The following is a 71,906-nucleotide window of genomic DNA, read 5'->3' on the forward strand; positions in this document are numbered from 1 at the left end:
GATCCCGGCGCGCGTGGCAGCTAATGGCGCTCAGACCCCGGGCTGGGGAGAAGGACCGCCTTGGGTTGTGGCGCGAAGACCCCCGGATTCCAGAAAGTGTGGGCGCTCGGAACCCCGCGGCAGGCGAGCCCCAAGTGGAGCGCAGTCTGACGGCGCCTTTCTCTGTCTCTGAACTCGTGTCGGACCGAGGGGACGCCACCCAGCGGGCAGGGTGACGTCACCGTCTCCCTGACACTCCACATTAAAGGGCTGGCATGTTACAGGGAGGGAGGGGGAGAACAAGAGCGAGTGCGAGTGCGAGGAGCGGAGAGATCTGTTCTCCGCAACCACGGAAGCTACCCTCCAACCTGTCCGTCACTAACAACCTCCAGTCCCGGAGTGAGCCACAGAAGTGATTGGGAGGCGGTGATGGGAAGAGGTCCGCTCGACCAGCGACTCAGGGACCAGGCTCCTGCAGCCCCTGGATTCTAGAAGAACTCCTCCGCAGAAACAGTGGGAGAAGAAAGAACCGGTTGTGTCCCCTGGCCTTCCTGGAATGACCCGGCAGGTTTACCATGAAAACCTGCAGCTTTGCTGAGTCTCTGAAGATGTAGGATTCACAGGCAACACGTCATCTAAAACGCAGCGAAATGAAAGGGGAGAGTTTCCACATTGAATGCCCAAGCTCAAAACCTGGAAAGAGTGTGAAGTGCCCCCCCCCCCCACACATTTGCTTTTTAGGACGAGAATTGGCTTCCGGCTTCTCTGCTTTCGAATGTGTGGGTGAGGACCGCGATATACACCTATACATACATCTACACACTCCATTTGACGTAGAAAACTGCGTGCCAGGTCACCACAACACAATGAAAAGCGGGGGAGGGTGGGTAACAGAAGCAGTGTGTTCCTCAGTCCTTATCCTGACCAGGCCTTAAGCAAGTTGCAATCCCTTCCCTTCAGAAAAAAAAAAAAGTTCCAGGAGACCATGTAGCAGGGTGGGGAGGGGTACAAAAGCAGGATGAGGGAAAGCCATCCCCGGTGATTCACCCAAAGCAAGGCACACTTTAGGATATTAATGACGTGTCATCTCTGCATTGACCAGCTATTAACATCCCAAATGACCACTCTTTACTTGTTCACAAAGAAAAACAGCTGTTTGCACAGGCTTTGAGTTGACTCATTACTTTGTGGGAATGCTGGAACCACATCCAACCAGCGAGAAGGCTGACTAATCTCTGAGAGTGTCGAAGAGCAAAGCACTGTAAACTATGGGAGTGAGACTAGGAAGTCTTAATACTTCATCACAGGTTCATAAAAATGGAGAATAGGAAATTCAACTATAACGTGGGAGGTTTATTGCTCAGGAGTCGTGTTTGTTTTAAGTTAATATCCCGAAAGCAATTTCACAGCAGTGGAAATGGTAGGGTTGTTTGAGCGTAAGTTTCAAAAGCAGGTGAAATATTTCCCATCAATCTCCTAGATTCTGAAGAGGTGGATGGTGTGAATTAGGCGCTGTCCTAAGGGGTTGGGATCATCCTGACACTCCTTCCTCATCACTTCTGGAAGCTCCCAGCCTAAGAAGGAAACTTCTCATTTGCTGCCATCCCATTCCAGCCCATCCCCCATTCCCTCAGAGTGTCACTCACAAAAGAACATCCTGCACAAATCCCTTGCCTGAAAAGGCTGCAGGAATGGCAGGCACTCTTATTGTTCCAGGACCAAGTCTGGGGCTTCTCCACTCCCCTCCCCTGCCTGTTCCCTGGGGTCAGAGGCTCGTGCCAAACAAGGCTATGGTTGAATTCCTGAATGCCTAGACTGTTGGAAAGCACAGTTAAACTGCCTGCAAAGAAAACCTGGAGGTGGAGAGAAACTGAAGTTCCCATGACTAATGTACTCCAGGGAGGATCTTGGTCACCATCAGGGAGGAAGAATGCATGCTATTAGCTTTTTTTCTTTTTGTTGTATCTTTACCCTCAAGCCCACCTTTCCCATCCAGATCATATTTATTCACAAGTGTCTTTACATCTTTCTTTGAAAAAATAAACTGACAACTGTATGTCTTCCCATCTGAGAATCTGCCTCTTGGGAGGGGTGAAGGTATGGGGGAGCGGCACCTGTAGTTACCTCTTTGCTGGAATCCTTAAGCAAAAACATTTGCATGCAACTCTGGGGGCTTGCTGTACACAAGCTTGCAACTTAATTTTAAAACAAATTGTACCGAATGGAGAGAGAAATAAATGGTTCAATTCTTTCACCCAAATAATTCTAAAAATTGCACAGCATTTTCTTTCTCCCAAGGAGTGTGGGTGCCTGTTTGAAAGGTCAAGCCAATTGTATTTTTGGAAGGTGAAAGAGGAGAACAGTTGTTCAGGGCAGACTACAGTTCCTGGAGGATCTCCGATTTCCATGCCAGCCAGCGGGATTGCTGCCCACTTGCAAGGTTAGGGTCTTTGAACAGCTTTCTGCCACCAGCCATTTATTTCTCCCACCCTTTGATTCTCACTCTGGCCAAATGTCCTACTGATCTGTCACGTTGTTGTCAGTCCCTGTTCTGGTTCCTGGGCTCACGACAGGTACAGGGAGGAGCCTGCGGTGGCAGCAGGAGGCTGACGGGGGCAGGTGCGGGGGTCGGCTGGTGAATGCTTTCCTATTCGAGTTGATGAGCATTTTACACGCCAGGACTTTCCTCAGCCGGCTAATTGATTCAAATTGTTTTATTGGTTAAACTGGTGTCACCCGTTTGCATGATCTATCACTGCTCGGAGAAGAGCATTTCCACTCGTATTTCCGTTCCAGGAGGCTGCGGTTCACCTAGGCTAAGGACAGGTAAAGGAACCCAGACGCCGGACCCAAAGGAAAACCACAAACCGAGCTGGCCCCTTCGGAACTGGAGCGGAGACGCCTCTTTTGCAAGTGCGAGCGGCGGGCGCGCCGTGCGCCGCAGCACGGAGAGAGGTTCTCAGCTGGGGCTAGTAACAGTTGGTGGAAGCGAACCCTGGCCCTGGCCCAGCCTCCTCTCCTTTGGAAGCATCTGTTTCCGATCCGGGGGGAGAAATCTGCGGGGTAGCCGACCCCGGCTGAAGCCAAAACGGTGGGAGCTGTCCGCGGTGCTGACACGGTGTTGCGCTTCCAGGCATAATAGATATTAAGGCTTACAAAGCCCTCCGGGAAGAACCCTTTCCTGCGGCTGGTAGCTGTCAGAGCCCTGGATTTGGCTCCCGGCTGGCGCACCGCCTGCTAGGCTAAGAGGCAGGCATGGGTGACATAGAGCCACACCCCTTGCTTCTCCCACATTTTTTCATCTCTAAGGACTGACACATCATCTTCCTTCAATCCACCACTTCCTTATGTTGACAGCAAAGAAGATAAAACCCTTAATATAAATGCAATCAGAAACGCCAGATATCCCCTCTCCTCCCACTCTTATCCTGGGTGTTGAGGAACCTGTGACAGTAACAGATAAGAGAAACAGCCCTTCTCTTTCCTTTTCCATTCTCAGCTCTCTGGTAGAAATGTGACTGTTGGCATTTGATATTTCTGCATCAGATACAGCAAAGCATGCTGTCCCTGTTTGTTCCAGGTCCACACAAGTAGACTTTCACAGACAGAAAGAAATGGTAAGACTGGCAAAACCAAAGAGCGTAAGAATTCTGGTATGCCAGAAAATGCAGGGATTCAGTTAGATGAACCTGGGTGCAAATGACTCCTCCTCAATCACTTGATAGCCATAGAACCCTGCCCAAACACCTCACCTGCTCAAGCCCAGCGTCACCTGCTCAAGCCCAGTGTCACCTGCTCAAGCCCAGCATTTGTAAAATGAAGAGGTTGCTAGATCATTCCCAGGGATGCAGTGAGAATTCAGTAAGACCATGCATGTAAAGTGGTGGGCACCCAGTAGTTGTTCACTAAATGATGGCTTTAAAAACACCTCCTTTGGAGAACAAGGACAACAACTAATTGTGTTCATGTTATAAGCTCGTTATGTTAGAAGTGTTCAATAGTTCCAGAGTAGAAGATAGAAAAGGCATTTTAGCTTAGTGGGAAGCAAAACGGTGTGAGCTCCCTGGAAGAACACTGGCCTTTTCATGAAAACTTTATTCTTCTTTTAACTACTCTGCTGCCTATTTTTATGAGGTAGCCAGACCCCTCCAGCCCCCAGGAAGTGTTTGTTGAATCAATTTTAAGGAAGTTGATAATAAAAATATTAGCAATGATAATGATTGCTGAGAGCCTTTAGTTTTTATATTCTACTCACAAAAGCTTTTCACAGCCAAGAGAAAGTTAGCTCAAATGCCTTGATTTTCACTCCATTGGACATGCTAGAGCTACATGAAGCAAAGGAAAGGCCAGGAACAGAGCAAGGACTCATTCACAGTGGGAGTCACAGGAAAAATGAGAAAAGCCTCTGAGCATGCTGGGACTGACTCCATTTCCGAGTCTTCTCCAAGATAGTGTCTATAAACAAGCACCTCTTTCCCAGAGTCATGGAAGCCTGAGAGAAGTATAATGAAAATGCAGACTTAATCACCTAATCCAAAATCAGGGAGCAGAAGGAAGACATATTTTGCAGAAATGGTCTCCCTGTCCTAGTGATCCATAAGACCCATAATCATGATCTAATGTCTAGAGATTAGTGAGTCTTTTTTGTATTCCAAACACTTTGGTAAGAAATAGACTTGGAGGAGGAATCAAGATTTAATTTCAATTAATAAGAAGAAATCATTTTTCACAAGAAAACTCACGTTTTCTTTTCCCACCAGTTCACCTAGATCAGGAATTCCTTAAAACTTTTTCTAATTGGACTCCTTTTTTAATAACACAGATTTCACACTTCATCTAAGTGCTTAAAACCCCAAAACACATCCAGGCACACTTATGTATATATAGTTTACATGAAATAATAAAACTCAGATTGGAACACAGACTTGGCATATTGGGTGATCGCTTAGCTAATATTAATTGTCCAAGACAAAATTTAAAATAAAATAGGCACATAAAATACTGGAGGACACATGGGTACACTTGCTAATATACATTAAAAAATAGAGGCTCAAGGAAGAAACCCTCTAGTCTCTCCTCTTTCCCTTTTTTCTCTCTCTGCCTCTCTGCATGCATACACATATGTAACCACCCCCTTCACTCCCCACATCCCCACATTGGGAAGGAGGGGGTCCTTTGAAATGGAGGTGGTCCCAGCTGGAAAACCCTGGAGCTCATTTAGATCACATCACTTCAGGCTTTTGTCTCTGCTCCTGAATAACCTAGGCCACTGCAACAAAAGGACAGACATCTACATGGAGTTTTTATTGGCAAAGATGCATCTCAAAGATTCTGCTATAATAATGAATAACGAGGCAAGATGCTTGTCTTTTTTTTTTTTTGATTGCTACTTCTAAAGAAGTAAGAGCAGAAAAAGGGAGAAGAGAAGCGAGAGAGAGAAACCAAAGCAAGAAATAGAGATTGTGGAAGAGGAATCCAAGGCAAGTATTCGGGTGGATTTCTACAAAAGTGGGTTTAATGATAACATGACCTCAACTACCACCGATATACAGAATGAGGCCTGGGACTTATTTGCTTTTTTAGCTGAATCTTTTGTTTCAGGAACCCAGTTGAAGAAGTTAGCAGGAATGAGTATGCAGAGTGGGTGTGGAGAGGACCACTAAGGCTTAGGGAGGCAAGGCAGGGGAGTGGGAATAGAGAGTGGGAGGGGAAGCATAATGTTGACATGTCACAAGAGAGAAAATGATATAGATGTTCAGTTAACATCTCTCCAGCTGACAGTGATTGGAAGGAACATGAATTTTATTTCCGGGAAGTAAATGCATTTCCCCCACCCCTTTTTTGCCCTTTTCCCTATCTAACTGTCCCCACCCCCATCTGGAAAAAAAAAGCTTGATCCCATTAGCTAATACACTATTAAATTATCATGTGCTTGCCAGTTGCCCAATCAACATCACACCATCAGCTTTCTTCCTGTTGGCAAATTTGTGCTCAGTGGCAGCAAAAGGCGACATTAGATATTAGCAAAAATAAATCCCAGAGAAGACGGGGCTAAAAATCAGTGTCATTGATCCTCTTCCTGAAAACATGGCAAGCAGTGAATGCCCACAGAGAAGACAGAGAATTTTCTATTTTCATGAATATAGGAACAATCTTTTAAAATCAAAAGGACTTCTCACCCCCCAGGCTTACAGCATTCAAAGTTAACGACATTCAAAGTTAAAGTCTAGCTAACAGACCAGAGGCAATACCCTCCCAAAGTTTTCCAAGATGTGATATGATATCACTGAAAAACTCTTAATGTTGGCAAATAATTAAATTTTCCATCTTTTAGAACTGTGTAACCTTGGGTGTCTTAGAAACAAATTGTACAAACAAACCAGGGAGATGAGCACTGAGGGTTTCAGAGGAGATATAATGAAACAACTTTAATTACTAACTTGAAATTAAAAATGTAATATACAGATTTAAATTTATTTTCACCTAAATTGTGTGTAAAATTATATGGCTTTTGCAGGCTAAGAAATGCTTTGTAACCAGCCATGCTACTAAAAAGTGTGAAGTAGTTTCCAAAACCGAGTTCCCAGACTCACACAGTAATAATGATACATTTATCATTACTGATGACCACCTACTGGGTAATTATTGCTTTGTTACTACTATTACAATCAAGAGATTTCTTTATTTACTGTTAACATTCACTTAAAACTGAATGTTAATGACTGTTCTGAATTCACCAAAGAGAGTTTTCTGTTATATTTCAGAAGTACTTACGTTCTGGTTCAGAAATGTAAAAACCGTATCAGAGCAGAAAGGAAAGCAGGGTGAATGTTTGATTCTCACACACCCTTGAGAATGGAAATGGCATTCTGAGGATTTCTCATAGCAAAAATTTTCCAGCTCAGAGTTGCAAAAGGTTAACATAATGCAACCACTTGACTTGTGCTAATTATGTAAGTATTTTATTACAGGAGATTCATTCATTATTGATGCTTGTTTGCAGTAACTTCCTGCTTGGGGGAGTTCTATTTTATATGAGAAGTAAACAACCCACGGCTCCAGGGCTTGCTTTTCCTCCACCTGATTTCTTTCGCCCCCTTTTCTAGTGTCACACTCCTGGTTGAGTTCCTCATTCAGAACTTTCTGCTTCTGAAACGATAGAGCTCAGGGCTTGGAGAGGGTTGAGGGTGGGTTTGGAACAGGTGAGAAGATAAAACTAGTTCTAGTGTTTTCATTTACAGCACATAAAGAATTTTTATAAATGGAAATCACTTTTCATCTTTGTAAGTTACTCTCAACTCCCAGACCAGAAACGGTAGAAGTTAGGCTTGATGTATGCAGAGGTCAAGAGATAGTCATTAGGGAAGTGGGCATGTGGGAAGCTATGAACTGGTAGAAAGCTGAAGGAGAGGCTGATGCATGCTTTTCAGACAGAATCTGACCAGATAGCAAGTGGTGGGCCATGCAGGCCCTTCTTGCCAGGGCCTATGCCAAGCTATGTTAGAAAAAGGTAAGTGTGGCATGGCCTCGGTGGGCCCCTGTGAAGAACTTTGCTGGCTATTTGGTGAAGAGCCCTCAGGGTTTTAACACATATTGGCCAACTGAGGCTCTTTGAATGCTGAGGTCCCAGTGTTTCTGAAAGCAGCCTAAAGGCCTTGGCACAGGCCCCATGCTTGGGATGCTTGGGGCTTCTCCTGGCGTTTTTCCTGAGTTCTGAGATCTTCAAAGTCTCGGCTCAAGGCTGGGATGTGCCAGAGGTCAGCATGCTTGAGCTCTTAGCGGAGTCAGGGGTTGGTGAGGCATGGGAAGTCATCAGAGAACAGCGGGGATACCCTGTTCTTAAGGTTTTGGTGTGAGAAGCTGGGAAAGAACCAGTTGAAGCCAGAGCTTGGATCAGGCTGAAAAGAATGAAATGCTATGGTTTGGGATTGGGGTCGGGGAAGTTTTGGATCACCAGTGCATGCCAAGGCCAGGCTCATCTCTGGCTTAAACTGTTTAGCCCAGAACTTGGGCTGAAACACAGAAAGGAGATGACTGCTCTGGGTGCTCTGGGAAGAGCCCAGGGCTGGGGAGAGGTGCGGCTGGGAATTTGAGAATGAGACCGGAGTGGGTGCTACCTGCTCCCCCCTAGACTCAGCCCTCCAAGTTTCTACCCTAGTATCCAGGGAGGAATGCGCTCCTAACTAGCCTTCCTTAATGGTCCTTTAACAAACTCTGCTTCCATCTCTCTTTGGCCGCCCTGGCTCTCGCCCGCTCCCTCCCTTTTCTCTTCTCTACTGCCTCCATCAGTTATTTATGACCAGCATTAATTATTCATGAAAAGAGAAAACTCCAGCTTTGAGAACTTTTCTGGGAGGTGTTGGAGGGTGGTGAGGTTCTCCCTTTTTTCCGGTTCGGCGGATTTGAGGATTGAAAGTTTTTGGAGGGACTCTGGGTAGATTCTGCTTTGCAGCAATGGAGAAAGGCGTGGAAGTGTACTATGCCGCGGTCAGTTCGGCCGCCGCAGGGCGGGTGTAACCTCTGGGGACCCCGGAGTTGCTAGGCGGGAGTCGCTGTCCGGGTTCCGCGGTGCTGAAACCAATGGTGTGGGCCGTGAGGAGTTGGGGGCGAGGATCGAGACGTGGTCCCAAAGTGTGTGTGTGGGGGGTGGGGGGGGACACGTCCCTCAGATTCTCCAAAAAGTCCCATTTGGCTTTGCCCTCTCACTTCCCCCACGTGACGCCAGGACGCTGTAACCAAAGATTAATTGCCTTAATCAGATCAACAAATTAGAGACAATTTGCCTCAGCCTCCCGGGTCAGGTGGCGATGGGAGATGGGATAGGGTGGGGTTGGGGAATTGGACAGGGCGATAGAGTTTGACGAAACCCCCAACTGATGCGCCGTGGGGACTGGGGAATGGGCATGCATTTAAGCAAGGAGAAGGAGGAGGCAGTGGTCAGCAGACCGGCTGTGCCCAGCGTCGGAAATTCCTGGAGTCCCGTTCCACCCAGGATTCTCCAAAGGAGGGGAAAACGAGGGTGGGGAACGTGGCCACTCACCTGTCCGTGCCGCGCGCGCTGTTCCCTGCCTCCGCGTCCTCCTGTCTGCTTTGCGCTCCGCGGCTCCAACACCGCGCTCGGCCTCCCGCCGCGCCGGCCGCCTCCCCCGAGCGCGATCCGCTGCCGCCCGCAGCCCGCCGGTCCGCTGCCTTGCTTCTCGCTGCCGGGTCCTCCGTCACAGTCTGTCCGTCCCTCCCCTTCTCGGCCAGGCCCTGCTGCCGCTCGGCTCTTCCCTCTCCCCTCCTGGGCAACTTTGCAAGTTTGGGGCGAGGGTCGATCTCCTCGCGCACGGCTTCCAGGCTTAGCTTGCTCAGATCCACAACCCCCACTCCCCAGCTCAGACCTAGGCCTCTGACGCCGCCTGTTGGTCAGGCAAGGAAGGGCAGGGCAGGGCTGTGTGCGCCAGCCTCCGCCCCAGCCCCCTATCCTTCACCCCACACCCCGTGGTCCCGGCAGGGCCTAAAGGAGGCGAGGGTTGGAGTCTGGAAATGGGCCAGGGGCAAGCGGGAGCAATCCGCCTAGGGGGCGCGCAACCTGGGCTGGAGGCTGAGTTTACAGCAGAAGAGCTGTGCTGGGGAGCCGCAGGTGCACCTCTCCTGGAGGCCCTCAGGCTGTCCCCTCAGAGCTGGCATCCTTCCCCAGTCTCGGGGGATGGGGAGGGACAGGATCTTTTGCACTTGGAATGAGGTCTTATCAGAGAGCTAGGTTTCCTGGGTGCGCTGGGCCGAAGCGCCCCTCCTACATCTTCAGCACTGGGGGAGGGAGCTGGGAACTTTGGAATAGCGGACGGGGTGGGGAGCCCATCACTCCCCAGCAGGGAAGCTTTAGGGCCAAACACAAGTTACACAGTTAAAAAGTTAGTGGAATAGGCATCCTGATGGAAGTGTCATATGCTTAGCGGGTGTGAGCGCTGGTCAGGGTTTCACTTCTGAGCCCGCGCTCTAGGCGCAGAGTGAGCTGTCAGGCACCCCCCTCCCCGCCCTTTCTTATCCAAGGGCGAGTGGCGCTCAGCAGCTCATCCTACCCACGAAACTTCTTGGGAAACCTGGGTTCGGCCCTGGCTCCGCCAAGGCATCCGCAGAACGGAGGCGTCCTTTCCCCTTCCCATTCTCGTCCTGTCTTTTTCATTGAAAGAATTGATGAACTGTTTCTCCCCTGCTCCTCCCCCTCTCTAATAAACGCTTCCCATAGATTATTCGACGCAGAGAAGGAAGGCGGCTGCTTAAAAAACAAAAAGCCATAGCCCTAATGAGTTCAATTACAATGTGGTAAACACATTGCCTCTACGCTTTAATTAAGCCTGCTGCCCAATTTTAACTCATTAGTAATTCATTAAGAGAACAGCCCCGTGCTGGCGGGTGGAAGGCACCGAAGCCGACTGTGTATGGCGGCTGCGTCCACACTGGCCCAAGCCGGGGGTGCCCTGGCCGTGTGCGTCACCGACTCGGATAGACGGCCTAGCAATTTCGGTATCTAACAGGACTAGAATCTTCCTGCAGATTTCCTGCGCCCCAGCCCCACCTCTGATTTTGTCACTCCTGGTCTCCCGGTGATCTTCGTCTGCTCACGTCCCTATCGGTCTGCTTTGAGGCAGGATGTGCAAACTTGTTGGATGGGTGTCAGTGTGGTGCAAAAGTCCCTCGTTAAAAGCTCCCGAGTCATCCCAAGTACGTATATATATTCCCAGGCTCGGACACTATCCGGATCGCGGGCTCTGGGCCTCCTAACTTTGCACTGGTTTCCGACTTAAAACTTGGGAGCGGCTGGGGCGCTCAGCGACTACCTTCGCTGCTCACGTCCCGAGGTCCCTGTGCTCGCTTGACCGCGGGGATGAAAGATCCAAAGAGGCAGAGGAGGCGTGGGCGCTCTTCTTCGCTGCTAGGGAGCAGGGCCTGCGGTGGAGGGAGGGAGGGTTGTAGAAGTGAAAAGGACGGAGCGCGGCAGAGGGAATAGCGCGGGGACCTGGGTGGAATCATTTTGGTCTTTGCGTCGACTGATCAAAGCGAGAGCTCAAGTAGTTCGAGCTCGTCCGGTGCCCCTTCCTTCTCCAAACTCCAACTTGGCGCAAAGTGGCTGTGCGTCCGGAGCCTCCCAGGGGCTGGGCTGGCCCTGAACTCTCCAGTGAGGAGTTTCTGGAAGAAGGGAAAAGGTAGTGATTACTGGCGAGGCCGCTGTTAGCAACAGGACCGCGCGCGCCAGGACTCCGCCCTGGACCAGCCCCCCTGGCGCAAGCCCCGGAGGAGCTGAGGGAGACTTCTGCCGTGGGCTGTGCCCGCCGCACTTCGCCTCTGGGCTTCCTAGACCGGTGGGTGACCAGAAGGAAACGCTGGAGCTGGGCGCTTTCACTGCCATTTCTGACGGCCGGCTTTCCCTCGCTGCAACTCTCTCTGGATGCAAATTGGATGGACCGGACTGCTTCTTCTCACAGGAAAACGGATTCGTAGCCCTGCGGGGTTGCCCGGAGGAAACACGGGGCGTGTGCCTAGGTTTCTTATCTCGTTCCCTGGCGGGAGTGGGGCGGAAGGGGCGTCCTTAACTTTTGGCGTCCACTGCCCCCTCCCCCGACAGCCTGGAGGAATTCAAGTTCAAGTTGGATCCACCCAAGATGAAGGTCTTGTCAGGTCTCGCGTTCTCAGGGTGCCCCGGCGTGGGCTCGGGAGTAACCATGGCTGGATTGGCCCCGGTCTCTGCGCTGTCCTGGTGGGTCAGCCCCGTCGAGGGCGGAGAAGCTTCCTGGCGTATGTAGCACAGAGAGGGATACTCGAATCAGATCCAAAACCCAACCTGGGGCTTGATCAATGTCCCTTGTCGCTTTTCCCCAGGACCCTAGCACGCCTCTTTCTCCTCCAGCCGCTGTGCCCCCTCCCTCTTTCTGCTTCCGGAGGATTGGTAGCACAAGGCTCATCTGAGGAAGGGATTCCCTTGGAGAGGAGGGTTGGAGACCTGTCAGAACCCTATTCCTGTCCCCAGGAGCCTGGGGAGCTCCATATAAGGTGCGATCAGAAATGCGAGCAGGTGGGCAGCCTCTGAGGAGAGCAGCCCCTCTCTCCCGGGTCTGGGGCCTGGGGAGCAGTGGGAGGTTTGCGGGGAGCCTCCCCGGACTTCTATCCACGCTGGAGGGACATTGCCGAGGCATACTTTCTGAAGAAGTGAAAGACCATTCAAATAGCTGATATCCCTTCAAGCTGTCCTTGCTGACTGTGAAGGTGGGAAGGTAGGCTACACCGCATCTCTGAGGAGACTGGCATAAAGAAATCCATTACCTGGATTATTCAAAGTGATGGCTAGGAGAGGGGCAGGGCCTCAGATTCAGAAGGGACTTTCAAAATGGCCTTGGGGCAAGGAAATGACCTTGCTTGTTAAACCCCTTTAACCAAGCTCCACCTAAACTATCCCCATCACCCTTTTTGCCCCTAGACTGGTGTATGGAGAATCGGACTGAAGGAGGCCAATTTGGTAGTCCAGTTGCTACTAGGATGCAGTTCATCTTCCTTGGGTTTCTTTGGCAACTCTGGAGAAGACCAGACGCCCTGGAGATAAACCCTTTGCCTTCCAGAATCTGTCCAAAGGTGGAGAAGGTTCAGTGCTTTCTCAGAAGGAGGTTACAGCGGCACAGTATCACCCCTTAGTTTAGCTCTGTCCATTGGGAGAGATGTGAGGCAGGTGAACGAAGAAGAGAATCAAATCTTTAGAAAGGCACAGGAAGCAGAGATAACAACTGATTATTCTCCAGTGAACGGGCTAGTGCTATCTGCAAGGCTGGCTTAGCAGCAAGTGGTTGAGCCTGGGTCATTGCTTCCAGAAGACAAGACTAAAGTCAGAAATGTAAAGTGTGTAACAGGAAAGAGTATTGTGAGATGCATGACGGCATAAGCAGGAATATACTCTGAGCTGAGTTTTGAGAGTTTCTGGCAAGAAGGAAAAATGTGTCTGTAATTAAAACAACTGTGTGCTTGTTAGATAGTTTGCACAAGCATTCACTTCATTAACTTGAAAGGCAGGGAGAGAGAGAGAGAAAGAGAGAGAAGCACCTCTAACTGCTGGTTCACTCAGCAGTTAGTGATGGCTAAAAAAAAAAAAAAAAAAAAAAAAAGCCAGGGCTGGACTACATCAAAGGCAGGAGCCACGAACTCCATCCAGGGCTCCCAGAAGGATAGCAATGACTCAAGGGTATGTGTTAGCAGGAAGCTGGGCTGGAAGCAGAGGTTGGACTAAATTCTGGACAGTTGCATATTAGAAGTAGATGCTCTCAGCTATGGCGTAACCTGCTGTACCCCAACTCTTGTACTTACAAATGACATTTAATTTAATTCTCATGTGACTCCCATGAGTTTGGCATTATTGACCACATCTTAAAGATAATGTACACTTAGGCTCAGAGAAGTTAGCATTCTTTTTTCAATGCCACACAACTGATAGGTGGCTCCTGGTTGACATGTTCTTAACCAACAAACCAGACGGCGGACTGCTTTCATACACTGGATCATTTTAAACCCCATAATAATCTCATTTAGTAGATGTGGCCTGTGCTAATTCCATTTGACAGATAATGAACCCAGAGTCCTGAGCCCCTGGTCCGCAAACATGAGTGTGGCCCTGTCTTCGAGATTCTAATCTGTGAGTTGGGCTTGGGATGGGGTTCTCCAGACTAGTGGCAGGTCCATTCTAAGATTAACATTCTGAGAAAAGCTCATGGACCTGGTACAATGGCTGACTTGGCTAATAATCCCCTTAGAAGCACTAGGATCCTATATGGGCACCAATTCACGTCCAAGCTGTTCTACTTCCCATCCTCTGCTTATGGTCTGGGAAAGCAGTGGAGGATGGTTCAAAGTCTTAGCATCCTGCACCCCCATGGGAGTCCTGGAAGAAGCTCATGGCCCCTGACTTTGGATTGGCTCAGCTCCAGTCATTGCAGTCACTTGGGGTGTGAACCAGCAGATGGAAGATCTTTCTCTCTGTCTCTTTTTTCTTTCTGTGAATCTGTCTTTCCAATAAAAAATTTGTTAAAAATCTTAAAAAAAAAGAGAGAGAAGAACTACCATAGAGGATTATAATCTCTTCAAAGTCATTAGAATCAGACCAAACTGTCACCAGAACCTTGTTCTCTTTTCCTCTCCACCTAGATCTCTGCGGAATGCGATGACTTCTTTATTGCAATCTGTGTAGCACACACAGTGGCTAGGACACAAATGGGAAAGGAAGGTGCTAGCTATGGTGGCTGATTGCATCTGACTTTGACCTCCCTTCCTTAAATGTAAAGTTGTGGTTTTTGTAGAAAACATGACACTGAAAGCCAAGCATTTTCCAGATTCCAAATTTCTTGTTTCAGGAAACTGTAGAGATGAGTCATCTCGTGGTTCTTTAGAAGAAAATGAGAAAGAAAGGAGTCAGAGACAAGTATGGTGAAAACATTAGCAACTGTGGTATCTGTCATTGAGGCCAGCTTCACCTGCTTGTCTTAGAGAACACTGAACACTGTGCAGCAGGAGAGCCAAGAGGCCATGGGGGCCTTGGAATGAACAGCAGTGGTGGCTGCCTGGGTCCAGGTAGGGGTCCAGGTTGTGAAGCTTAGAGACAAGATCAAGTTTAAGGTCAAGAAATGACTCCTTGTCTCCACGCTGGGCTGCCTGGTCAAGGACATGAACATCAAGCCCCTGGAGTTGACCTTTCTCTTCCGCCTGCCCATTGGGGAATCTGAGTTTTTCCCAGGGGCATCCCTCAAGGAGGAGGTGTGGAAGATTATACCAGTGCAGAAACAGATGCAGGTTGGCCAGGGGACCAGGTGCAAGGTTGTTGGATGTAGTGGTTCTGTGCTGGTGTCCTCTTCCCTCTCCTAGAAACACTAGCATTGTCTTGGCCCCATCCCCATGAAGCTGCTGGTCTTTTGCTGGCTGACTCTACCCCTCAGCCAGGGGTTGAATGGCAACTTTGCCAAGGCTACCCTCGATGTTTTCTCCTAGACCTCTACCCATCTGACTCTCCTGACCTCTGGAAAGAGACTGTGCTCCCCAAGTGTCCCTATCAGGAATTCAGGGACCATCTTGTAAATACTCACACCAGTCTGTGCCGAAGACCCAAGCAAGAAAAATAAAGTGAATTATGCCTGTTAAAAACAAAACTGCTCCAATATCAGAATTATCAGTCCTTTTTCATCTCCAGCTGATTCACCTTTGAAAGTTATTTGCTTGTTATTTTCATTTTTACTTGAAAGAGACAGAGGTGGAATAGGGAGAGATCATCCATCTACTAGTTTACTCCCCAAATGGTTGCAACAGCCAGGATGAGGCCAGGTCAAAGTCAGAGCCTGGAATTGAATCCACATGAATATTAAGAACCAAAGCATTTGAACCATTATCTGTTGCCTCCCAGGGCATACATTAATGAAATCTGTATTGGAAGGGGAGGAGCTGGGACCTGAACACAGTTACTCTGATATGAGATGCAGGCATTTCAAGTGGGAATTAAGCTAAACCATTCTGCCAAATGCTACCCCTCTGATTAATCTTTTAAGATTTATTTATTTTTATTGGAAAGTTAGATCTACAGAGAAGGAGAGATAAAGATCTTTCATCCTCTGGTTCACTCTCCAAGTGGCTGCAATAACCAGAGTTGAGTCCCTCTGAAGCCAGGAGCCAGGAGCTTTTTCCAGGTCTCCCATGCAAGTCTCCCATCCTTTACTGCTTTCTCAGGCTACAAGCAGGGAGCAGGAAGGGAAGTGGAGCAGCTGGGATATGCACTGGCACCGATATGGGATCCTGGCACATGCAAGGCCAGGACTTCAGTGATTAGGCAACTGCACTGGGTCCCTGGTTCACCTTTTAGTTGAAATTTCTTATGGCTCTGGTTGCATGTAGTGACATGTGGTACAACTGGTGTTCAAGATTTCAACATTAATGTCCATCTAGTTGGTTAGTAACTTTTTGAGTAATTTTTAACAACATTTTAATAAAGTTTGCATACTTATCTAGTCTTAAATTTTTATTTACTTAAAAGAGAGAAAGAAACTTCTACTCTTTAGTTTGATTTCCAAATGCCCACAGCAGCCAAAGCTGGGCTAGGTCAAAGCTGAGAACTTTTAAGCCAATCAAGGTTTCCCATGTAGGTGAAAGAAATCCAAGTAGTTGAGTCATTACCATTGCCTCGCAGAGTGCATGTTGGCAGGAAGCTGGATTCAGATGTAGGGCTGACACTCAAACCCAGCCCTTGATGAGGGACGTGGGCATGTACCTGCTCTGCCAAGTGCCTTCCCCTGGGTTAGAGTGCTGGAAGCTGACAGGGCTCCACTTGCTCAAGGAAGATGCTGTGACATGACTGTTCAGAGTGGGATGAGCAGGCTTTACTTCATCTTTTATCACATGGGGAAACTCTTGGCTTTGGGCATGGGCATTGGCAAGGGTGGAACTGAATAGGAGGTTCCTTGGTGTCCTTTACTTGGAGCCCAGGCTCATGTAGGATGCCTACCCACCCACTCTGCTCTAGCTTTTTAGGGGAAAAATGTTTGCTCCCTGCGATAGCCTCTTACCAGGACTTTTTAAACATTGGATTTGGGAAGCAATTCAAGTAAAAAGTATTAGTTTTTGGACCATTTTGAACCATTTTGCTTTTCTGTTCTCTTACCACTGTGCTCTTTGACAACCTTAGGAGAAAGAAGTGATTTTGTTTAGGCTAGCATATTTTACAAAGCAGTTTTTTTTGGTCTCTTTTGCAAGGAGTATCTTGTTTATCATTTGAAGTTCGGCTCTAGTTCCCACTCCTGGAACAGGCCTACTTAGACCCTTAATGACTTTGCCTTCCTCTGGTAGTTTCCAGCACCTGGGCTGTCTTCCACCTGCTTTATTACTTACACACTGCCTTGTTGTTTGTTTATTGTAGTTTTCTACACGTTAAGCAAACTTTAAACGGCCAACTGAAACACAAACACCTCTGCAGCCCATGGCTACTTCTAGAGGACAGGAGACAGACTGTGGTTGTGTTGGATAAGCCTTTCTGCTTTGATAATCTAACTTGTCTAGATGTTGGGTTTCTGAACTTAAGGGTAAAGTCAGACTTTATCCTTGTGGTATATTACAGAGAGAACGACACCAAAAGTAGAGCCAGTAAATGCTTGCTGACCTTTTCATTTTTCTTTAAAATTATCTTACTAAATGCACTTCTTTTTAAATTTTGTTTTTTATGATTTTTACATAGTTGATTAGGATGTGAAAGGTCAAGGGCTACAGGAAAGAAGGTAAAACTGCTGTTTCCATATTTTTTTTTCCTTCCTATATCTGGGGAAGAGGAAAGATAAGGGGAGAAGCCATATCCAGCCTCCCAACCATCCCAGGGTCCCTAATGTGGGACATGCTCTGAGGTTTTTGCTCAAGTGGTTTTGATAGTTCAACAGTTCTGAATTGCCGTCAATCTTGCCACTCTAATTACGATGAAATATCTCCAGAATTCATTGACACAGTCCACCATAGAGTCTCCATTTACCCATTCACTGCTAACGCCCAGTCATTCACTGCTAACGCTTGGCTGGGGTAGTTGATTGATGTGTTCTGTTCTCCGTCCTCTCTTATGGTACCAGTTGTCCTCTGCAGGCTCCAATGTACTGCCATATCCTCCATGTGTACCTGGATATGCTGTCCACTGCTCTGTTTGTGTCACTGAGGAGGCCCAACTTTGATACATGCACTCCACAGTCTGACGATGGAATCTTCAATTCTCTCCATGGTTGGAGCTCTGAGTCCAGCAGTTCACTTAAGGGAGATAACCATAGAAACTTCATCCGAGGTGATCCCAGACCTGATTCTGTTTTTTTTTTTTTTTTTTTTAGATTTATTTATTTTTATTGGAAAGGCAGATATACAGAGAGGAGGAGAGACAGAGAGGAAGATCTGTCCAGTGATTCACTCCCCCAAGTGACTGTAATGGCTGGAGCTGAGCCAATCCAAAGCAAGGAGCCCGGAGCCTCTTGTGGGGCTTCCCACGTGGGTGCAGGGTCCCAAGGCTTTGGGCTGTCCTCGACTGCTTTCCCAGGCCACATGCAAGGAACTGGATGGGAAGTGGGGCAGCCGGGATTAAAACCGGTGCTCATATGGAATCCTGGTGGCCCCAGATCTGATTCTTATATGTGCTTGCCAAAACAGGATCTGGCACAGTCCGTTGCCCAAATCAGCCTATGCATACACTGGTAGTTTCAATTGCTGGGTCAGTGCTATTTCTAGGCCTGTTTTTCATGCCAAACAATTGGTGTTGCAGCCCAACCCAGTCCTGCCCACCTCACACTTGGTATTCATGGACACTAGTGGGAGCTGCAGCCTATTTGGAGCAACTCGCAGTAACCCCTACTAGGCCTACCCCCTGCCCTGATTCCCATGTTTGCCAGTATGTACAGCAGACTGATCCAGTCTTTTTCACATTGTTATTGTTGTTAGCCATTGTGATTTAGGATGGTTTATTTGAAGCAAAACATAGCAGGAGCAGAGATCTTTGCTAAGGTTTTGAGATCACTTATTCTCACCTAAATGGATTGCATTTATTGATACTTTTTTTTAACGGTATTTGAGAGGCAGGGTCATGGAAAGGGAGAGACAGAGAAGTAGAGATCATCTGTCAACTAGTCTAATCCCCAAGTGGCCACAATGGGTGGGGCTGGGCCAGGCCAAAGCCAGGAGCCAAGAGTTTCATATCAATCTTGCATGTGAGTTCAGGGGCCCAAAGATTTGGGTCATCTTTTGTTACTTTCCCAGGCACATTAACAGGATATAGCCTTTTTGTACCTGGCTTCTTTTACCTAACATGATATTTTTGAGGTCTCTGTATTCAGAGCGTAATTTTAAGTTGAAACTGAAGCTTGAAATTTATCACAAAAACAGCACAAATTTAGACCAAAATCTCACTAGAAGGCTGCAGGTACGTGTGTGTGTGTGTGTGTGTGTGTGTGTGTGTGTGTGTGTGTGTGTTTGTGTGTGTGTGTGTGTGTGTGTGTGTGTGTTTGTGTGTGTGTGTGTGTGTGTGTGTGTGTGTGTGTGTGTTCACTCGAATGCTCGGGCTGGAGTAGACGCTTCTCGTCATTGGCTGTTTCTCGACAGCATGTCTGTTTCTTGTTAGTCCTTTGACAGAATGGGTAGCTCCTTGCTACCCCAGGCCTCCAGTAGACTTCTTTCTTATCTCAACTGCAACTATCACTGTGGAAACTCAAGACCTTCAGGTTTTGGAAAAGCCCCACAGAGCAAATCCAGCATTGCTTCTTGGTGCCCAAAAATTTAGCTGTGTGTTTCTTACAGTTTTGCCACTTCAGCAATGCTTTAAAAAATATGTTATCAGGGCTGGCACAATGGCGTATTAGGTTAATCCTTTACCTTCCCATAAGGGAACTGTTATGTGTCCTGGGTACTCCACTTCCTGCTGAGCTAGCTCCCTGCTAATGGCCTGAAGAAGCAGTGGAGGATGGGCCAAGGCCTTGGTCCTCTGCGCACAAGTCAGGGACCTGGAAGAAGTTCCTGGTTCCCAGCTTCAGAAAAGAACAGCTCTGGTCATTGTAGCCATTTGGGGAGTGAACCAGTGGATGGAAGATCTCTCTGTCTCTATCTGCAATTCTGCCTTTCGAATAAACATAAATATTTTAAAAAGTATGTTTCCCTAAGGTTTTAGATGTTTTCATGGAAAGTCTTCCATACAGACAGAGATGGAGGGCTGTGAGCACCTCTTACAAGAATCGCTTGCCTCCTTGCTTGGATATAGTATGTGTGGGCAGTGAGGGAAAAATCTCCATATTCTGAGTAGGAGTGTATACCAGTCCCTGGTGGCCACCTCCTCCCCATCCTTACTTCACATTTGCTCACGTTGTTTAGCCAGGAGTATTAATCATGGGTTCACTTGGCTCAGCAGTACTTCTCAGTCCCATCAGCATATTCACTCCCTCCTGCACCTTGCTACTCTTTTCACATTTCTGAGGCCTTGATACAAAAAAGCAGCATTGGATCTACTGGTTTGCTCCCCATATAGTCACAAAAGCTGGGGATGGGTAAGGCTGAGGCTAGGAGCCAGAGATTCCTGATAGGTTTCCCACACAGGGGGCAAGGATTTAACTACCTGCACTATCAGGTGCTGTCTTCCTGGGCACATTATCAGGAAGCCCTATGGGAGGCAGAGCAGCTGGGAGTTGAACTGCACTTGAAATAGGATTCCAGCATGCTAACTGGTGGCATAATCTTCCATACCACGCAACCCTGACATCTTTGATTTCTTTGTTTCCGTTGCTCATTGTTTTGAGAGCAGTAGTTGTGGAAAGCAAATATTTCTCAAACAAAGTGAATCATTTTGCAGGGAAGTCTCTTTTATCTTCATTTAGATAAAGAGAGTAGATTTCATGTATTTTGTGTATACAATTTTAAGTCCATAATTGTACTTTCCACTATCTTTCCATCTTTCCTTTTAATTTTTACATAACATATTTCCAATTCATTTTAAAAAAAAGGTATCTTAAAGTTTATTTGAAAGAGTTAGAGAGAGAAATCTTCCCAAATGTTTCACTCCCAAAATGACTATATTGGCCAGGGCTGGACCCAAGCACTTGTGCCATCTTCCTCTGGTTTTCCAGGCACATCAGCGGGGAGCAGATTGGAAATGAAGCAGCTCGATGCAAGTGCCCATATGGGATGGCAGTACTACAAGTGGTGGTTTAACCCATTATCCAATAACAATGGTCACTCCAATTCACTTTTTCTTAAAGAGAATTTTCAAATTTCAACTTACTTTATAGTCACAGGCCTAATCTTCTGCTAAATAAAAGAGCCAGCAAATAGAAAATGCACTGTTCTGCAGGAGTACAAACAAAGGTTAAAAACAATCGTCAAAACTTGAGATGTCGATTTCACTCATACACATTGTAATTTTTGAACTGTCTCTTTTAACTATCACAAATCAAAGAAAAACAGAGGACATTTGTCTTTCAGGGTCTGGGTTACGTTACTAAGGTTGGTAGAAATGACCAGCTGGAAGAGAATGAGAGGGGAACCCTCTCATAGTCTGTGCATTCTCGGTGGAGGCTTCCTAGCCCCTTTTAGGGGATGGGTAGTGTTATTAATGTTCTTGCTAGCAGTTTGGGAAGAACAGCAAGCCTGTCTTAGACTGAAATCCTTGATGATGTACACCATCATTAGAGAAAGTGCCTGGTGTTCACTTTGTCTTTTCCAAATGCCCTGATGGGTTTCGTTAGAACCCTGCACTGCATGCAGGTTGGCTGGAGCCCACTTGGCTCCCTCCTTGCTGAGCGAGGGAGGCAGAGGCAGGCAGGTGTCATTTAGTCACCTGCATTAGAGACTGAGATGAGCTCCAGACAGAATTTACAGATTTGCTTCTGATGTAGTTATCTGTCACTACATTCCAGAGTGTCTCAAGTGCCCACATGATGCACTGGTGAGTGATTAAAAATCAACCAGGATGGTTACCTGAGTCGTGCAGGCATTGTTACAGCACTGAGAAAAATCACACCCAGAAAACCACCTACTCAACTGAATTCAGTAGTCACCGCTCCCCCCAAGAAGAATAAAGACATGCAATGAAAATTCTGCTTAATGGTTTTAGAATGCTTACAGTAAGAATCAAATTCTTTGTTATTAAAAATGATGCCTGCAAAGGTTAAAAAAATCCCAGGCAGCACACAAACCCCTTTCTTCATCCTAAAGAACCAGCTCCTGAGGGCCTCACTGGCATGTAGGAAGATTCAAGACAGCTGAAGTTGTGCACATCTAATTGGACCGAGTTGAAAGCATTCCCTGAAGCTGTACATGAAAACACAGGGCCCGGAAGCATGACGAAGTGTTCCTTTGGTGACAAAGATTTGAAACTGCTGCTCTGAGCACTCGCAAGAGATTCCTGCAGCAGCCTTCAAGGGCGCCCTACCAAGGAGGAGCTGAATTGGCACTTTTTTCTGCCTTATATAAATAAGAAATGCGCAAATGAACCTAGGTGCAGCAATAAACATCACAATGAATCATCTAAGCTGCTACCCAATCTCATCACTTGACTTTCTTGGAAATAGTAGGACAAAAGAACAAGGATAGGGTTGTATCCAATTTAAGACTCCAGCTTGTTGCTAATGCTGTATCCCCTTGGCATTCACTGTTCTGGCACACACCTGCCAGCACCTGTGGATCCCCTTGTAGGCAGAAGTGCGGGAATTCATCCAGTGGGAGTGGCCCCAGGACATGACTGATGGAAGTAAGTGTATCGACATTGTGTTTCCTGCCTTTCAGCAGGCCAACAGGGTGGCAGGTCCTGTCCTATCTGTCAGCATGACTGAGCAGCTGATGTCTACCATTGTCACCTGACCAATAGCTTACCTATCGCTGGCTTCCTTTCTTCTCCACTTCACTGTTCTGTTTTCCTTGTTTTGCCTCCTGGGATCATCTCCGAAATAAAGTCTTTATATTCAAAGTCTTGTCTCAGAGTCTGCTCTTGGGAGAATCCAACCATGACGTGGGAAACATTTATTCTCTTTGCTGAGAAAGCTTTATGACGTCTGATACTTTGTTCTATTGATTTAGCCAAAGGTCCAAAGCATGTCCAGGCTGAGAGGGCAAAATTTACTGATCCAGGGATGCCTTTCCCAGAAGAGGAAATAGAGACTTAATTCACATGGCCAGCCTATTACAGACAGGGCTAGAGCAGCCTGGCACTGCCCCAGCCTTTCAGCTCCCTTGGGCATCCTCTAACTCCCATGTTTAGCAAAGTATTCCTGGTTTCAGGGATGCAGCTTGAGAGATTACAAATCCCCTCCTTTCTCACAGGTAGGACTTGAACTAAATCAACATTCCTGGTTTTCCGCTTCCCCCTCCCCCCATTCTTGTGAATCTCATTTCCTTGGGATGGCAGATTGTGATGTGTATTCCTTTTTCCTTCTATTCGTCTGAGAGATACTTACTGAACATCTAGTTGATATCTAGACATCATGCTTGTTCTATGGGATCTTATGGGGTACCACACCCACTGCCCTCTTAAAGTCCCTGGAGAAAAGGGGACAATGTCAGGAAATTGTGATTTATAGTGAAAAGGGGATCACCGAGTCCTCAGCACAGAGGGGGTGCTTCCAGGAAACCTTTCAGAAAGGAATGATGTGTCCACCAAGACTGGAAGCTGAGTGGGAGTGGCGGGTGGGACAGGAGGGAGAGTGTGGCCCATCAGGAGGAAGTAAAGGAGGATAATATTGCTGAAGCAAAGCGAGCCAGAGTGAGCAGGTGAGGCTGAGAACATGTCAGGACCAGGCTACCAACATTCTATTCGAAGACAATGAAGGAACATTCAGACCCCTGACACAGAGGAGTAAAGTGATTGGGATATTAGAGAGGCCATGCCTGGGTGCATTATGCAGAATAGTTTTGAGGGGTGCAAGTTAGACTACAGTGAGACTAGCAGCTGAGCTAGCTGGTCAATGGCCTACGGGTAGTGGGGTTGAAGAAAGTGGGAGAACTGATGGGCGGCAAGGAGTCGTGGGCACTGACTGGGGAGGCTGGGGCTAAGGATGGAGTCAGAGTCAGTGGTTCCAAACCTGGATTGGCAGCAGTGTTGATTAGCTGTCAGTTGGTGGCTAATGGGCAACTGAGACACCAGGGAAGGATTCAGAAGAGGTAAAGCAGTAAATGTTCACTGCTTTTCAGTCTAGGTGGAGAGAACAGTAAAGGATAGAGCACAATAGATGAGGGAATAGCAAGAGTTCACGGGAGCAAAGCAGCAGGATAGCGAAGGATGGAGAAACATGTGGCCCTGTGTACTCGACAGGTGCATGGGATTTTGGAAAAGTGGACGAGAAAACTATGAGGGAGATATCCTCCAGAATAAGAGCAAACAGGGTCATAGAGGGAGGCAAGGAAACACAGAAGGTTCTGGAAAGGCCTAGAGTTTCCTTTCTTTGTCCTGTCTCTCATTCTCTTCCCAGAGCCAGGGCACAAGAAAATTTGCTCTAGCTAGAATCTGAGCAGGAAAACCAGACTGAATTAAACAGCTGTGCTGGGGGAAGGGGAGGGTGGGAGAGATGCTTGCAGGCAGTGAGAGGCAAGGAGGTGAGGTGTGCCCTGGGAACATACTCCTGCCTCAGGTGCTTCCTCTTCAAAAGTTCCTCCATGGCAGCCCAGCCAGGTCCAGCTCACCCAGGCAGGTCCTCCTGCTGGCAACTGGGGACCCTAGGTTTCCAGCTTCCTGGCAATGCACTCTCTGGGTGGCAGTAGGTGATGCCACCCACATCCTTGGGTGAGGTCTCATGTGGGAGACAAGGATTGAGCTCTAGGCTCCTTGCTTTTGCCTTGCCTAGCTCTGGTTGTTGTGGCATTTGGAGAATGAATGATGGGCAATTTTTCTGCTTTTCATAAAGACAGAGAAAGAGAGAGAGAGAAAAAAATCTCCCATGCATGGGTTTGCTTCCCGAAGGACTTCAATGGCCAGGGTTGGGAGAGGCTGAAGCCAAGAGACAGGGTCTCCAACATGAGTTCAGGGATCCAAGTACTTGGACAGTCCTTTGTTGCCCTTTCAGGCACACCAGTAGGGAGCTGGATAGGAAGTGGAGCAGCTAAGAGCCAAATCAGCACCCACATGGGATGCCGACATTGCAGATAGTGGCTTACCTTGCTGTGCCACAACTATGCCCCCCAACCAGATTAGTTTTTTTAAAAAAATATTTATTTATTTGAAATAGCTATAGACAGAGAAGAAGAGACAGAGAGAGGGGAAGAGACCTACAGAGAAAGATTCTCCATCTGCTGATTCCTTCTTCAGATGGCTGCAAAGTCCAAAGCCAGGAGCCAGCAGTCTCCTGGTCTCCCATGTGGATACAGTGGCCCAAACACTTGGGTCATCTTCCACTGCTTCTCAAAGTGATTTAGCATGCAACTGCATCAGAAAGGGAGCAGCCAAGAAATGAACGAGTGACCATGTGGGAATACAGCCTCACAGGTGACAGCTTTTTCTTTCATGTCACAGTGGCACCCCTGGATTCTTTTACTTAATAATGCACAGTAGCCTTTCCTTCCTTTCCCCCATGATTCAATAATTTCTTTTCGGTGCTGAACAATATTCCATTTTCTGGATATACCACCCTTATGTTATTATGTTAAAGTTATTAGGGAGACAGAGATTGCTGTCACATGCCAGCTCGCTCCCCTACCCCTCAAATAACCTGTTCAGACTGAAGCTGCGAGTTGGCCATGAACTCAATCCAGGTCTCCCATATAGGTGGCAGAGACCCAGTTACTGGAGGTATCTCAACTGCTTCCCAGAGTCTATTGCAACAGAAAACTGGAGTCAGGAGCTGAAGCTGGATATTTAACCCTCTGGGATGTGAGTCTCTTAACTTGCACCTTTTTTTGTTTGTTTTTTAAAGATTGATTTACTTTTATTTGAAAAAATTTTTTTGTAGAGTGGGAAGGTCTTCCACTCACTGGTCCACTCCCTAAATGACCACAATGGCCAGAGGAGATCTGATCCAAAGCCAGTAGCTTCTTCCAGATCACCCACTTGGGTGCAGAATCCCCAGGCCTTAGGCCATCCTGCTACTTTCCCAGGGCAACAGAGAGGTGGATCAGAAGTGGAGTGGCCAGAACCTGAACCAGTACCCATATAGGATGCCATTGCCATAGGGTGAAGAATTAGCTTTCTGCACCACTGCACTGGCCCCCTCATTTGCATCTTAACCACTGGGCTAAATAGCAGTCCATGGCGATGTGTCCACTCAGCCATCAAAGGACATTTTGGTGCTTCCCAGTTTTGCAGTAACGAATAAAGCTGCTATCATTTTCCATGTGCAGGTGTTGGTGGGAACATCATTTTTGACCCTTTAGGGAAATACCAAGGAGCACATTTACTGATGTCTTTTCAGTTTGTAAGGTGTTCTTCTACCTTTTATTATACTCTGTTGAAAAAGCTGGGCGGTCTTATAGAAGTTCTGTGTCTGGCATTTTCTATGTGCGTTCATGTGGTGGTGGTGAACAAAAATTTCTTCTCACCACTGTTTCCTATCAATTGGTTAAGTCCATGCGTGTGGTCAGATTAAAACTAGACAGTTGCGGTAGGAATAACTCAGAGTGGGTGTTGTGTTCCTCCAGGAAAAATTATTAGGAGTCCTGAAGGTGATGTGTTACAAGCTTAGCAAAGGGGATCTTTCGGGGTGGCAGGGGGAAGGGGAGGAAATTCAGTACAAATTGTCCCAAGGTCTTCAGTTCAGGCTAGAGTTGTGATGAATTTAACCTGTGCATTAAAGCCAGGTGTGTGCATGCGTGTGTGTGTCTACTTGTCTTTATGTATGAATGTGGTCTCCAGGGTGAGAGTAAACACAGTTTAGAAGATTATTTAGCCAGTGTAAGCCATGTTTCTGCCTTTCTCAGGAAATGAAATCTAACAGTGAGAAGTCGAACATTCTGGAATCGACAGGAAATGCTGTGTGCTAAGATCATTAACCACAGTGAGGAGTTGCAACCACAAAGACCAAGAGAAACAGGACAACCGTTTAGCACCTGACACTGTTGTCAGAAGGCAAGTACTGCCACTACCTGGCATCTCCTCTTTTGTTTTTGCATTTGTCTAGCAGATACATACATTGGCTGTTAGACTTCACACTGCTATTTATTAACTGGATTGTCTTAGTATTTCAACTTTGGATCCCTGCAGGTTTAGGATGCACTGCTTCTTTATAGACTCCTTGGCTTTCCAGCTGAAACTGTGGGCCCCAGAGAGTTCATTGAAGGGAAACTTGGGTCTCAACAACCTGTCCTCTTGGTTAATGAGCAAGATTTAGGAGGGTGTTGAATAGTGGGGAGCACAGCATTCTATTCCAAAGACCAGTTTTTAAGGAGTTGAGCTTAGAGAATGGTAAGGAAATGCCTAGATCCCTTATCTCTCCCCATCTCCATGGACTGGTCCTCTCCTACCTCTCACCCCACACACCTTGCTTATTGCCAGTCTCAGCTCCACCTGCTCTCCTGGTGGGAGTGGCTTCTTGTCTGCCTTGCCTGGAATGCCAATTCTAGGAGAGGAAAGATGCCTCATGGCTATCAGCAGTGCACTGGACAGCCCTGTAATGCCACATTCAATGGGTGCTTGCTAACTGACTCTTCCCAATCTGTGGGAGATGAGGTATAGGGTTGAATTGCAAAAGGAAGCTTTTGGTCTATACCAGTATCACTCTCTGTGTGGATCCCTAAGATCATTGGCCATTGGGCCAAACATGCATTCAGGCCTGTCTCAATGCCTTGTCTTCCTGCTGAACACTGGCTGGCTATCAAGTGCTCTGCCAGCATTAGCAGTGCAAAGATGTGACGCAGATACAGCCACCATCTGCTGCTACATAAGAGGCAGCCTGGCCAAGTGTAGACCTCCCTGTTATGGGAGGCCAGTCACATGGGAGGGGATGATAGAGAGGTAAGAAGTTCCCATGGTGAGGGGTTCCTGCATACCTCTGCTTTCTTGCTGATTTTGATGAGTACATTTCCCCAATAATTCTGCTGATAGTCAGCCACATTTCATCCCATCACTGGGTAGTGCTGTCTGTCCTCCCTGTCCATGAACTCTCTGGGGAAACAATTCCATGTGAGGCTTTAGCACACAGTCCTTAGAGGTTGGGCTGGTTCCTGGCATATTGTCTAGGAATGGACTTTGGGAAGCCACCTGTTCTGTCACAGTCTTTTTCCTTGGATGAAGAAGAGGAATAAAGGGCTGGCATTGTGCCATGACAAGTTAAGCCACCGCTTGTGACATTCCTGTATAGCAGTCAGTTCACTTTCTGATTCCACTTTTTATCCAGCTCCTTGCTGATGCACCTGGGAAGGCAACAAGAGATAACTCAAGTGCTTGGGCCCCTGTCACTCACATTGGAGACCCAAATGGAGTTCCCTGCCCTGGCTTTAGTTGGGCCCAGCCGTGGAATTTGCCGTCATCTGGGGAGTGAACCAGTGCATTGAAGATCTCCTTCTCCTGTTTCATCATCCTTTCTTTCAAATAAATGAATAAAAAATTTTAAATGCGAAAACGAGGAATATACATTGTTCAATCCTGGGGACAGATGAAATTTCAATACAATTAATGACCCAAGAAATGCTGGTCTGGTGCACTCAGTAGATGTTGTCCACTATATTATGGCCAGAAAATGTTTCATCTGGCTTCATTCCCTTTCTTATCTTCCCAGGGCTTAAGTCCCTTTCTGCTGGGACCACACCTGTCAGAGAAACAGCTGATTGAATTCTAGGGCTCCCATTCAGCATCAGAAGCACTGTCTGGAGAGATGGCAGACTGTATGGGAGCATGGTTTACCAGTGCCTGCTTCTGAGTTCACATCCCAGCCACCTGCTGCCTTTACCAAGTGCAGAACCCAGGGGTGAGGATTTCTGCCTGTCCCACTGGGACAGAGGGGGTGAATGAGTTAACGTTTACAAAGTGCTTTGAGCTCCTTGGAGAGAAGGCATGATCTAAGTATTCTCATTAGTGCATGAATAATAGACGAGCACAAAGCACTTTGCAAATCCAAGGTTCTTTAGCAATGCAAAATGATGCTTCCACCAACCTACCTGTGAGTAGAGGGGCCAGCTCTCCAAGCTCTGATAGTTCTAGTGTTGCCTGTCACCAATGTGGAACATGGTCTTGGGCCCAATTGCTTCCTCTCTCTGGGTCCCAGAACAGAGCAATCCGAATGGATGATGTCAATAGCAGCTCTTACTCCATTCCTCTTCCTGGAGTTCTTTGTTCACATGAGAAACGAGGACTATGGGAGACAGAACAGTTATTTGTGGGAAGACTTGATGACTTCTCCAGGGAGGGTCAGCTAGCTGAGCTGTGGCTGCACCTACTCCCTCTTTCTCTTTGTTGCCATTACCATTGGGCTCATTCGGCATCTGAGAGTGTGGGTAGGGGAGCGAGGTCCTTGCATTCAGTACTGTGGAGGAAGGAAAGTTCTCCTGGATCTGAGTTCCCAAAAGTACTTCACAACCCTGGATTCACTTCAGAATACTTTCAGAACTATCCATGACACCGCATGAACCATCTCTACCTTGCTGAGTACACAGTTCCATCGTGTGCAGTACACTCATGTTGTGCAGCCAGCGCATGACACAACCTGTGCATCTGCAACATGGAACCTCCAGAGACAACTCTGGGTTCCTGCCTTGCCCTGCAGCCCCTGGCAAACACCGTTCCACTTTTGTCTCATTGAGTCTGGCTCCTCTCAGTTCCTTGTGTGAATGGAATCCCATAGTTTTGGTCTTGTTGTGACAGGTTGACTTCACTTAACATGCTGTTCTTGAAGCTCATCCATGTAGTAACATGTACCAGAACTGCTTTTTCAAGGCTGAGTAATATTCCAGAGTATGTATGGACCACTATTTATCTCTTCATCCACTGGTGGCCACCTACCTTGATTCTGCCTCTTGACCTTTGTGAATACTGCTGTTACTAACATGAAATATCACTTTGAGGCCTTTTTTTCAATTTGTTTCAGGCTTATATCCAGAAATGATGATGCTGTATCATAGAATGATTTTGTTTTCAATATTTGGAGGAAATAACATCACCATTCTGTTCCCCAAAATTGTAGCATGGGAAGAGAATCTTCGAGGATTTCATGTTCTCCAGTTCACAGGACTCCCGATTTGCCTAGATTTGGGCACATCCGGAATCTTAAAGCTCATGACCTTACGGTGTGGGCTAGTGTAAGACCATTGTAACTAGATGAATAAAGCCAAAATTGATTCTCTTTAACTTTTCCCCATTGGCCTAGTGAAGCAACACAGAGCAAATCCAAGCCCCTGTGCATACAGCCCTTCTGATGCTCAAAGCAAGACTCACATGGCTTCCATACTTTTTTCCTTGAGCAGTCATTACCAAATGCCTCTTACCAATTTTGGTTTCAGAGGTAAAATGAGGTGTGTGGCACCTTTTCAGAATCCCTGACACGTTAAACACAGAATGGATTACTTTACCTTTGTCAACTCCCTACAGTTTACTCAAATTAAGGACAGGTCCTAACTGCTTTAGGCCACGCTTCTCTCCTCGTTTCATCTTCCAGATACAGTATTTGAAACAATCAAAAGCTGAGGTGAGGATGATGTGTCCTACAGAGCAAGTTTTTCCCAGGACAAGATAGACCAGACATTATTTCAGCTTAGAGGTGTGTGGCCACATATTATATCTGACTGACAATGGCTAAGAGGAAGGCGACACTGACTACTCATGCAGCTAGAAGTCTGAGGGGATTTGAAGAAGGTGTCGGGGCTCAATGGGGTCATCTGGAAAGTGACCTCTTTCAAAGGAATCCCATCTTGGTTGACTTTAGGGCTGTTAGGTTTGTGGTAACATAGCCACAAAATAGTTGCCAAAGCTCCAAGCAGAAAATCCTAACATACCATGTTTAAGACAGGAGAAAATGAAAGCTCTAATCTCTCTGTCTCCATTTCTTTTTTACACATGCACACACACACACAATTTCTTTCAGGAGGCTCCTGCAAGAAACCGCATTTTCTACTAGGATTGAGTAACTTAAAACCATGTTTCCACTTAAAGCCATCAATGGCCATTGGAAATGATATTACTGTGCTGGCCTTGGACCAACCAAAGCTGATCCTTTGGTGATAGAAACGCATGTATTGCTACCCAAGCAGCAGTCAGCAACCATAAGGAGCGGGAAGAGTGGTTATGGCTGGGCAACTAGCTGACAACATCTACAATCAATGTATGGCTCAGGCAAAGGATTTGAGAATGACTACATTTTACTTAGACATTTGTAACACAGAGGCATATTTAATCAAGGGACTTGCAAACTTCTCTATTGAACTTATTAAGGCAGAAACATGCCAATTTCCTTTTTTAAATATTTATTTGTTTGAAAGGCAAAGTTACAGAAAGAGACATGGAAAAGGAGAATGAGAGAGGGAGAGAATGAGAGAATATCTTCCATCTGCTGGTTCACTCCCCAGATGGCTGCAATAGCCAGGGTTGGGCCAGGCCAAAGTCAGAAGCCAGGAGCTTCATCAGGATCTCCCACATGGGTATTAGTGGTCCAAGCACTGGGGTGCTGGCAAGGCAGAATTGCTCTTACTATTGTGCCACAATATGGCCCCGTGCCAATTTCAAACAGTCCTTTCAGTCCCTCTTGACCTGTTTCCAGCTGTGCTGAATAGCACTTCATGGCACACAAATCATTACCACAGATGTTATCTGTTGGGCCCTCATGATAGCCGTGGGATAGGTAAGTTATCGTTGTAATTTGTATTATTTGTCACTGGACTGAGGTGCAGAGGGCTAAGTTAATTGGACTTCTCTATTATTTGTACTCAGCTCCTGCCTCTTTGCAGTACTTAACTGGTCACTTGGGCGTTCCGAGAGTTCTCTGAAACACTGTACCAAAAGTGTGGCCTGCACTATTTTCCAAGGGTCCATATTACTAGGAGCCATCTTGTCCTTGTTGGGTAAATGCTGTTAAAACTCCACAGCACTTCGCCCCCTAGTGGAATCCTTGGTGGCTTCCAACTGCACAGCAACACCTCCAAGGGTAGGTTCATGCTCCCCTGGGGTCCGGTGAGTAACAAACTCAAGAGCAGGGTGCCTCAGTCCTAAAGTGGACACCTATTTTGAGTAAGTGCTCCTCAACTGGGTCTCTGGAAAGGCTGGTCTAGTTCATCCAACCAGAAATTGTTCACATTTTCCTGGAAACTGGGCCTGCAGGATATGAAGTAACTTGTTCATAAGCAGTAAAAGTGAACTAACATGTCAAGAACCAGAATTTAAGTGCTTTGCAAGTCTCTGGATTATCATATTGAACACTAATGAAGAGATTTTTTTGAGGTTTGTGTTATTTAGGGAATACCTTGAACTTTGGAAATGGCTTTGGTGCTAAAGCCAAGTTGGAGGCAGAGGACGACGTGAAAGCAAATAGATACCGTGTGTTCAGTTGCATTGTGTAGGAGATATGTTAAGTACAAGAAGTGTTACATATCCAAACTCACTTCCTCTACCTTCCAGGAGCTGGGACTTTGGGTCGGTGTGTGTGTGGTGTGTGTGTTTGTGTCTAGTTTCCCTTACTTTCTAACTGGCGGCAGAGCCAGCCTTATTGGAATCCTATGAAACACCCTAGTAACCTGCTGGGACACAGGCTTGATCAGCCAAGTGCCTTTTATTCTGGCTACTCAGATGCCCCTTTTGGATTAAGTTGTGGCTCTTGAAGAATTTCTGGAGAGGAGGCTTTCCCAGGTTACCATAGTCCAGGTCAGTGAGTGTTATTATATTGTTGTTGTTATCATATGTGTTACATATTTATAAGTATATATTGTTATATATAAGGATAGACTATATTACATGCAAAGGCGTTCCCCGTGGGAAGCAGGAAAATTCATCTCTGAGCTGAACAATATATCCTGTAAAAAAGCATAGCCCGCATGGGCACTGGGGGCAGTAGTTACGGTGTGTTTGGGATCCTCATATCCCCGTTGGAGTCTCGGTTCGTCACTGTTAGGCTTCAGATTTCATTCGCCACTAATGCACTTCCTGAAAGTTAGCTACAATGGCTTAAGTAAAGTTGGATCCCTGCCATCCAAGTGGGAGACCTAGATTCTGGGCCCCTGGCTTTGACCTGGCTCATCACTCACTCCTGTGGCTGGATATTTGGGGAGTGAACCAGACAGACTGTATCTCTCAAATAAAGGTAAATAAAAAATATCAAAGGCAGAGCATTCCAGGACTGCATTTTGAAGGATATAAAGTATTGCTGCGACATGGGGTATTCCATATGGTGGGGCCAGAGGCAGACCTCCTTGCTCAAGAGGGACTCTGGGCGCTCCTTCAGCATAGATGCAGGCTGCGGGTGAGGGAACAGATCTAGATTTGAAAGCGTGCCTCTCCTTGACCATGCCCATCCCTGGGAATGCTACCTGCTGGCGCTGGGAAAGGCAGTGGACAGCACCAGGAGGCCAGAATCCTTCCAGCCTGCTTTGCTTCCTCCACCAGTCTAATCTTTCCTTCACATACAACTGCGAGTGAGCCAACACTGGGTTATTGTCCCCCTGTTTCCAAAAAGGAAATGGTTCTTCATGCTTCTGTTTCTTCACTGAGTGTTGGAAAGGCTGTTGCAGGATCTGAGAAGATCCAGCCACTTTGTTCAGAAAACGGACATCCCCCCTCACTCCCAATACCTCCCTCCCAATTTACTTCTCACGCCTTTGAAACTTTGAAGCTTTTAGGCATCCTCAGACTACAGAGGAAGGGCGTGTGACACTTCTCTCTTTAAGTCCTTGCTGGCTAACTCCTCCAGTTTGTTTTGGTGGGCAGGAGGCACAGAGCTGGATTTGGTCTGAGGACTACAATTGCCAGAAGGAGCCAAGAGGCACTTCCCGTCTGGGCTAGTTGTTACTAACATCATGTGAACAATGCCAGTGAAGTTTCCCAGGTGGGGTCACCCCAAGTAAGGAAGTGAGGAGCCCAGCAGCCAGGGCTTCCTTCCCTCATACCCTGCCCCCCACCACCCTCAGGTCTAATTAACAAGTTGGGTCCTTTCCAGTCCCTTCCTATGGTTCTCATGGGGATGGACTCCACTGGGGGTGGGCAGACAGTCTTACTTTAAGCAGGCTATCGATCCTCACGTGGTCCGTGTGCTCCTCTTGGGGAGCACTCTCATGTTTTAAGTGCATGCAGTTACTCTCTTGACTGGCTTGTAAACAGGTTTTAATGGGGCTATTAGTGTAAAAGGACAGGAAACTTTCAAAAACAGCCTCTTAAATATTCATGAGGATGTTAAATCTGGCGCTTAATCACCAGTGTTTGCACACAGCTAACGGGGTGGGGGGCACAGGGAGCAGGGCTGCTTTCACTCTGAGCAATTGACAAGGCATTAATAAACGCTCCTACAGGCATGATTAATGGCCAAGAGAATAGGCTCCCCCCCTCTCTATTTTTTTTTTTAACAAAAGGGGCCCCTCTCTTTTGGGATGCTTGCTCTTGCAGGAGTGGATAAGGCAATGGTATATGGGAGTAGGATTCATGGAGAGTGCAGGTAGTACAGGGGTCACAGCCAGAACACATTTTGTCTCTTTGGAAAGAGTTAAACATCCTGTTTGGCTGTCTGCTTCCCGGAGCATGGCTTTCTAAGGGGAAACTTTCCTAAGGTGTAAAAGAAGGTGTGTCCAAGGAATGTTTGCCTCCACCCTAGAGAATTCTGAGCACAAGCTTGGAAAGGTCCCCAAGGAAAGGACAGACAGCTCCCCTGGGGAGCCCTGACCAGGGGCCTCCGTGGCACCTAGACTCCCTCCTGCAGATTCTGCAGGCCAAGATGGTCACCTGGGGCCCCTGGGGCTTCTGGGAGCAGCTCCCTCATTAACTCCTCTTCTATATGTGTTTAATTCCTGGAGATACATCTGTCTCTAACTTCTCTCTGTACTTTTGCTGTTAATGCCCTATGGGAGGGGTGGGGGAAATCCCAGTACCTATAAAAATGTATCACATAATACAATGTTATTAACAATAAAAAAAAATTCAACAACAACAAAAAGAAGATTGTCTGTGGCTTAGTAAATCTTCATTATTGCAGTGCTAGAATGGACATTGGTAGTTGAGACCAGATCCCACTCCCTCCAGAAGAGGAAACGGAGGTTTCAAGAGGTGACAGTTTGTCCAAGGTCAAGCATGCATGCAGGCAGTGGCAGAGCTGACTGGATCCCAAGTTTCCTAGTGCTTTTCCCAGTACCTGGGTACTTCCATCAGTGCAGAGCGACTTCGCCAGGGACTCCTCCTGAACTCCTGCAGGCTCAAATGCCCGCTAAGTCCCAAGAATGGCAAGGCTCTGTGTGATGAGAGACCCCAGCTGCTTCATCTATCAAGCCCCGCCTCTTATGCTTCAAGCCAGAACCCTCAGGCTGGTGTTTGTTTTGTTTTTGACAGAGTTACTGTGTTTTATAAAAGTAGATCAAGAAGTTAATATCTTCCAGAGAGACTCTTCCAGCTCTTCTTTCTTCCTGGCCCCGTCCACATCCCATTTGCTTCTGTCAAAGCTCTTCTAAGCATGAACTCTTGAATTAAGGGCTGGGGTGGGCGGATTTGTCACTCAGATGGGCCATCCTTCTACTACCAAGTGTTCTGGTCCTCTAAATACTCATCCTAGTTGGAAATTTGACTTGGAGCTGAGTCAGAGATCAAATGCAATACTAGTTTGTTTTGGGAGAGCTTTTGTTCATCTTATATCATGGGTCAGGAACCTAAGCTTCCACTATATGTGGGTCCAGCCCAGAGTGGCCCTCCTCTGCATGGTTGACCATAGCTTGCCCTTATGTCCTTCCTCCTGAGACAGTTGAGCATAGAATTCTGTACAGACAAGATGGATATAATTCATCTTTAATTTTAATTTTTATTGGAAAGTGAGATATACAGAGAGAAGGAGAGAGGAAGATACTCTGTTTGCTGATTTACTTCCCAAGTGGCTGCATCAGCTGGTGCTGAGCCAATCCAAAGCCAGGAGCCAGGAGCTTCTCCTGGATTTCCCGCACGGGTATTGGGCCCCAAGGATTTGAGTCATCATTGACTGCTTTCCCAGGTCATAGGCAGGGAGCTGGATGGAAAGCAGGGCTGCTGGGATTAGAGCCGGTGCCTATATGGGATTCTGACGCATGATTTTTTTTTTTTAAATTCTTATGAGAATTGGGAACGGAATGCAGAGGAAACACTTGGAATGACACTGCACAGTGGAAACACTTGATACTCTTCAGCAATTATCACCAGGGTAGGACAAGAGGGAGACAATGGCCACAGTAGCAACCAAAACTAGGAGTTGTAACCTTTGGGTATTCTATGTCTGGATCCATCCTTTCACTTGATAAGTTTCACTTTTTCCTGAATACCTCGCCTGGGCAGCACACTATGATAATCTACGGCCCCAAATCATTGTGCTGGGGCTGGATTATTCTGTGCATGATTCTTGTATATCTGGGTTCATACAAGAGCTTTGATTGTGGTTATTACCTGTCATGCTTAATGTCCAACAGCAAGGATGATCATTATGCATTTGGGCTCACAAGGTGAGTAGCCGCTCAATGACCTCCTGTAGTCTAGAATTTCTTCCTACTCTGAACTGGATAGAAGAGCTCAGTTATGTTTTTTTCATGGACTGACATCATAAAGGTGTGAAGAGTCTGCCATGCCACCTGGTCCACTCAGCTCATGGTCATGACATGAATAGTGACAAGATCTCAGATCTGCCAAACCCCAACATAACCTTTCAGTCATTGTTGTTCTATTTATTTGAAAGAGGGGATGATAGTGACCAGAATCCATCAGTGACTGAATTCCCCAGAGTAAGTCTTTATAGATATCATGGTGGACACTCCTCTAGGGTCCTTGTCTCCTGGTTGAAGAGATTTCTAGGAAGGGATAGGAATAGCTTTTGAGTGATCAAAAGCAATGCCAGAGGCCCCTGCCTTTTAAACAGGAGTTGGTGTATATTAAGGCAGCCTGTGTGGCGAGACAGGCATTACCAACTCTTATGCTTTTGTATTAAGCATTAAGTCTCATCTTCACAGTGAGATTAATGGAGATTAGTGGTTCCACTTAGGAGTTTAAACGTCATGGTGACCCAAATTGTTGGAGCCATCGTAGCATGGCACTATATGTTCAAGGACTGGACCAGCTGGTGGGAGAGTGGGGGAGGGAGAGGGCTATGTTTTTACAAAGTGATTTCATTAATTGTTCTGTGTAAGAAAGCCAGGGGCCTCTTTGGACATAATACATATGCAGCACTGGCTCAATTGCTACACACGGAAATGTCCATAAGGCCAGGCTGGGATGCTCTTCTGGGATGAGTGCACATTTAATAACCATTGGCCACTCATGCTTGCCTCACCTTGGCTTCTGTGGGCGGAGCCTAGTTGCCAAAGTCTCAGATGGTTTCATTAATGTCTTTTATCCACTCCAAGGATAAAAATAAACCTCTCGGAAGCTCTTAACAACTCACCACCCTGAATGTAGGAGGAAAAGGGAGAAGGGTTGTTAATTAATAAACTTAAACCATCTCCACAGCAGCCCACAGCTGAGATCCAGGAACACAGGGACGAAGCCTGTCAGTTCTGAGTTACTCTCCATCCTTGGACAGGCTCAGCAGTTCTGTACTGAGCTTCAAGTTACAGAGGAAATCACATATGGATTTTGCTTTAAAGTCAAGAGTCTGTTGTTATTTTTTTTTTTTCAGCAATCAGATTCATGGCTGGTACTATGGTACTTATCCTCAAGCGGCAAGAATTGGTCAGAAACAGTCAAAACATTTTAAAAACCCAATCTGGCACCTAAAACAAGTGATCAAGACTGAAAAGGGCAAATCTGGCTGGAGACAAGGTCTTTCGACTGCTTTAGTTGTGCGGTCGGGTGCAGCTGGAGGTTACTAAGAAAGGAGTTCCACCAATGCTTAGCATAATAACATCATCCACAACAGGTGTGGGAAGTAGGATGGGCCAGGAGGCCAGGATCTGGGGCAGGAGGGGGTGTTTCATTTGTTGAATATGAAAAATTCTGTTGTCCCCTCTTCCCTTCTGATTTGTTAAAAGAACTTCTGGAAGATAGCACCTGATTTGTGATCAGGAAGATTAGTTCTAAGCCTTTTTCTAACCCTAACCCTGTACCCATGCATGTTCATAAATGACATAGAAGGATTTTTAAAAAGTGACTCTTATTTCATGTTTTTCTGAGGGTTATTTATAATTATTTCTATAATTTTATTTTTTCAAGAAAATCCTCCATAGCTCTCATGTGAAATAAATTTTTTGTTTTCATTATAACTCTATCATTGAGTTCCATAGGATTGATAGTATTGGTAGTGAGTTAAAGAAAGGTAAGTAGTATGATTTTTTAAAGAGATGTATTTGAAAGGCAGAGACAGAGAGTGTGTGTATAGGGAGAGAGAGAAATCTATCTACTGGTTTGCTTTTCAAGACATAAGGAAGCCATGTGGATTATGTAGCATCAGCCAGGAATTTCAAAGATCTCCATTGCATAGACTTCACAAGGTTGCCATGAGGACTGAATGAAAGACTGTCTGCTATCTGTTGAATTGTGTCTTCCTAAAATAAATAAACACTATCAATGACTAATCCTTGGCCTGTAAATGTGGCCTTTTTGGGAGGGGGATAGAATCTTTGCAGGTATAATCAAGTTAAGATGTGGTCATACTGGACTACGATGGACTCTAGAGCAACAACTCATCTCCTTAGGGGAAGAAGGAAGGTGTGGGTGTGGTGCAATGGTGCATTCTGTGTCCGAGTGCCTTTTGGGGTTCCAGCTGTCCTGCTTCTACTTCAGGTTTCTCTGGAGGTAGCAGGTTAAGTAGTTGAGGCCCTACGACCTATGTGGAAAACTACTTGAGTCCCTGGCTCCAGGTTTCAGCCTCACCCACTCCTGGCAAGATTTCTCTCTCCCTCCTCAAGCCCCTTCCTCCTCCACCATTCTCCCCCGCCCCCCTCTCTCAAATATAATGAAAAGTTTAAAAATAGGAAGAGGGAAATGTGAATACAGAGACACAAGCACACACTGTAGGGACACCATGGAATCAGGGATTGTTAGAGATTGGAACCAATACACACCAAGGATTACCAGCGACCATCAAAAGATAGGAGACAGTCAAGGAACAAAGTTTTGTGGCAGAGTTTTCAGAGGAAACCCAATATACTAACACCTTGATGTCCTTTCCCCATACCCTCATCAGGTTGCATTGACAAAGCAAGACTGGGGAACTGATAGGTCACACTCTACTTTCCACAAAGCACCAAGACAGGGACACAGTTTAGCCAAGTTCCTTGTGCCCCACCTCATTCATGTCCAAGGCCTCATTAGAGTGGCTACTGCTACTAATATTCTTGTCAAGATGACTTGGTTATGTAAACTCTAAGAAGACTTCTCTACAGAGCTTCTCCTCCTTGAGTTCTCGACAGAATCCCCCTTTAGTTTCTCAACTTTCTCCTCCAAGCTCTTCCAGCTTTGGCCAATTACACAGTTACAAACCTGCTTTCCTGTGTTTTCTAGCAGCATTTGGCTCTGGAACCAAGTTTTGTACTAGCTCATTGCTACTGCCGTGACAAAATATCTTAGATCTAGTTCCGTGGAAGCCCAAGATCAAGGTGTCAGTGGATTCGGTCACTGGCTAAGAGCTTCTCTCTACTTGCCAAATGAAACTTTGTCCTGTGGTCTCACCTGGTGGAGAGTGTAGAGGCCAAAGGTACCAGGGCTCATCCTGCCACACCCTGCTCCTATTTTTCTTTAAATCATACTTATTTATTTTAAAGAATTACTTGGAGGGAGGGAGACACACAAACACATACATGCACACAGATCTCCCACCACATGCACACTCCATCTCTACAAGAGGAGGCCATGTCCAGGGCTGAACAAAGAGCTTCATCTGGGTCTTCACACATGTGGCAGGGGCCCACACTTGGGCCATCTTTTATTGCTTTTCAGAGGTCATTAGCAGAGCTGTATTGGAAGTAAAGCATATAGCACATGAAATGGTGCCTATAATAGGATGCCAACATTTCAGGCAGCAGGTTAACTTGCTATACCACCATTCCACATCTCCTATAACACTTCTTAGGACAGCACTAATTAATTCACAAGGGCAAGACCTTAATGATTTAATCACTGCTTAACAGGCTTCACATCTTACTACCATCATCTTGAAGTTTGAGTTGCAACATGTTTGAATTTTGGAGAGACATACACATTTCAGTCTTGGATTAACATTTACTCATGCATCCTGCTTGCAAGTTACTAGTTCATACACAGGATGAGATCATGCTTTGGCCTACTCCTAATGTTAGATTACAAGTGACATAGTGACACTGAGTGACATACAATGCCATACAAGTGACATTCCAGCACTCCTCTGGCATTGGTGAGCAAGTATTCTCTGTAGGCCTGGCCTAAGATGGACCTAACCCAGTAAAGCCTAGAAAACTAGCCAGCATCATGGAAACCTCATTTAAACTATATCTCATGGATTTTGATTTTTTTGTTAGTTTAATCTCTTCAAAACATTTTCTTCTGATTAAATTCTTCAGTGACACATAGATCATACAGTAGCATCATTTTCTTCAAGAAAGTTCTTGATTTTTGTTTTCATTTCTTCAGTGACATATTAGTCATTCAGTAACTTGTTATTTAACTTCATGGTATTGTTAATTTCTTTTTTTTTCTTCCTGTTGTTGATTTTGTTTTGTGGCTTTTCATTTAAGGGGATGTATAGTAACTGTGTAATGGAGACTATCATATCCAGATGTGAGGATACAATGCAGTATGCATCCCTACTTCCAGCTCAAAGATGGACTCCCAGTGAAACTGTTTACTATATCTTTGTCATCGTCCATGCTTGCAATGATGGACATATGACTATGTATGAAGAACTACACTATAGTAATGATATAGGGGAACTCAGTGAGGGGGGAACTGGGGAGGGGCTAAGGGAAATCCCAGGGCCTATGGAACTGTATCACAAAATAGATAATAATAAAAATAAATAAAATTTTTTTAAAAGTATATGACCCAAAAATGCCAGTCTCAATTCAGGTTCTCCTGCATTGTCTTCTGGGTTATGCCCTTTTTAAGAAATTATTTTTATTTGAAAGTCAGATTTACAGAGAAGTAGAGATAGAGCTAGAGCTGATCTGAAGCTGGGAGTTAGGAGCTTCTTCTGGATCTCCCACATGGGCACAGGGCCCCAAAGATTTGGGCTACCCTCTGCTGCTTTCCCAGGCTGTAAGCAGAAAGCTGGGTCAGAAGTGGAACAGCTGGGACATGAACCAATGCCCATATGGGGTGCCAGGACAACAGGATGGAGGATTACCTTATTGAGCCGTGTCACCAACCTCTGGGTTATGTCTTGAAGAATGGCTTTCCATTGCCAAAGGCACACATTAGTTCTTCTATCTGGGCGGCTCCTGCTTATTTTGGCAGCCTCTGTGTGGAAGTAGATCTGCCCTTCTTGCCTTCCCTTGACTGTTGACTGTGAACTACCCCTTGTCAGTGTTACTGTGCCTCAGTGTTTTTCATCTTTAACTGGGTGAATGGGTTTGATACAAACAGCAAGTGAGAGGGGACATACAAGGCTCAGCTTCAGAGCCCTGGAGACAACCACTCCAAGTGTCAGGAAACAATTTCAATTTAGCCACTCCAGTGGAAATCACTCATTGAAACCATTCCCCACATAGCTGTAAGCAAAATAAACTAACCTGGAGGATTTAAGCAGGAGAGGAATTAATTAAAAAATCATAAAATTGTTGTAAAGGTTGGAGAATTAGCTGAGAAAATAGAAATGGAGGGAGACTAGGAGTCAGAATGCCAATTAGAGTCCTGCTATGGAACAGGTTGAGGAACCAGTTTGGGTGATCAGGCAACTGTTAGGGTCCTGAATGTTGACCTCAACTCATCCTGCTGGCAGAATTGTGGGGGAGAGAGAAAAGTGGTCTCTCTCTTTCTCTCTCTCTCTCTGCTGTGGGTCGGAAATCTATGAAGTACGTGTTCAAATGGCTCTTCCCAGATCACTGGTAGTGACCAAGTCACAGTCAAAGTCGAGAAGTACCTGATGGCTTAGCTCCACTCCAGTGGTGAGGAACAAGAAAGGGTGCAGATGCGAGTGGGCCACAAAGGTCATCTTGATCCTGTGTGTCTTGATCCTGCGAGAGCATGGCACAGGCATTTACAGTTTTAAGTGCTTTCACCTGCCTTAGCTACAGCAATCATTCCTGGGGAAGCATGACTGGTATTATTACATGTTTGTGAGTGAAGCTGAGGTTCAGAGCTTGTGTATCACAACGAACCAATGTGGACATTGTGGCATTGTTCTTTTTTCGTTTTTCTTTCCTATGACCCTGGCTTGGCTTTGATCATTGGTATGGCTTCCAAGCAATTCCTATCCCTCCTAGAATGTCCATGCTGCCCCAGTGTGAAACGAGAGTGAACAATCTTTTTTATCTGATTCTGCCAACCTAGACTGTGCCAGTATACTAATAGTCTCTCCATATCCATCAGAATGGTCTCTGGGAGCATGTGGGTGGGGCTTCATCTTCATCCTGCCAACAGCACAAGACAAGGGTAAAAATGGACTCTGCTGCCCAGCCTGTGATGAAATCTAGCAGACCAAGCCAATGGCCAACAACATTGGCCTGGGATCCATTCCCTCCCATTGGATCCCTATGTGTGTAGAATTCTGCTTGTTGTTTTTCAGGATCGCCCTTCAGTATTTCACCACTGACCACCTCCAGCTTTCTTCATGTCCTTTTTCTTTTCTTTTTTGTTTTTTTAAGATTTGTTTTATTTTTATTGGAAAGGCAGATATACAGACAGGAGGAGAGACAGCGAGGAAGATCTTCTACCCCATGGTTGATTCCCAAAGCGGCCGCAATGGCTGGAGCTGAGCCAATCCGAAGCCAGGAGCTCCTTCTGGGTATCCCCCATGGGTGCAGGGTCCCAAGGCTTTGGGCTGTCCTCGACTGCTTTCCCAAGGTTACAAGCAGGGAGCTGGATAGGAAGTGGGGCTGCCGGGATTAGAACCAGAGCCTATATGGTATGCCGGCACGTTCAAGGTGAGGACTTTAACCACTAGGCTATCGTGCTGGGTCCCGTTTATCTTTTCTTTTTCTTTTGTTTTCTTTTCTTTTCCTTTCCTTTTTTCTTTTCCTTTCTTTCCTTTCCTTTTATTTTCTCTTTTCTCTATCATTTTCTTTAAGATTTATGTATTTTTATTGGAAAGACAAATTTACAGAGAAAAGGAGAAACCAAGAAAAATATTTTCCATCCACTTATTCAATGGTCACAATGGCTGGAGCTGAGCCAATCTGCAGCCAGAAGCCAGGAGCTTCTTCTGGGTCTCCCATGAATCCCAAGGAACTTTTTTTTCTCTCTCAAATATAATGAATCCCCAATTCTACTACCCCCTTATCACTTGAATGCCCCCTGAATCCAATTGTTGTTAATCCCAGCAACACTCATCTCTCCTTCATTCTGTCAGTGACCCAACTCCTGCCTGCTGTCCACGCTACTTGAATCCATTGTCCATGCAGAAACAGAACATCACATCCATCATGTCATTGTCCTGTTACTGCCCTGCTCAAAACTATTAGTCTGATCTGCAATTCTTTGTGATACACTTCAGATTCCTTTATGGAGTTTATAAGGCTTTCCACGATTTGTCTATTTCCCTGTTTCCTTCCAGTATCATTTCTTGCAACTGTACCTCTAAAAATCTTGAGCCTCTTGTATTTACAGATTTAATAGAAAGCCCTGTTTTCATTGTTTTAAAGAAAACTGTGAAACTGTCTCTCGTCTCCATGGCTCTGTGTAACCGAAGTCGCTCTACATAGCACATTTTAATGTGCTTTCACTCTTGATCGTCCCTCTCTAAATTGCATCCTCTGGTGGTGATTCTCAGATACTCCCATTATCGCACTTGATTATCACTCAGCTTAATTATCTCTCTTCTTCAGGCCACTATTTTTTGTTGTTGTTCTGCTCTTAACATTGTCCCCACAATTTAGAACAATACTTGTTACCTAGATACTTAATGGATACCATTAAGAATTATTTAAGGCTGAGCTAGCTACACACACACACACACACACACACACACACACACACACACAGGCTCATTCACTGGTTTACTCCCCAAATATGAATGGCCAGAGTAGGACCAATGCAGAAGCTCAATTCAGGTCTGTCATGTGGATGTCAGTTCAGCCACCTGAACCATCATCTGCTGCCTCCTAGTGTCTGCATTGGAAGGAATGCTGAAATCTAGAAGTGCAGTTAAGTATGGAACCCAAGTACTCTGAGCTAGGACATGGCCAGTGTAACCATGAGGCTAAATGCCTACCTCTGAAAGTTTTACTATTTTAGCTACTGGACACCCTGAGTGGTAACAGATGGTAGCTACCACCATTTACCCATGAGGGAGACGCACAAGAAGCTCTGGGCTCCTGGCTTTGGCTTGGCTGAGCCCTGGTCATTGTAAGCACTGGGTTAATAAACCATCAGATGAGAGGTCTCTTTCTTTTTCTGCTTCTTTCACAAATAAATAAATCTTTGAAAATATGCTCCTGGCAAGATATTGCTTGGTAGGTGTGGGGGTTGGAATGAGGGTCAGGGAGTGTCCTTCAGGTGAGTAGGGTGCTCTGTTCTAATGGAAACACCATGCAGTGTCCTCCAGGGCAAGTCATTTAAACATTACTTCACCCTCTCTTCTTTATAACCTGAGGAGTTCTGAAATTCCATATGACTCCTTGGAGGGAAAAAAGTCCAGCCACTTGAGAACCATAAGTCACAGGGGCTTGCTTCTCCACAACCACATCTCCTGGGCCTTCTTGGGAATCTAAGTCATCCTCCCCTTTCTTTGGCCACCCTGAGGATTCTGGTCTTAAGGCTATGCTTCCTGGCCCACTTCCAGAGGGGAGTCAGGACATCCACAGCCCTAGGTGGTGTGCCTGTGTCTAGATGTGCTTAACAAATTGCCTGTTCACTCAATTACATTTTATTTAATCATCTGTAATCATATAAATTATGCCTGATGGTAGTAAATGTTCGTGTCAGTTCCTAATTACACATTGATTAATTGGCCAGGGTGATTTGTATTACTACTTATATAAGTATATATGAGGATGATGATAAATTAGGGCTGTGATGCCGATCCTGGGAACATGGAAACTTTCCAATCACTTGCCACTTTTTGGGGCTGGGCGAGGCACGGTGCTTGCTTCATCCTCTTCCTATCAGATGTTGCTAGGAGGGTTTATGTTCTATTGACTGATTTTGGCAATGCTTGAGTCAAGAAGCATTTATTCTTATTTAATGTGTGTGTGTGTGTGTGTAAAATTTTTGCCACACAATGCTTCTCTTTTGGGCTGTGGCAGTGATGAATAATGAGAGGCTCATTACGTTCAGTTGGACTCATTACAACCTGCTGGGCGCAGAAAGTTCCTGGGGTTGGATTTGGCCTGGAGAGCTAGAATCCAGAGAATGAGGGGGCAGGGGCTTTGATCTGTGTCTAAAAAGTGATCTCTCGTTGGCTGATTTTTTTCTTTTTCTTTACTTGAAAGGTAGAGTGGCGAATTGTATAGCATAAGCCTGATACTTTCTTATTCCCTAGTAACATTGAAATCTTGTGGATGTCCTGGAATGTGCAGTTATTAGTTCTCAGCTTTGGGAGAGCCTACTCTAGTTGAGTGGTACTCAGGCTCTATGACTCTTTTTTTATTGCAAAGTCAGATACATATAAAGAGGAGGTGAGACAGAGAAAAAGTTCTTCCTTGAGTTAATTTACCCCTCAAGTAACTGCAACGGCCAGTGCTGAGCTGATCCGAAGCCAGGAGTTCTTCTGGGTCTCCCACGCGGGTGCAGGGTCCCAAGACATTGGGCCATCCTAGACTGCTTTCTCAGGCCACAGGCAGGGAGCTGGATGGGAAGCAGGGCTGCCAGGATTAGAACCGGCACCCGTATGGGATCTCAGCATGCTCAAGGTGTGGACTTTAGCCACTAGGCCACTGCACCGGGTCCAAGGCTCTGTGACTCTCCCTCTGACTTAAACATCAGGCTAAGGGGAAAGACGAGGCAACATGTGTTAAGACAGTGGGCGTGGATGGGGGAACCCAAGAACCAAGAGTTTCAGGGAGTCTGAGACCTTGTCCTAGCTCCTGGGTTCCTGAGAAATGGTGAGCAGAAGAGAGTGACAGAAAAAACTTGCAGGTATTGTGCACTCTGAAGAAAGTGCCACTGGAGGCTGTGACTGGAAGGGACCACCAGTGGCCCATGAGCTAAAATAGGAGCCATGACTCATTGCCACTGGTGACTGTTTATGAGTGACCTTCTTTATGGAAGTGTTTTTTGCTATGACTCTACCATCATATAACACCATGACATAAGGCACAGCCTCTGGGCTCCCTAAGGTCTGGGTTCAGACTGCAGTTTTACCACTTAGCTGTGTGGCCTTGGGTATGCAACTGAGGGTTTCTGTGCCTCTGCTTCCTCCTCTGTAAAGGGGAATGATGGTGATCTAATGTTATAGAGCTGTTGTCAGGATTCAGAGTTGATAAATATGCAAATGCTGAGGACAGCACCTGACACCCTGCCTGTATCCGGATGAATGAGCTCTTTGCACTCTTCATTCATTGATCTCAAGCAGCCTTGGGGAGGGACTAGGAAGGATCTCCCTTAGTGAGTGATGGAATGGATGACATTCTGATTTGGTGAGCAAGTTGTTTTCAATAATGATTTCCTTCATGGTGGTACTGAGTCTGAAGCTGGTGTGTTCTGACTCTAGCCAGGGTGGAAGACAAAGTCCCTGCAGGTGGGCCAAAGGGCATTAGGCTCCAAAATTGCCAGGGCCCTTTCCTGCAATGATCTTATCCTTCCATTGGCTTCTTTTGCTAAAAATTAAGCTCTTGTCTCCCCAAATCAGAAGCTGTCTTTGAGTGATTTATTCCCATTTATTTCCCATTCACAGTCTCCGCAAGTTTGTAAAACGTTCAACCTGCTTTCCTTGATGACGCTCTGTAGGTATGACACAGGCACCAATTGAGCCTTGTCATTTTTAAAAAAATAATGTTTCTTTGGGCACTTAATACTACACTTAGTCTTTTAAAAAAGATTTATTTGTTTTTATTGGAAAAGCAGATTTACAGAGTGAAGGAGAGACAGAGAGGAAGATCTTTCATCTGCTGGTTCACTTCCCAAGTAGCCACAATAGCTGGAGCTGAGCTGATCTGAAGCCAGGACCACAGAAGCTTCTTCTAGGTGTCCCACATGGGTGCAGGATCCCAAGGCTTTGGGCTGTCCTCAACTACTTTCCAGACTATAATTAGGGAGCTGGAAGGGAAATGGAGCACCTGGTATACCAACTGCTGCCATTATGGGATTCTGGCAGGTGCAAGGCAAGGACTCTAGCCACTAGGCTACCACGTCAGACTTTTCTTTATGACGCCATGCCATTTTCTTTATGAATGAACACTTTGTCCTAGGACTTTCTGTTGGGTCCCCAGATGAAGCAGCCACTTTGTGCTACCCTACTTAAGATCAGAGTAACTGACACCTGCCAAAGAATTGCAAATCAATTAAATTAAATAGATTAGACTTAATGACTTATTAGATGTTTATGAGTTCATGGAACAAGTTATCCAGAGTTGGGGTTATTCCCAGGTTATATCCCAGTTTTCTGTAGTTTATTCTACCTCTTTATCTTACCACTTACCCCTGTGGCTGGATGGCAGCTATGGCTCCCCATGCCACACATAGATAAAGTGACTTCCAGCAAAAAGATATTTCCTTCCTTCTCTCTCTCTTTCTTTCTCTCTCTCTCTTTCTAGCTGAAGTTCCACAGCTGAATTCTTTCTCAGATCCCACTGACCAAGACTGGGTCACATGCTCACCGTAAACTTAATGATTGTCAGAAGAACTGAGACAACTGTGATTGTCCTGTTCCTATCATGATTGACTCTCCAGTGGTCTGGGGAAGAGGGCCGTTTTTTTTCTAATGATATAAACTAGTAAAGAGTGTCACTGGGAGAAAGATGAGTCACTGTTGCTACCAATAAGTAAATGTGTGTGTGTGTGTGTGTGTGTGTGTGTGTGTGTGTGTGTGTGGTGCAAGGTTAGAGAAATTGGTGTTACATTGAGTAGGTCACTAAAGGTGTTAGGTTAGAGTATATCATCTAAAAGCCCCTGAAATGAAGGAACATTAGTATCCTGTCAGATCCAAAGGAAAGAAGTGCCTCAGAAGAAAAACCCAATGAGTAAGGCATAGCACTTCATGCTAACTTGGTTTTTAGTCAATGATCCACCTTCTCTTGATATTCCTCATTGTTTTAGATGATTTTCATGACATGGCTCTGCATATCACCTAGAGGATATCAAATGGTTCATCTGTTGAAAAAACCATACTTCTGGGGTTCAGGCAAGACCGCATGGTAGCACTCCAAGCTTCCTTTCTCCCCTTTGAAATGATCCATGCTGAACACCAGCCCACCTCAGTGGAGGAACTTCATGACTCCAAGCCCAAGTTGAGCATCCCCACCAGGAAATGCAGTCCAGGTGTGGGTAAATTGGCTTAGTGAGATTAAAGGGCAAGGCTGAAATTATGCCTGGGAAAGGGGCTCTTCTTTCCCTTCTGCAGAGTGGGAATAAAGAAACACCTAACTCTATTGCCCTTGGCAGCTACTTGGGAACAGGAGGGAGTGAGTATCATATGGAATCTGACATCCAGAAGACAGGGCTGAGAAGGAAAGAAGCAGAGGACTTGGCAACACCACTGAGCTGAGCCTGCAATCTGATGCCCTTGAGCTTGCTTGCTGAGCAAGATGCCTGCCTTCCTGAAGCCCTTGGCCAACTGGCTTGGAGGGTCTTTAGTTACTTGAGCTGAGGGCATCTTTACTGGAGCAGGCATCCTCTGCTATTTTCTTTTACAAATAAAGAGGTGGAGTGGGAGAAAAGAAGTGAGCTGCCTCAGGTTCTGCACCCAGCCGAGTGATGGATGGCCAGTAGTCCAGGCTTCTGCCGCTGAGGTGGCTTTTCGCCTTTCACCCAGTTTCTTCTCATCAGGAGGGACTCCCTACAGCCATCAAAGCTATCCTGAATTGATCTGGGAAGTTGGCATGGAAAGAAGAAATATTTCATAGGAACACCCATAGAGACTAGCCGCGAAATCTAATTCCTTCTGGGTTGGTTACTGGCTACCATCTGGACATAGATAATTATTACCCTGACCTCTCTTTGTTGAACTAGTTCTGTACTGGGGACAATGGGATTGCATTGTGCTGGTAAATAATATCTTCTGTATCCAGGGGTGGAGAGGGGAAACTTGTAAGACAAAGGCTGAGGGGCCCCTCACCAAGAGGGAGGGAGCAGGATGGAGAACGGATCTACTTAAGGGTCATGGCAACGGGAACCTATGGTTTGAAGTCAGGCTTGCGGGGGACCCAGTGGCTCATTCCAGTGTTGGAAGATTTCCTAGGATGCAGCACAGCTCTAATCCTGACACTCCTCTCCTTCTAGATAGAAATTTGCTGGAGAGATCCCTGTTGCAGAGAAGTGGTGCACACCAGGACTAGACTATCTGGTCCTGCTGGGGACTCTGTAGCAGAAACAGATCATAGGCATCTTGCCTTATTGTTATCAGGTGTGGTGTGGGCTGCCCTTGGGCCAAGTTGTTCCAAGCTGAGGTCATCCTGTGGGCATTGATGACTGAGGATTGGCTGTTGGTTGCATTCAGAAGCTGGGAGCCACCAGTTCTAGAAGAATCATGATGGGGCAGTTCTGTGTACCTTACACCTGTCCCCATCAACCATTCTCTCAGAATTGTGCATTTTTGAATTAGTCAACCCTGCATTGTTACAATGAAGAATTTGTCTGGATGAAAGTCTTGTGGGAGCTCTGGAAACATGGCTCTGCTCCTTCTCCATCCACAGTGACACCATAGGGGCTGATAACACAGAAACTGTGATACCATCTCAGGCCATGCCTTCTGCCAGCTGTGAATCCAGGTGGCATGGTGAGTGGTCATGAACAGCCACCCTTCAGGGCGGTGGGCCATCTGTCAACTGCACAAGGAAGCTCCACCAGGCTGGAAGCAGCTGTGTCTGTCTAAGAATGGATGTCTAGAATGAGTGTTGACCAAGGGCAGTCACAGAACCTGTTTGAGATAGTAATGGGAGAGTCATTCTGAAAGCTTGACTGAAGCTCTTTCCCTCATCTTCAAAAGTCAGAAGTCTGTTTCTACTACTTGTTTAGGATTCTCATTAAAGGTCAATGCAGTTCTGAGAATAAAAGCAAAGAAGGTGAACAAATTTACTGATTTTAGAACAGTATCATTATCATGTCACTGATGGACTGCCTATAAGGCATGGGTTTCTGGTTTTGGGCACTACATCCCACAGCTCAAGTCACAACTGCTCTGCTTCCAGATTATAACCCTGATCATGTAGCTGGGAAGGCAGCAGAAGATGGGCCAAGTTCTCAGTCACCCATTTGGGAGACCTGGATAATGTTTCTGGCTCCTGGTTTTGGAGCCAGACCTGGTTGGTGGGGCTACTGGGTGAGTAGATTAGTGAATGGAAGACCTCTCTTTCTCTTTCTCCCCGTCTCTCTGTCACATTGCCTTTCTAATCAATCATTCTTAATTTTAAAAAGGCATACCTGGTTCACTAAGGATTCATCCCTGGAAAAGACAAATGCAACACCCCAAGCACATGACTCTGGGCAAGTGACTCTCTCTGGGTACCAATTTCCCCTGCAGAGGGAACATGTGCCCAGCTCACCATTCCCCTCACTGGGCTCAGCAGCAGAGAGCTTTCCTGATTGGTGGCTTGGGATTGATTTCTTTTACATATTCTGACAGCTCTTCCTTTGGTTTGGAGTGTAACAGTTACTGTGTTCCTTCTCCCTTCTTCCTGCAGCATGCCTCACTCAGGAACAGACAGGACTTGGGGCAGCCCACAGTTTAGTGTAGCCCATGCCTAGTGCCTGAGAGGTAGTTTGGGGATCAAAGCTTCCCAGGGCAGGTTTTGAACTTACAGAGTAATCAACCATCAGCCCTGGAAGACACTTTAGTGGTCATGCGCTGTATTTCTGCTGCCTTCCTCCCTCATTGTATGATATACAGCACATGTTTTAGAACATCATAAACATGCTAGGTCCTGTTCTAGGGATGGGATATGTAATACTAAATATCAGACTGAAATTTCTGGCCTCATGGAACAGTGATTGAGAGTGGTGAGTCCATTGTAATAAACCAGGCAACAAAATATATGTTCTGTTGGATGGTGATAATGGTACTAAGAAAAATGAAGGGACCAAATAGTGCCAGAGATAAAACGTGGGGGAGAGTTGTTTTTATTTCAAATGTATTTATTTGGGAGAGAGAGATGGGAATGGGAGAAGAATATGTGCAAAGACCCCAAGGTAGGGCTGGTATATTTAAGCTGATAGACTGGTTCTTGAGATATACTAAGAAGGCTGAAGCAGAGTGGAAGGGCAGGGAGATGATGGACTAGGATATAGGCAGGGAGGCATCACAGGACCAGTGGTGGAGTATCACACAGGATTTGAGACTCCAGATAGTACTTGAGGGTGGCAGGGCCCATTACGAGGCTTGGTCCTGGGGAGTGACATGATCTGGTTTAGATTGAAAAGGACTCCCTGGTTGGTGAATGAATAAATGACAGGAGGCCAAGAGTGCAACAAGGGGAGTCTACTAAGGCAGTGCAGCAAGAGAGAGGGCTTGGACAGGGCCATGGCCATGGAGGTGGGACATGATTTAGTCCAGAAGTATCTAGACAGTGGTATCAGCATGCCTTATGACCGTTGAAGAAACTGATTTTGATCAAAGAGGAGAGAGCTGCTGTGATTGTGGGATTAATGGTCAATGGGGCCAAAATGGTGTTTCTCCATGTGTGATGTGCATGTGTGTGCGTGTGCTTATGGGTATGCCGGTGCCCACTGGGATTGCTGTGCGGTAATGCTGGACACTTCTGGGAGAGCTGCACTTTAGTAGGTGATCTCTCAGCATGGGACTCTTGCTGAGTCTCAGCCTCTCCTGCCTCCATCTTGCTCATGCCCCCAGGGCCCCTTCTGACCCGCTCACTCCATGCCCACCCCTGATGATCTCAGGTCCAGGCTAATCTAACTTTCATGGAGCCCTTCTTCCCCATCTGCTCCCACAACGCAAAGGGAAGATTGGACCCCCAGGGCTTCAATCTGACTTCTGTGTTTTTACATGCAATTTCGCCCCTCTACGTCCCAGCTGACCACCTGCTCTGTGTGGCTCAGAGCTTGGCTGGGGACAGGACTGCATGGCAAACTGGAGGCTGGGAGAGGACAACACACACAAGACCAGTGGCAGAAAGTGTGGTTTAATGTCCAGGGGAAGAAGAGGATCTTCGACTGTCACTTGGGACACAGACTTGAGACCCTAATGAGGAGAAAGGATTCCCACTAGCCTTGAAAAGCAACACCGGCCATGTATGCAACACAGGCTCAGGGTTCATCAGTTGTTCTGCAGATGGGCCCAGCACAGGCACTAGTGGCCAGCCATAACAGGAAGCTTGAGAGGTGTGTTCCTTGGGCAGCTGTCTTGGCTGTGCTAGCCAGGAACCGATGTTCCTAGACAGGCTTTTATGCATAAGCACAGGCAGGTGTCACTTCCCCAATGTCATTCACCTGGCAAAACAGCTACTATGAAGAAACAATCACTCATTTGTCCCAAACTGATCCCTCCTAACAGTGCTCCCTGTGCTGTCCCACACCACCAGTCCCTATTTGGAGATTTTTTTTTTTTAAATCAGTTTTAATTGAGGCTAGTGAGGTGGCCCAGCAAGCTAAGCTTCCATCTGAAGTATCAGGAACCTATAGAAGGTATCAGTTTGTGTCTCAGCTGCTCCATTGCTGATCTACCTTCCTGCTTATGGCCTGGGAAAGCAGTGGAAGATGGCCCAACTTTTGGGCCACTGCACCCATGTGGGAGACCCGGAGGAAACCTGTAGTGAGAGTGTTTCTGTCATTGTGTAGCACCCTTTGAGACTTCTACACAGCCACCTGCCAGGGTCCTAAACTACATGCTGGCCCAGATCTAAAAAGACAGGTGTCCACTCTCCCCCTTAAACCTTCAGCACTATGAACAGTGTATGTGCAGAATCATGTTAAACAAAATAGCAGTGATCTCGACAGGGACTCTATTACAGAGTTAACTCATTTAACCCCTTGGTGAGTGGTAGCTGAAGTGAAGAGATGCTAGAATAGTGACTCGAAGGACCTCCTAGCTTAAAGTATCTGTGATTCTGTAACAAGTTCTTGGTTAGGATAATTGAGTGGTGATCAGAGAAGCGTTCCTAATGCACCTTCCATATAAGATCTCCCATTCAGCAGAATGCTGGAGGCATTATTATATTAACAAAGCAGAGTTCGCGTGGCTGCTGGCCAGTTAATGGATGGGGGTCTTTTTTTCTAAGCTGACCCTATGCATATTTTTCTTGAAGGTGCTCATGAGATGAAGATCAAGTCCTGTGATGGCGCATTTAGGAGCCACGCTGTCTGGCCCCCAAAGTCCCTTCATTGTATGCTGTTGCTGCTACCCCTCCCTCACCTCCATACTGACTATCTCTTCCCCCTTATGCTCTCTGCTCTGCACCCAGTATCTGGCACAGAACCTCTCTGACCACGAGCTTTCATAGCTGACTGTATCTTCTGCTCTCCAAAGACTGGGTCTGCTGCCCTGTCCTTTAGCTCTAATCTCGGCTGCCTTCATGGTTTTGGGTACAGCTGACCGTGACACACTTTGCATACTTGCTGCGATGGTCCAGCTCTCTGTGGTCTGCACATACAGTGCTTGCTTTCTGGAGTCTTTAGCTCCCATTGGCATTGCTCCCTCTTGGTTCCTCTACTGAGGCTCTCAGGGCATGGTCTTCCAGGATGATGACCCTTAAAAACTGACGCTTGGCAAACTGTTTTTTTTTTCTCTCCATTCACTCTTTCTGACTTCCATTTGGCTTGTAGCCCATGCTGTGTAGCAATGGCTTTCCCATTTCTTTGAGTGCCTCTATTGCACAGCATCTGCTATGGACAGAATTATGTGCCCTGCCTCATTCATGTGTTGCAACCTTAACTTCAATGTGGCTGTGCACTCTGCTCTCCTCATCTGTGGCTCTAGGCTCTACATCCACAGATTCAATTAAACAAAGATGGGAAATATTTGAAAGAAATAAGTTATATTCTTACTGATGCATAAGGTCTATGATGATTGCATCTGCACTGAATAGGTCATTATTCCCGAAACAATACAGTCATTTTTGTCATTATTTTCAAAGCCATACGATATAACTTTTTATCCAGCATTCACATTACATTAGGTTTTTAAAGAAATCTAGAGGTAATCTGAAGTGTACAAAAGGTTGAACACAGGTTATATGCAAATATGACATGGCTTCTTTTGTGTAAGACGTAGAAGCATTCATGGATTTTAGTATCTGTGGGGGCATGTCAGAGAACCAATGCCCTATGGATACCAAGGCTGATTATATTTGTAGATGAAGTTTTGGAGAAGGTAATTAGGGTTAAATGAAGTCATAAGGTTTTAATCTAATAGACCTTTAAAAAGAGGGAAATTCTCTCTCTCTCTCTCTCTCTCTCTCTCCCTTCCTCCCTCCCTCTGCCCTCTTCCTCTTCCCCTCTCCACACTGATCACCTTGTGACAATGTAGTACTCTGCATTTAGAGGATAGCCTCACCACCACCCGAACGTGCCGGTGTCCTGACCCCAGACTTCTGCCTTCAGGACTGGGAGGCTACTAGGTCTGCTGCTGAAGGCACTCCATCAGTGGGATTTGGTTATGGTGGTCCAGGCCGGCTAAGGCATGCCTTCTGTGTCCTGTCTGCCCAGTAAGCACTGTGATCTTAGGCCAAACTGGTTTCAATTTTGTTTTTATTTATTTCAGAGGGAGAGGAGGGAGAGAGAAAGAGAGAGAGAGAGAGAGAGAAGAGAGAGAAAGGGAGAGAGAGAGACTCTTTAATCTGCTGGGTTACTCCCTGAATGCCTACAAAAACAGAGCTGGGCCAGGACAAAGTCACAAGTTTGGACCTCCATTTTGGGTCTCCCAAGTGAGTGGCAAGAACCCAAGTACTTAAGCCATCATCTGCTACCTCCCAAGATGTGTATTAGCATGAAGTTGGATGGGAGGCAGAGTGGGGACTTAAACCCAGGCATCCTGATATGTCTTAACTTGTGCTCTACAGTATCTAGCTTGTTCTGTTCATTATTTTGAATTGCTACTGGTATTTAACACAGATATAGAAAGATGTTCCTTTCATGATAATACACTGCTGAATGTTTGCAAATGGAATACACTCATATGATCAATGCCTGGCAAAGCACAGCACCTGCCTGCCCCTCCTGGTCTCTCAAGCATGAATGAGCATTGCTGGGGTTCTGTACTTCAGGTAGCTGGAACTACATTGCACGCCTTTTGCATCTGGCTTCTGTGGCTCAGCATTTTCTGTGTGAAGTTCATCCATATTGTCGTGTGTGGTTGTGGATTACTCATTCTCATTGCTGTATTAAGGTAGTTCATTGTGGGGAAATGCCACAATGCATTTATCTATCCTTGGTGGGCATTTGGACTGTTTCTGGTTTTAGCCATTACAAATAGTGCTGATGTGAAGATTCCAGCCTGTGTCTTTGGGCATAAGTGTGGATGTCTTTTTAGACCTAGGAATAGAATTGTTGGGTCACAGGGTGTGCATGTGTTCAGGCTTGGATAGTATTGATTTTCTAAAGTAATCAAATTACCTCTACACTTACCAATTTGGTGTGAGAAGAGCTACTTTTTATTCTTTGTGCCTAGTCCAAAGAGGAGTGGGCCCCAGGACATTCAAGACATTTTCGCTGGATGAGAGGGAGGATGCTTGGGTGCCAGTGGACTCAACAGTACAGATGTGAATGAAACTGGTGGGGCAGATTGGAACCTTAGTATTTTTGATGCCAGAATGTTCAGGATCTCTCTTTAGTGGTAGAAAAGAATGTGTCTTTTGAGTCTGGCTGGCTGAGGAGGCTGTGGTGCCTTTGCTAACTCCCTGGTTTCCTGCTTACTTCATTAACCATCTGCAATGGAAATCCATTTGGAGAAGGAGCCCGATTCTGCAATGACGTGGAACTCTGGCTCTTCCCCCAGCAGATATTTCTGCGCAATAAGCCAGAGAGATGCAAGGAAGTTGGAGGCAAGGAGGAATCAATCACGCAGCTTTGAAAGCCACATTCAGATGACAGATAACAGAGCCCAAGAGGAGTTTTGCTGCAGCAGCGGGGCCAACTGATGGAAGAAATGGTGGGAAGAAGCCCCACAGCCTCCATCAACCTGACCACAGCCCCATGCTGCCATGCAAGTGTCTGCAAGTGCTCCAGATGTCAGAGGAGAGGCATGAGGCCATGGGAAGATTAGCAATGTGAGAAATAATCGGCCTAGCCAGAGAGTATCGAAGTTCTTGGGTAGAATCCTAGGGAATTTCTAATTCTTGTGTTCCTCAGAGGAGAAATCTCCCAGCACTCCTCACTCCATCTGTTCAGCTCTACCCTAGGTCCAAAGCCCCATTTAACATGCGGTGTGGAGGTGCTGTGGGGTAGTTGGCTCCTAATTTTCTTTTTCATGGCAAGAAGGAATTCAAAATGTACAGAAGGTCTGAGATGATGGTCAATCAGACCCAGGATTGAAGATGCCTGTCGACAGTGTGCACCTCTGCTCTGAGGACTGTGGCATGGGCTGATGTCTCTGAGTGGGGTCTTGGATCAGTCCCCATCTGCTGTGAGGGTCTATGATCAACAGCCCCCTGTTCTAACACGGATTCTGAGGAGTAAAGGTGCAGAGCAAAAAAGGGAGAAGAAATGCAATGAGGTGGGGGTGTTGAGTCCAGGGTGTTTATAAATTAGTGAAATGTTGAGGGGCATGCTGATTCCAGGAACAAAGAGCAGAGACATTGATCTTGTAGGTAAAGTCAGAGACAGGACAAGGTGGTGGAATGTGACTTTTCTTTAGGTCCTGGGGATTGTTGGTAAGCTCTGTTGGTTCTGTCATGGAAGATTAGAAGCAATTCCGCTGGAGGCAGACCAACCAGGGACTTGTCTTCTGATGACGCTGGGAAGACAGTTCTCACCATTTTGACAATCCGGAAAAGTCTTTTCGTAATGGGGAATTATATGCTACATTGGAATATCTGTTGCATTTATATTTTGTACTTGCACCTGTCCCGGGGCAATGGTTACATTTTAAATAAATCAATAAATACAATACACCTCACTTTAATCATTACATACTGCAAAAAATTATGATAATGCCACATTAAGTTGCAAATGAGGACATGTAGAAGTAAGGTAATGTGGAAATGAATGTTCTCCCAGCCACATTAGCTCCCCTGCCTTGTGCTGTGGTATCATAAAGGCTACATTTATATCTGCCTGCCTAACAGTCTCATTCAGCACATCCCATTGTTAGGGATTACTGTCATTGCCAAGTTTAATTTCTGTGGTTGATGTTTTGCTGTAGATGGATCCTCTTTTTTTTTTTTTTAAGATTTATTTTGATTGGAAAGTCTGATATACAGAGAGGAGAGATAGAGGGGAAGAACTTCTGTCTGCTAATTCACTCCCCAAGTGGCTGCAGTGGCTGGAGCTGAACTGAGCCGATCTGAGGCCAGGGGCAGGAGCTTCTTCTGGGTCTCCCATGCAAGTACAAGGTCTCAAGGCTTTGGACCGTCCTTGACTGCCTTTCCCAGGCTATCAGCAGGAAGCTGGATGGGAAAGGGACTGTTGGGATTAGAACTTATATGGGATCCCAGCGTGAGCGAGGTGAGAACTTCAGCCACTAGGCTACCATGCTGGGCCCTAGATGAACCCTCTTAAAAGAAGCATGGGCCTGGCTCCTTTCGGGAAGGTAGGAAGGTGGCATGGGTAAAGGAATGCAGACCTTGAGTGAGATAGTTTAGGCTTGGAATTCTGTAACTTTCCTGATTTACTCACTTCTCTGCAGTTTGGTTTCCTCAGCTATAACACGATGATGAAGATACCTGTCTGCATTGCCCAGACTTTAACCCCCTTGTCAGCCCCACCAGGACCAACCAGGTTAGTCCTGTTTTCAGTTACGTTATTATGGTTCATTTCTCTCTCCTTTTTTTTTTTTTTTTAAACTAAGCTGCAATCAGAAGCCAGAGGAGGCAGACTTGAAGGAAAGAAAGGGAAGACGTTATCTGGTGTTCTTGGAACTAGGGATGAAGGAGGCCAATGCCCAAACATCTGACCTCTCCCCCAGAGGGTATGGCTTCACTCAGGGAAGTAGGCATTCAACCATGGAGACCCAGTCCTGTGAGAGGCATGTTGGGATGAGGTTTCTCAGAGGTCCTGCATCAGCTAGGTTCTAATTACGGTCAGAGTATCCCAGCCCTTGCCTTGTGACCAGGGCTCTCAGTGCCCAGGCTTTAGGAAGAATAAAACTAAACTGAAGCACAGAGTCAGAGTTCCAGGTCAGACAAAGTCACATGGGACACCTTAGCCTCAAAATGGCCCTTTAGCTTCTGTTATCACTTCCTTTGGAAGTAGAGTTCTGTTCAAAAACCATTTCCCAACACAGCCCAAGTCCTAGCTTTACAGACATCAAGAATAAGGAGGTGAAATCACTTGGCCAAGGTGGCCCAGCTGGTTTTTCAGGCCATGACTGCCTCTCAGGCTGGTCACTTGCCATGAGCTTGCTCTTGTTCCCTGTCTTTTGAGCACCTGGCTAGCGCAGATACAGATGGACAGATTTTTGGCTACATGTGACATGGTATAAGCCCTAGACCTCTGGAGCACTTGCTACAGAACCCTAGCTGGGTCTGATCACCACCTAGTGCACACACAAAAAAATGCCTCAATGATAGTGGGGGTGATAGAAGACAGGAGGTGCTTACCTCAAAGTACAGAGTGGAGAGCCGAGCAGCTGCTGCTTAACTCATGGCTCCCCAAGGGTTTGGGATGAAGAGTTTCACAGATTTAAGTTGGGACTGAGAGGTGCTTGTTCAGCTTGTGTCCAAGTCCCTGGTTGGTCTGCAGTGTCGCCGGCTCTCCCTTGACTGATGGGCCATAGTGCATTCTCTAGGAAATTTTGATGAGGATAAAGGTGGCCAATGTACAGGTTTCATTTTGCTCTAGGCTTGGAGATGCTGGACAAGAAACCCTTGAGGCAAAACCGAACAGATGGAGATGGTTGATAAGGGAGAAGGATGGCCTCACAAGTGCAGTGATTTGGGACAACTGTGCCCTTCTCTTGGCTCAGGGAGTTCATGTTGCTAAGAGGTTTATTTGCAGGGCAAAGAAATTCTAAGTGGAAGATGAGAGGCTGGATGATGGGGAGCTAATGGTGTCTTGCTTCAGTACTTGGGGCCCTGAGTAGGACTCAGTGTCACTGGGAAGACATACAGAGGTCCAGGGTAACAAGGACTGATGGGAACAATCATAGCTTGGGGCATAAGGTGCTGCTCTTGGGCCATTTGGAACCCAGATTTCTTCTTCTGTAAAACGGTAGAAGAGGTAGCCAGGGCTTTATTTCAGTGTGGATTAAGTCTCCACCCACAATGTCTATATCTCTTAAATGAGCGCTGGTTCAAATCCAAGGCTTTTCCATATCTGATTCAGTCACTTGTGAATGGAACCAAGAAGGAAGCAGAGGATTACTTAACTTGCTGAGCCTCTTGTGGGAGACCTGGATGGAGTCCCAGGCTCCTGGCCTCAGCCTGGCCCAGTCCTGGCTGTCTTAGCGATTTGGGGAGTGAATTAGTAGATGGATGATCTCTTTCTCTGGGTGTCTGTTTATCTCTGTCTCTTCCTCTACTCTGTCTTTCAAACAATAAACAAATCTTTTAAAAAAAATAGTGGGAGAGATTTCAACCTTTTAGGATCCAGTGAAATCATGCTTGTAAAATGTTCATCACAGTGGCAAGCAAGCAGAGAGAAGTTAGAGGAGCTTACAAAAAAAAAAAAAAAGAAGAAGAAGAAGAAGCAGCTCTGATGGAAAGTGTGAGAGTGCTTCCCTGCTATCCCTTGGGCTGTCCAAGATTCCATGCAGAAATGGTGCTTTTAAGTAGGTGATGCCCCTTTCTTTCTCCCCCATTTTTTCAGTTGCAGAGAACCTGAAAGTCGTTCACACGGTAAGCCACCAGTATCTAATGGCTCCTCATTGCCTACAGGGTTAATTAAAATACTTTACTCTTTGCGACCTGCCAACATTGCAGAGAGACAGGGCAATTTCCTGCTTTCTGACTTGCTCTTGGCTTTTGCACCTCCCTGCTTTTCCTCCCGCTGCTTCCTTCGCCTGGAAGGGCCCCTCCCCTCTCCCTTCTCTCCTGCACTCCTCTCCATGTTGCTCTGGGCCACTTGTCAAAATCCAGTCCACCCCAAAGGGTCCAATTCAAATTGCCTGTCCTGCTCTACCCATCTATCCAGAGAGCTCCAGAAGGTGTTGCACCTGCCGGCTTCCTCCCCACAGAGCCTTACATTTTCCAAATGATCCTTGTTGGCCACATCGCTCTGCCACCGGGACCTTTGGTTATTTGAGGACACAAAGTAGATCTCATTTTCCCTCCTCACACTTGCAGTAATGATTAGCACAGGACCTTCTATGCTGGATAGATACTGAAATCACTCAAAACTGGTCTTAACTGGATGCTGATTCCTTTATCACAGGAAGGGTTATGGCATGAAGAATGTGCCAGGAATTCCAGATAGGGATCAGAAAGACTAAGATGTAGGTTGAGGCCCAAACCTTGGGACTTAACAATTTTGCCAGGAGTGGGTTGTGTAAAACCAGGACTTCTCCCAAACCCACCAGAGCCCAGGAGACAGGGATGCTGGTTGTGTTGTTTACAGCTTCATTATTTCTTTGTAATCTTTTGGATGCACGTCAGTGTAATTATTCGAGGGCCTGGAGTTTGCAAATCTCAGTGCTGGCATTATTTGGCCTCAAACTGGGAAAAAGGCAATTTTTTTTCTGTTATTTTCCTTAAAATAAACACAACATCTACTGAGTGGGTTTATAATAACATTTGTGCCACACTCCAAGGATCCTCGTGTTTTATAGATCCTACTTCCTGGGAAGGAGGGGGCTGGCCTAGGGTAAGAGTTGGGGGGATAACTTCCTATTTCCTGCAAGAACGAGGGGAGGAATAGTATGTTCACAGCAACTCTGAGACACCAGGCAAATCTTGTGCCTGCTGCTGACTCTGACATCGTTACACACTGAAAACTGTGGCCCACATCCTGCTGAGCTCAGTCAGGGGTCACACCAGAAGAAGGAGCTGTCACACAGGGTGACTTACTGGCTACAGTTAAGGGGGCCACAGGGAGTTGCTTGCAGAGCTATGACTCCCTGAGGAAGGGACAATGGACTTCTTTTATTTTAGAGGAAACGAATATGCAAGCGGGGAAGTTCTGGTTATCACATGTGGAGTGGGCAAAAGCTCAGGCATGCAGAGTCTAGGAACATGTATTCACCTTGTATGTTATGATAACATTGCTTACACTCCTCCTGAGCAGAGACCTTAGTACAAAACAAATCAAAAATGGTCCTTTTGACCATGGGCACAGGCATCACCCTTGCAGTAGGGTCTGAGCCCATCAGAGTGGATAGGGAATGTGTCTCTCCCTGTAGGACCATGGAAAACGTAAAAGGTGACTTTGGAGCACAGGTGCTTTAGAAGCTTTAGAGTCCCACAGCAGAAATGAATCCCAGGAAAGACTTTGGAGCTGCTCAGGGTGCTCACTGATGACAACACTCAAGAGGTGGAAGGTGTACTCCCTGCTGTTCAGGAACGTAAGCTGGACATGGCCCGTCTTGAACAGCTCCCAAGCTGCATGTCTATACCTGTGCAACCAGAACTCATTGTGTTTAAAAAAAAAAAAAAGATGGAGCTGGTACTCGGTCTCCAGTGCTCAGGTCATGGGACCTGTCCTCTTGGAAATACCTTCCTCTCTCCTAAGCCAAGTTGCATTGTTCTTTGCCCAGTGTTATCCTGCCTCCCCAACCAGTGCCTGCCCACTCGGTGTACACTGCCTCCTCTAGGACTGGTGGCCTGGCCTACCCAGCTTGGCATTAGGTTCTGTGTGCTGACTCTGTTTTCTCTTGGGCCAGGAGATGCCTGTCTCATCGGCCCAATTAGAAATGGAGCCTTCCCTTTCCCAGGCCAGACAGCCAGGCATGCTAAGAACTAACAAAAAGACAGTCGGGCCCAGCGCGGTGGCGTAGTGGTTAAGGTCCTTGCCTTGCACGCCCAGGATCCCATATGGGCGCCGATTCTATCCCTGCAGCCCCACTTCCCTTCCAGCTCCCTGCCTGTGGCCTGGGAAAGCAGTCGAGGACGGCCCAAAGCTTTGGGACCCTGCACCCGTGTGGGAGACCCGGAAGAGGCTCCTGGCTTCGGATCGGCATAGGATCAGCCATTGCATCGGATGGAAGATCTTCCTCTCTGTCTCTCCTCTCTGTATATCCGCCTTTCCAATAAAAAATAATAAAAATAAATCTTTAAAAAAAAAAAGACAGTCATGGAGCAGAGGCAGTGTGGCTGAATTCTGGGGTCCTGAGCCTCAGTTTTCTTAGCTGTGACATGGGACTGACCAAGGAAACTACCAGGAGGATTTCAAGAGAAGATATACACTAAAAGCTCAAACAGAAGCATAACACCTGTGTGTGTCCTGCTCAGCCTCCCCCACTCTCCCAATCCGGGGGATGTTCCCCAAAGGGAAACTTGGGCAAGGGCTGCTCTGATTCTGGAACCTTACTTTGGGAAAGTCCTGTCTCCTGGTAGAGGAGTGTTAGATCTGGATTTGCTTGCAGAAGTGGTCAGGGCGGGACACCTTCCTAGCTCCTGTGGGAGTGAGTGAGTCCCCATCGAGGCAGTTGTTCTGTTCCTGGCTGAGACTACAACCTCCATTCCTTAGGTCACTTCTGAGGTTGAGCATTGGGAAAAACAAGCAAGGAAGCTGCCCACATATGGTGAGCAAACAGCCCACTGGCTCCAGCACACCTGCTCTGGGGCTCACCACCTCTGTGCTCCTGGCTGCTGTGTTTCCCTCCTAGATCTCAGCATCCTCATTTCTTGCATGAGAGAGGTGGCAACAGGCACATTCCCATCCATGGCCAGCTCTGTAGATGCCTCAGGGTGGCAGCACAATGTCCATAGACTTTCTTGAAGCCAGGGCAGCAGCTGGAGTCTCTGCAGATTGGAAGGGCCTGTGCTTACAATTCTCCAGGAATGTAGTGTTGCTTTAGTGTCTCCTCCTTGGCCAAGTGCCAGCAAGAGAAAGGAAGACCTCTGTCCTGCTCATGCATGTTCTCTCCGCCACATGGAGTGTGGCTGCTCCACCTTGCCTGGTTCTGCTTCCCACTTGCATGCCCATGAGAACCACATCACCATGCTTGGTGTTGGAACAGAAGCCCATAAGGAGAGAGTCTGTTGGTTATTGTCTGATTCCATCTTAGGGTCCAACAACAATTAACTGCATCTACAAACGCCCAAGGGATGCCCCTTTCTAAGCCACCAATCTGTAGCCTGTGATCATGGACCCCTTGCTTGAGCTGCTGCTCATTTGTACACAACCCATCCTGTTGTGAGGACTTAACTCTGTTCACATGCATGTGTCCTCAGCACCTGCTACGTCAGGGATGTCACAAGTGTTATCAAGAGACTGAATGGGTGCATTGTCCTTGCAACAACAGGGATGTCCCAGAAAACCAGGTACAAAGACTGCCTGATGTTTACTGAGTGCTTTAGTGATGATCAGGGTTTTTCCTGCATGCACTGTTGTATTTCAATTGCTTCATCTCTATCATGAGCCCATAAGGCAGACACAAGTATTATTCTTATCAGATAGAGGAAGTGTTAGAAATACAGAGTGATTTAGGATTTGACTAGGGTCACACAGCTGCTGAGGGGTTAAAACAGGCAGAGGAGCCCGAGGGCTTAACACATGCTGCATTGCCCGACAGGATAGGAGAGAGGGACACACCTGCAGCAGCATCTGAGTAGGCACTGGATATGGCAAGGAACTTCAGTACAATTCTGAGGTCATGAAACTGCGGGAATAGACCCCAGTGTCTCTTAGCAGTTGGTGCCTGCTCCCTGAGTTTCTCCCCTGCTCTGAAAAACTGGGGCTGCCCTGGGGGATGGCAGTGATGATGGCAGAGCCAGCTGTGGTTTTGTTTCTCCTGTATTGTTCTCTGGCTGATTCTTCCCCCCCACCACACCCTGCTTCCCCAAACTCCCAAATTCTTTCACTTCATTCCTAGTGATTTGGTGCCTCAGAATGGGAGCCTTGGCCAGAGCCTGCTGCCCATGCCCCTGGCACCACGGATGCCACCCTACTCCACTCTATGGGAGGATAATTTATGTCTCTTTTGTTTGCCTTTTTACATGAAGTGTCTGAAGCCTGCTTACATGTGGCTAATCTTGGCTTAGGCACCATTGGTACACACCAAAGGATGCCCCAGGTGTGGTTTTGTAGTTTAACAATGCTTAGATTTATTTGGAAGGAGGATGGACAAATTGCACGAGGGCGTGAAGCTGAATGCAAGGTGACAGGGTTCCTGCGGAGTCAGAGGGAGTTCAAGGAAGAGAGGCAGAACATGACACCAGGCCGATGGGAGTTGGGAGACCTTGCCCACTTGCTGTGTAATCCTGAGTCTCTTAATTTCCTTTTTTGGGCATCCAGTTACCAGATCAGTAAAATAAAGGACTTTATCTAAATTCAGATGTTGTCTGTAGGTTTCCAGAATAGCACTTATTGGAGACTTATTGGAACAGAGAGGGCCTGATTTGTCTCCAAGCAAGGAAGACTTTGATGGGGTGCTGGGAGAGCTCTGGCAGGTCCCAGGTTTCTCTGCTGCCCCACATACTCATCATGCTGCCCCCTCATCTCAACTCCAGGCCCCTCCCCCCACCCCAGACCTGCCTCAGCCCCTCTCCCTGCCTCCTCTCTTCTCCTAAGCCTAGACCAGTGTTGAGGTTGGTCCCCTGCACGCCTCAGACATCAGTGAGTCAGGTATAACCAATTCTCCCCCTTCTGGATGCCTCTCTTCCCCCCATTCCACGGCTGCATCCTGCCCTTCCCCCTCCACACACACATCTTGGCTGTGACTCATTCATCTTCCCACATGTGGCTGGTCTTGGCGCACCCCTTCCAGAGCGCTCAGGGGGGCCAGGTGCTGTGGGGGTGCACACATGGAGAGAGTGCGGCTCCCCTCCCTGGGCACAGGACAATAATGATCCGGAGTGCTTCCCTCCCAGGGCATGATGAGAATCAGCGAATTAATGCCCATAAAATATTATAATTACTCCATGGAGTCATCTGATGGAGCTCTGAGAACTGGGCATCTGGCTGTCATTTACTCAAAGCTGGGGAAGGCAGCCACAGCCGCAGCCGTAGCCTCCATTTGTTTCTTTTTTTCTTTTCATACAACCCTCACTCCACTGTGAAGCAGGATCTCTCAGCACCCCCTGTTGAGTGAATGGGACAGCTAAATCATGGCTGGTGAGACCTGTGTCTGGAAGGTCCATTACAGACATGGCATCCTGTCATCCAGACCCCAAGTGGCATAACCTCCGTGGTGCAGCTGGCTGCTGGTGGCTCTGGGAGGAGGAATTGCTTCTCTTTCCTGCCACATGCTCTTTCTCCCTTTCCTACCTCACTTGCCCTTCCTGCTTTCCCTCCATGTGTGTTCGCTGGGCTATGTCCTATGATGCAATCCCATGTAGGTATAACACATCTGGACTTATCTCTGCAGCATCCAGCCAGCTGGTGGGGGAGAAGAAATAGCCATCCTAGAACTCAGAGCCAGGCAGCTCTGTTGACAGTGCCACCACCAACTCTCCACCTCTGGCTTGGGCTTCTACCCTTGCTGTGTATCCATCTAACCTCTGCACCTCTGCCCATACTATTTGTCCTCTTCCAAGTCTCTTCCTCCTGTCCATATTCTGAGATGCACTCTTATTTGTGCAAAAACCTTCTCAAGGCACACTCTGGCATCTCCAGCTTCCCAATCCCAAGCAGCATGTGGTGCTGAGTTCTGCTGACCTGAGATCACCTCACACAATTTTTATTTGCTGCCCCTGTCCCCAGGCTCTCCTGGTTCACTGCTGGCCAGATGGACACTGAAGGAAGACATGCTGTTCTCACATAGGGACCTGATGGGTAGGGCCATACTCTTGATTTTACTCATTTAGCCCCATGAAGGCAGCAGCAAACCTTTGGCTCCGTGTTCATCCTGGGCTCCACAGAGTCCCTTCTGTAGCTGCCAGACTTTGAAGTTATATCTTCTACCACAAGAGCTCCATTCTCTGAATGTGCCATTTCTATTGCACCTGTAACTTAGATCTATGCTAAAGAATGACCATCCTTTGTAACAGAGTCAAATCATGGTCACAGCTCCTGCCTAATTTGGTGTTGATCTCACCTGGAGTCCAGTCCCTTCAGAAATGAACTTGAATGTTAGAAACAACTGACTTCAACAGCTTTTTCACTCAAACCTCTGAATCCTCTTGCTTTATTATTTTGAAAATACATAAACCTAGCTTCTGTCGTTGGAGTAGAGTCCCCCTTGAAGTTAGAGACCAGGATTCTAACAGAATTTCCAAAAGTCTCAAGACGTGTTTGTTGGTTGCTGCATTTGCTGATATTACTGAAATATGCATCTAATTTCTGTTAGGCATTTGAGGTTGCAGGTTATGTCTGGGACAGGTTCAAGGATGATAATAAATCCTGGTACTGGGAGGAGGTAAACCAAAAGAATTGCTGAGAAAACAAAGTATTGGCCAACACCTGAAACTGTGTGGCCAAACTCAAGGTAACCCTTGCAGCAGCAAGCGCTTAATTGTGGTCCTGTCCTGATTCACTGCAGGCAGAGCATGGCTGCTTGTTGTTGTGAATAAGCCTTATGCTTTCTGGGACTCTTGGTTCTGCTACAATGCTTATCACCCTCATCAGCCCCAAACCCTTTTCCTTGGCAGGCAAGAGCTCACGTAAGAGAAAACAGTCACGTTTAGTCAAATGCACAAATGCCTCCCATAGGTTGCAGGGGAGAAAAACACAGCCTTAATATATAAATGCTGACACTTCCCTGAATCCTAACATTTGTCCAACTTGCACTTGCTACTCTTTGCCCTCGGGCTTCCAGCCCAGGTCTGGCTCTCCTTCCATCTGACCCTGGGAAGCAAACACTTTCACTGCATTCTACGGACCCAGGATTTGGTGCTGGGAAGAACCTTCAGGCTCAGCCAAAAACAGCACAGAGTCACAGATTTACATTTACCACTGGTGGAAATAAGTGTGTCTGTAGACACACCAGCCCTGGGTCTGAAATGGGGTCTGCTTCCTCCAAGGTCCAGGCTTCCTGCTAGATGGCCAGAGTGAAAGTACCCCCTGCCGCCTCTGATGGCGATCCCTGCTGGGCAGCCATCTGCCTCCACACACCCTGCCACTGCCTGCTACTGGCTTCTCTCCAGCAGGGAAGGCTGGCGCCCACTCCCTCGGCCCCCTCCCACCCTAGCCTGGGGAGAGGTGGGGCCCTGAGCCACATCGTTTCCTTTCTCTTTTTTCTTTTGTTAAAGCCAAATGAAACAATGTAATTAGCTTGTTACAATTAAAGTGACTCGATTGGATAAATTGTAATCACCCAGAATCAAGTCAGGCATCCCTGCAGGTCCCGGACATCGCAGCTGAGCTGCCTCATTTGCATAATTAAAATATACAAATGATAATGGATTTTGTACTCAATTTCCAGCGGCTGTGAATTTGAGAAACTCTGAAATTAGAATAACAGAGATGAAGCCTGCCTAGAGGTAATGGGGATGACAAGTTTTGACAGTAGGGGTGTTTATAATGCTAGTTTCTCGCTACAAAATAAATAAGTACCAAAAAGATTAGAGAGTGATATTAGTTAATAGTTCCACGGGCAGTGGGAAGTGGAGACACAGTATGATTACCTCCGTGAATTTACACTGCCTTTTTTTTTCCTGACAAGCTCTCGCTTAACCTTAGGGGATACCTTCCCCCTGATGATGAGAAATTGAGAATGAATTAAATGCATAAAAAGGGTTGTCGCAGATCGACTCACCAAAGGAAAAGGAGAGAAATGAAATTAGTCTTGCTACTCTTGCTTCCAGCTAGGGGTGGGCTGAAGGCAGAAGGTGCTGAAGGTCCAGAGATGCAGAGGTGGGGAGGGCTGGCCAGTTGGATGAGGGAGGAGCTGGCATAGACTGAGGGCAAGGAGAGAAAGAGCAGACACCAGGAGTGTAGATGCAGTTCAACATTGGTTGGCAGAAGACAAAAATTACATGTGAAATGAGATGTTGGACAGTGTCCCCTGTTGCAAATATACCCTTAGAAGGGACCAGTTCTGATGGCTGCACACTTTCCAAAAGCACAGTGTCAATTGCTGAGGACAGAAGTATGAATAATATTATGTCTGTTCTTCCTGTAAATTTCACAAGGGCTGGCTGGTTTTTTTTTTTTTAAGAGGCATTCATTTTTCCAGAAGACAGAAAGAGAGAGAGAGAGAGACAGAGAGAGAGAGAGAGAGAGAGAGAGAGAGAGAGATCTACAATCTGGCTGCAATGACTGGGACCAGTCCAAGCCAAACCAGGGGCCTGGGATTCTACCTGGGTCTCCCAGGAGGATAGCACGCACTTGGGCCATCTTCTGCTGCTTTTTTAGGTAGTGGGGAACCAGTTTAGAAGTAGAGCAATTAGAACTTGAACAGGTGCTCTGATCCAGATGCTGACATCTCTGGTTGTGGCTGAATCTGCTGCCAGACCCTGTATCATTCATCTGTTGTTTGCTGGGTACAGCACAACACAGGTCCTCATTCAGTATTATTGAATGAATAACTGAATAAATAAGAGTCTTAGGAGAGCTAATAATGGGTGGGAAAAGGCCTTGAAGGCTCAAATTACCCACCTTTTATTTTTCATTTTTCGTGGAGCCACAAGAGCCCCAGGTCTCCATCTGGAGTGGTTGAAGGGCATCAGAGTCCACCTTTCTGGATATAAGCTGCCTCTGCCTCACGGCCATTGTATTTTTATGGAAAAGCTGGACAGAATTCCTGTGCTGATCTGAAACCACGAGCCAAGAACATCCTCCAGGTCTCCCACGTGGGTGCAGGGTCCCAAAGCTTTGGGTTGTCCTCGACTGCCTTCCCAGGCCACAGGCAGGGAGCTGGATGGGAAGCAGGGCTGCCGGGATTAGAACCGGCACCAATATGGGATCCCGGTGCTTTCAAGGCAAGGACTTTAGCCACTAGGCCATTGCGCCAGGCCCTCTTTTTCTCTTTAAGATTTAAAAATTTTTATTGGAAAGTCAGACACACAGAGAGGAGGAAGAGGAGAGAGGGAAAGATCTTCTGTCCAATGGTTCACTCCCCAAGTGACTGCAACGGCTGGAGCTAAGCCAATTTGAAGCCAGGAGCCCGGAGCTTTTTCTAGGTCTCCCACGTGGGTGCAGGATCCCAAGGCTTTGGGCCATCCTCGACTGCTTTCCCAGGCCACAAGCAGGGAGCTGGATGGGAAGCAGGGTCACCAGAATTAGAAACAGTGACCATATGGGATCCTGGTGCGTGCAAGCCGAGGGCTTTAGCCACTAGCTATCATGCGAGGGCCCACTGGTTTTATTCCTAATTCAAGGTTCATTATGGAGCATGATAGATAGATAAATAATTTTGAAGTTTAAATTTTCCAGTTCATTGTTAAATCTAGGAATTGACAATAATCATTTTCTGGTTCTTCCCTCCTCATGTCCACACATTCATTCTTTCCTGCCAGACTCTGCTCCTAGCTCCGGGAGTCCAACAGAGGAAGTCATTGGTTCCCTCTGCTGTCTAACTTCTTGCAGCATCTTACTGTCTTGCTTCCTTTGTATGCTTGTCAACACTGCCCTGGGCCAAGTCCCCCTGTCTGTTACCTGAAACATTGTATTGAGCTTCGTAAGTCCACTCTTACACCTGCTCCTGCCAATCTCCACACACAGCATCTCCCGGCCATCTCTCTGCATAGAAAGCTGATTGCTTCCTCCAAATAGGAATCATTTTCGCCTTTAAAGCTCATTGCAAGCTTGTTCTGCTCAGTCTCTGCAGCCCCAGCTCTCACCACTACTTCCTCACAATCCAACAGCATGAATTCCTCCTTGGCCTGCACTGGTTTTGTGTTCTGTCCACCCCCTGGGTGGCATTTAGGACTCTGACCAGTCTTCCTCTAGTCCTCCTCCTCCCTTCTGTGTGAGTGGGTGCCCCACATTCTGTGCTTCCACTGCATTCTGAACTCGCTTCCACCCATGTCATCAGGATCCCTTGCTTTAGTCAGCTCTTTGTCCTGCATAGAACCAGAGATGTCAGTGGTCGCTTGAGCACTGGGTTCAGTCCTTGACATTGAGTGGTTCTCCATTCAGACTTCGTTGGAGGAGCGAGTACATGACGGTGATGGACAGGATTAAGACACTGCTAGGTAAGAAAGGGAGTGGGGGCAGGAGGAGGACCATGCTTGCACCTATTGGCTGGGAGTAGAGAGAAGCCCAGAGGGAAACACTCCCTGAGGGGCAGGAGGCCCATAAAGTTCCTCCTCACTGATGCCCAAGGAGGGCTGATCAGGGCTGGGGTACCTGCCCAAAAACTTCCTGCTTAAACACGGTTATAGCTGCCCTCTTTTCCAGGTTGAGTGGGGTTGAGTAGGGTTGAGTAGGTGAACTATTTTCAGGTCCTTGACCAAGAAAGACCAGGTCAGCCATCTTCCTCCCATTTGGAGAGCTTTGAGATGTCCTTTACTTGGAGTAGGTGGATGTCCCTCTGGCTGCTCATGGAGTTGTCAGACTCTTGGTTCTTGGGAATGAGGGTGGGGAGAACTCTGTTTTTGGGTAGCCCCTGGCTTGAGCCTCTTCTTTCCAAAGGCAGCATGCATCTGTCCTGGGTCTGGAGCCTCTGAGCCAACGTGAGCCCTTGTCTATTAGGGAATTAATTTTTAATGGGTTTTATAGTGTGGTGGATAAATCAGTTAAGCCGAGACAAGGAGCTGGCAATGCTTAATGAATATTGATTGGGCCACTTAGAAGGGAAACCTCACCAAAAGGGGACAACCACTCAGCAGAGTCACCCAGCTGTGCCAAGACTCTGGGGGCACAAGTGACACCCCAACCCACAGCAGGGACAGGGATTCCTCCAACATGCCAGTCACTGATGCCAAAAATGTCACCACTTTTTGAATGATGATTGTGTTTTTTTGTCAATACTTGCATGGAATCTATTTTCAGTATCCAATTCCTTAGTGTAAAATATATAGAATACCCCAGAGGACAAAAGAGGAAGGAGGGAGGATTGGGCCAGAGGGATCTTGGACATTTTCCTGGGGTTGTCTTGTTTGGGGAACCCAGGAGATAGCATCTCAAAGACACACTTTTGGGGACCCGTGTTGGTGTTCCGGGAAGGCTTAGAAATGACGCTGTACATTGCTCTAGTCTGTTTTTACTGAAGGATTTGGTGTAAACTGTTTTTTAAAAAAGATATTCATTTTTATTTGAAAAGTAGATTTATAGAGAAAAGGAAGGATCCAGAAATTAAGAAAGAGAGAAATATCTTCTATTTGCTGGTTCATGTCCCAGATGGCCACAATGGTTGAAGCTCAGCCATTCTGAAGCCAGGAATCTCCTCTGGCTCTCCATTGTGGGTACAAGGGCCCAAGGACTAGAGCCTTTCCCTGGCTGGATCGAAAGTGGAGCAGCTGGCACTCAAACCAGAGGATCAGCCTGCTGAGCCACCGTGTCAGCCCCTTAACCATTTCCCAAGTAAAGTATATTCTTAAGTAAGAGAAGGTTCTATCATCCTAAACCTTGCCTCCCTCTTCCCTGCAGGTTCAATCCACGGATGGCTTGAGTAGGACAAACACATTCACTGTATATTCTGGGCTGCTTGAGCTTGGTTACTGGTCATCTGCCTTTGAGATTCTGGGCCCTTAAAGTTGGTCTAGAAATGATATCGCTAGCTTTCCTGGAGCTCTAGCTTGCAGATAGTGAATTTTGAGATTGTTTGGCTTCCATTATTATATGAGCCAATTATTTGTATTAAAACCCTTTGGGTGCACACACATGGACATCATTCTGGGACAGCTGATAGGAAAATTGGCAAAACCTCTTCCTGTGTTCTAAATAATATTGCCAGTGTAGATATTCATTTTTGGGGGTAATTTTATATAAGTTTTATTTTATTTGATAGGTAGAGTCTCTCTATCTCTGTCTATCTCTCTCTCTCTCTCTCTCTCTCTCTCACACACACACACACACACACACACCACCTCCACCCCCCCATTTGCAGTTTCTCTTCCCAACTGTCCTTGAC

At 46.7% G+C, this 71,906-nt stretch overlaps 1 protein-coding gene and 1 pseudogene across 1 annotated transcript in view; one reads left to right on the top strand and one right to left on the bottom strand.

Annotated features, from left to right (window-relative positions):
- The window catches only part of SKOR2 (SKI family transcriptional corepressor 2), a 39,750-nt gene extending 39,586 nt beyond the window's left edge, over positions 1-164 (bottom strand). The window contains exon 1 of the mRNA XM_040984728.1: positions 1-164. This exon is cut by the window's left edge and continues 124 nt beyond it. The gene's annotated coding sequence lies outside the window, so the exon portion shown is untranslated.
- An 11,520-nt stretch (positions 165-11,684) lies between these two features.
- On the top strand, positions 11,685-15,113 carry LOC121159511 (annotated as a pseudogene).
- Positions 15,114-71,906: the final 56,793 nt, after the last annotated feature.

The sequence above is a fragment of the Ochotona curzoniae genome, unplaced genomic scaffold (assembly GCF_017591425.1).
Source record: "Ochotona curzoniae isolate NIBS_2020 unplaced genomic scaffold, NIBS_Ocur_1.0 contig_43, whole genome shotgun sequence".
In the NCBI taxonomy this organism is placed as follows: domain Eukaryota; kingdom Metazoa; phylum Chordata; class Mammalia; order Lagomorpha; family Ochotonidae; genus Ochotona; species Ochotona curzoniae.